The sequence below is a fragment of the Myxocyprinus asiaticus genome, chromosome 26 (assembly GCF_019703515.2).
Source record: "Myxocyprinus asiaticus isolate MX2 ecotype Aquarium Trade chromosome 26, UBuf_Myxa_2, whole genome shotgun sequence".
In the NCBI taxonomy this organism is placed as follows: domain Eukaryota; kingdom Metazoa; phylum Chordata; class Actinopteri; order Cypriniformes; family Catostomidae; genus Myxocyprinus; species Myxocyprinus asiaticus.
Genome location: NC_059369.1, coordinates 456,854 through 517,801, shown reverse-complemented (window position 1 = coordinate 517,801; position 60,948 = coordinate 456,854). Strand labels below are relative to the sequence as shown.

Sequence of the window (60,948 nt, the reverse complement as noted above, 5' to 3'; positions counted from 1 at the left end):
CTTTCTCTTGCACATTTGTACTAGTGCTGAATAAATATATAGTGAATTTCGAATGTACAACACACATTCTGTACCTAATTGTTTACATTACAAGTCTGGATTGCTTGAGTTAGCATGCCATCACGCTTTTTAATATTTTTATCAAAATTCTGGTAGTCTAACCTCATATGTATTACATTTGTAGACTACTGATGATTTGTCAGTCTTATTTATTATGTTTATTTTCAGCTAGACCATGTTACCTTCATGATAATACAAATCTGGGCTCCATCTATATACTTTAGAGAAGTGTTCTGTAATATATGCATTTGCATTGTACCCCTTACTAAAATTAGACAGCAGTATTCCGTTATAGTTTCTTTTGTCTTGCATGTAATGCACCCGTGAAAGATCAAAATAAAAAAGTGAACATTACACGAGTCATTTAACCTTAAATGTCAGTCTATTTGTTCCTCACATTTTAAGTATTAACAATCTAACACACAAAAAATAATAATATAGAGGCCTATAAAGTTTTTTTTTTTTTTTGTCATTTCCTGTAGCTATTATTAATCAGGTATTATTATATTAATTTCCTTTATAAGACACTCAATTTGTACATATACCAAAATAAATAAAAACAATAAAAAAAATAAATAATTAATAAATAATAATAATAATAATTCACGGTAATGTATGAGCATATTGACCTGTTTCACGTGACATCACTGTATGACCATGCTGGGGATCTGGGGATCATGTTATCTGGCCATGTACGCATGCACGTGAATACTTTTAAATTGCCTTTTCAGCGGATTCGTTCAATGTGAATTGAAAAAGGAACAAAGAAAAGACGTTTTGTACATTATTAAAAAGTAGGCTATATATATAGGCTATATACTGTATGTGTATATATATATATATATATATATATACATACCAAAAGTTTGGAATAATGTACAAATTTTGCTCTTATGGAAAGAAATTGTTACTTTTATTCACCAAAGTGGCATTCAACTGATCACAATGTATAGTCAGGACATTGATAACATGAAAAATTACAATTACAATTCGAAAAGAATGTTCAGAACTTCTTAAACTACTTCAAAGAGTTCTCATCAAAAACTCCTCCATGTGCAGCAATGACAGCTTTGCAGTGTAATGAGGCAGGTGAGGGTTAAGGATCTAAATGCAGCTTTAATGAAACAAAGATAAACCAAGAAACTCAGAATATAAAGAAACAAAACACAGCGAACCAAGCACAGAACATAACACATGCAAAGACTGACAAAGAAACCAGGGGAAACAAGGGCTTAAAGACACAAGGGAAAACAAGGAAACAAGGAACACCTGGGGAAACAATCAGGGTAAACCAATCATAAAATGAAACTACAAAGGACTACAAAACTAACACAGGAAACAAGAACGAGGAACTAAACAAGAATTTCAACATAAAAGTCTAATCACAAACAGGGAATACGTGACAGAGCCCCCCTTTAACAACCTGATTTTTATTTTTTAGGTGAATTCACACAAAATATTTTCAAATATTTAAAATTAACAGCAAAATTTTTCGCTAACATCAAATTACACTCAAGTCTTTTTACAAGACCACAAATTCAAGATGATATAAAAATGACGCCATAGAAGTGTCTCACTGGAACCCAGATTGGATCTTTTTTAATGAAAAGGAGGGACGAGTTGAAATTAATTTTTGTGGTAATCAATATTATGCCACAACCGCTGTCGATTGAGTTTAACTTGTATTGAACCCAGCATATTCCTTTAATCTAAAGTGTTTCTTTGATGCTTGCATTTATTTCTTCAAAGTGTTGTTTATTCCCAACTCTTCTTCATACATTAAAATCGTTCTCCAGCAGAAAAGTGCTTGACATGGGCTAGATCGTGGGAAGACACAGTTTGTGTTTGATTTTCTCTAAAAATGTAATGCTCTCTCATTTACCTGGCTAACTGGACCGTTTCTTCTTTCGATGTGATCTCTATAATTTAGGTTATGTTACGCATAATAAAACTTAATTCTATTACTGAAGAGAAGAAAGTAAACAGGACACAGAAAGCTATTCCAGTATCTCCTGTAGAGGCGCTGCATGGCTCAAACATTATTCATTCACATTTCAGAACCTTTTAAAGGCTCAGTGGAGACATTTGTCGCTTCAAATACATTGTCGTTTAAGTCTATAAATAGCAGCAGTTGGTCATACACATATGAATAAAAGTCCGCACAAGGAATGCACGTTAAAATGGCCGTCTATGGAGGAGATGCTTAAGTGTGCTGAATAAGCTGCTTTTGTGAGGAAACAGCTCATCACGTAATGAATTGACCGCCTGTCCACTAATCTTCAAAATGTTTTACACTAAAGAATTCCTTTAAAATGAACTATGTGTGGAGTTTACTACAATAAAATTTATGTTTTATAAGAGAAGACGCGGACAATTTTACAACAGGTAGGTGTCATTTTACGGCTCTCCCCGTTCATTTATGGTATCCGCAAACGATGACTTGCTGTCGTAACACGCTAGTTGACCGTCTCCTATGACAAAAATCTCAGTAAATAAAATAATGTCTAATATTTTACTCAGTAGTCTTTAAAGTCACGAAAGTATGCGGATATTGCATCCGGTTAAATATGATTTTTTCTATTTATATTTTTTTATAAGAAACAAGGGGGAAAATGCAACGTCTTTGCTCCGCCCACTTCGGAACATCCACTTCCGCCGAAGGTTAACGCGCTTCCTGTGGAAGTTTGTGAGTGTCCTCGAGATTATTATTGATCACTGATCAGCTGAGGATCGATCATGTCGAGTCGCGCTCTGCGGAGGCTGAAAGGTGAGCAACGCGCACAGGCCGCATTACACCATGATGACGAAGATCAATGGGAGGAAGAGGAGGATGATGAAGAGCAGAAGAAGAACATCTATGAGCTGGTAAAACACCTCACTCACTCGAACAGTGTCCCAAATCGTGATAACACATGTTCAAAAATAGTTCATGCAAACAAACATAGGATTACTGTGGAACCATGATGTCAAAAATTAATAATGTACACATGTGACTGTCAGTGATCACACACTAGTATTGATTCATGTATCGGGGTAATTCATTAATAACATGGACATGAATATGATTTATAGTTTAAATGTGATCCTCAGGTCCTGGAACTGCTCACCTTTTCTTTTTTTTTTTTTCTTTTTTTAGTTTTGCAGCATTTTCTATCATATTTTTGTTTTCACAAGCTCATTTTAAAAAGTCCTGTGGTGTGAAAAAAATAAATAAAAGCACAAATATTTCATATAGTCTCTCATATAATATGTGCTCATAAAACTGCTTGAAAACAGATCTTTAATCTAGTCGAAATTTTACTTGCCTACATTGGGCATTTTTGCACCCTTGAAGGGCACTTCGGGAAGGAAGTCGTTCCAAACAAAAGTAAGAAAGTAAAACTTTTTCACAAAGGGCCCTTTTACAAGACTTTTGTGAAGGGTACATTTAAACTGTAATGCCATGCTTTTTTTAGAGAGCCCACATCAAGAGCTTTGTGCTTTGTAGTGAGTAGGGCATAGGGATGATCACTTTCGATTGGATTTCGCCCATTATCTGTGGCCACACTGCACAAAAGTGATTTTAACTGTATTATTTTCATTTTAATTGTATATGTGTCAGAGAAAAGCATTAATGTGCTGTTTGTGTGCCAGATTGGTGGATTTGATGTCGCTGAAGGTCCGTCAGATGAGGAGACGACAGAGAGACCCGACGAAGGAGCACCACTGGAGAAACACAACGTGAAGGTGTGAAGAATCATCATCATCATCACACAATCACATGACACATGACACTTCTGTTCTCTTCTATTTTCAGAGCGAAAAGTCGAGCAAGAGAAAGAAGAAGAAGAAGAAGAAGAAAAAGGCGCCAGTGGAGAATGGAAAGGTGGGATGGATTGGTTATATCATCAGGGCTGTGGTGTAGTGCTTGAACTGTGCTGCTCTCATGGGCATGCAGGTTTGAATTATATTGCAAATGGTTCAACGGTTAGTGTTAGTCCTGGAAACTGATTGGACGAGTGCCATTCCCAGAGTGCTGATATTCAGTCCAATAGCACAGAGACGCTTTGATAATTCTGCTCTGCCTTCTTCTGTATTGTGTCTGAAATATGAATGACTAGATCTTAACTGTTATAGAAGTGTGAGTGCATACAGCCCAATCACAGCATGACTGCTCGTGTCATATTGATTATTCATTAGCCTGTTAATGGCTGTAATACCAGTGTGAAGAGCATGTATGTAAGCAGTTTTACACAAGCCTGCTGCCATACTTATATCCACAACAACAGAACGACTGTCAGTGTGAAACTGCTTTTGTGTGTTTTCCTAATGTTTGTGACACGACAGATTGATCGACAGTGTTGAAGTGTTTGATGTGTGTGTGTTTGTCAGGAGGCGGTGGCTGCAGCAGATGATATTGATGCTTTATTAGAGACGCTGGACAAAACAAAAGGCCTGTCGCATGCGAGTGCAGATGGCTGCGCAGCCGAACACAGACCTGTGCTGTATGTGGAACACAGGTGAGACAGGAAGTGTTTCTTTGAACTTCCAGTATTTCTCTCACATGATCTCAGTGTTGCACTTTCTCCTCTCACTCCTGAAGGAATCTGAATCCTGAGACAGAGCTCAAGAGGTATTTTGGAGCGCGAGCTGTGCTGGGAGATCAGAGGTTTGTGTTTACATCTCTACTTGCGAAGAAAACAGACAACTGCAATATAAGACTAAGTTAAAAGATAGATTTTTTTAGATTTTTGTAGTCCGAGCAGTGAAAACAATGCCTGAAATCTGCCTGAAAAACATCCAGGTTTCTGGAAATATGTTCCAGTCTGAAGCAATCAGGTCTTAGTCTTTGGCTGGCCATGTCTTTTATTAAGTTTTCTTCTCACACGTATTTGTGTTTGTGTCCACTCTCAGGCCGAAACAGAGACAGCGGCAGTTTCATCGCTGCACATGGATGACCGTTCCTAAAGACACATGGCCTCGATTCAGTCGACCAGGTCAGAGCTGTTTTCCCAGACTCTTCAGAACACTTTTAACGGCTGCTGTATGGGTTGGGTTTGGGGTGGATGTACAGCGATGCTCATTCATATGATCGGCTGTTGTAGCCACGAGCGTTAGGATCAGGGACTAAAAATGAAATGTTTTTCATTCCAGTTCAGAAGTTCCGCAGTCTCGTTTCCAAAAAGTTCACCGGTTAGAACAAAATAAAAGAACGGTTAATAACATTCTCTTAAAAATGACAGTACTCTGCGCTAAGGGGTGGGTGAAATACCAATTGCAGTGTTGCCAAATCTCCCAAGAGAAACAAGCAACATGATCTGGAAAAACAAGCCCAAAATAAACCACTTGCCTCACAAAAATAAGTGAAAATAACCTGGCAGCATCAAATTCTAACAATAATTCAGTGAAGACTTGGAAACAACTGAGAAAAGTACTTTTAACCTCTAATAATGTTTTCCTTGTATCTGGATTTGCCATGCATGAATACTGTATGTAGTTTTATGTAGTATTTATACATGGTTGTTAAAAAGGTCTTCATTCAGAGAATGCTTCATCCACACTGGGCAGTTAGGCAAAGAAATGTGTGATGCAGCAGTTTCCTTCAGGATCAAAACACACGGTTAATTTTTTTGGGCAACATGAAGTGGTGCATTTCCAAAAATGTACTGTGATAAACCCTTTGGCCTTTGGTTTCATGAAAATGACTTTGTTCCAGTTTTCAGTTATGTTCTGCTAAACATTTAGTTTGTTTTCGGTTTTTCGTTCCTTGAACCGTTTCTAGTCCCTGGTTAGGATTAATAGCACCTTGATATGATATGTTGTTTTTATTTTTATCTTTTTATTTGTATTTTTATCCCAATATGGAATGCCCAGTTCCCACTACTTAGTAAGTCCTCGTTGTGAAGCAGTTATTCACCTCAATCCGGGTGGCGGAGGACAAGTCTCAGTTGCCTCTGCTTCTGAGACTGTCAATCCGCGCATCTCATCACATGGCTCGTTGTGCATGACACCGTGGAGACTCCGCATGTGGAGGCTCATGCTACTCTCTGCAATCCACACACAACTTACCACGTGCCCCATTGAGAGCGAGAACCACTAATCGTGACCACAAGGAGGTTGCCCCATGTGACTCTAACCTCCCTAGCAACCGGGCCAATTTGGTTGCTCAGGAGACCTGGCTGGAGTCACTCAGCACACCCTGGATTCAAACTCGTGACTCCAGGGGTGGTAGCCAGCGTCAATACTCGCTGAGCTACCCAGGGCCCCCTTTGATATGAAGTGTTGTTAAAAGTCGTGATGTGGGCACTCATGTTAGTGAAAGTGTGGACTGAGGATGTGCTTTGAAAGACTCCATTGATGTGGTGTCGCCGCGAGCGTGTTTGGATATCCAGAGTCACGGCTGATACAAATAACAAACATGTCTGCGTTTGAGCCTTCGAGACCCATGAAACTAGTTTCCTCATGAATAGCCTCAGACGAGGCCTTTACTGTAAAGACAGGTACAAGAAATAAGATGTCAAAGCATTTGGATCATCTTAATATCAACACCTGGAAATATCTGGGAATCTCTGGGAATTTTCATATTATGTTTCCAGGCTTGGAGAAGTAATGGAAATGAATAAAATCCAGGATGTGCTCTGCTGTAAAATCTGCTCTTGCTCACAAGCCTTAGTGATGTTATGTGATTTGTGCAGAATTATCTGATATAGTCGATATGAGTCGATCTGAAAGATTCGTTAGGGAATCAGTCTGAACTGGAATGGTTTTTAATAATCCAGATTCAGTAATCTGGTCATGAAAAGCGCTGTGAGAATGTCTGTGTGTCTCTCAGGTGTCTCCATGAGCCTCGTGGAGTCTAATGACTGTCTTCAGCACTTCACCTTTGAACACAGTCGAGACTATCAGCAGGTCCAGTTCAAGTTCTTTGATGCAGTCGAGTCTATGGACCCCAATAACATTGTGGTAATTTAATTCTACCGTGTTATTGATCATATTTTGACTTGTTTCATTCACACATGAGTGACAGGTGTCTCTGCGTCCCTTCAGGTCCTCTTGCAGCTCAACCCGTATCACATTGATTCTCTGCTGCAGCTCTCAGATGTGTGTCGCATGCAGGAAGATCAAGAGACTGCTAGAGACCTCATCGGTGAGAGAACGCACTTTATAATAAGAGCTTTACACTCTGAGGGTTGTTAGTAGACCCTCAGACTGATCAAATCAAGACTCGTGTTGTCTCATCTATCTCTGACTGTGTCCACATTAGGGATGTGCACGGATAGTCAATATTCGGTTAACCGTTCGACGCAGCACTATTCGAATATCAAAATTACTATTCGGTTATTCTACATGTGCAATACAGGTCTGTAACCTGATGAGCTCGACAAGTTCCGACAAACCGTCAGGTTATCTGGCCAGGTTTTTCCAAGTATAGGGCAGGTTAGGGGCTGTTCAAACATGCTTTTGTGTGCATCTGCGCTGTTTTTCTGTTATAGATCAGTGATACCGACATGGGCTGGACGCACGTCTTTGACTTTTGCGCTGAATCTCACTGTTTTTTCTTTCAGCACCTCTCGCGGGATCGCAGAATTTTTAGACACTGAGTAAAGTTAAAAAGACTTCAATTTTTATAAATGCATCTCGAAACACTTGCGTTGTGGTTTATTCGTTGTGCTGCGTTCTGAAGAATAGTAGACTACTTTAAGTGACTGTAACACCATTAAACGTGATTCCAGTTTGTTTTTCATTGAGCAAAGTTTCAGCGCTTGGTAACCAGTAAGACCTTTTGCTCTGGTGTGCATATTTAGTACAATCATTTGACAAGTTTAATGAAATCAAAGCACCCCGAAGAGGCTATTTAACTGCAGCACTGTGACTCCACGCACATGATAATATTTGCGTTTGTTGCCTCACGGATGTGTGAACCTGCCCGGGCAGAGCGCTTATACAGATAGTGACAGTTTGATTTTTTTATTAGAAAATAATTTAATTAAATAATTTTTATTAATTTATTAGACAGATTATTTTTGTTTGACTTTTATGTGAGATTTTATAATTTAAAGATGTATGTATTGTGCTATTTAGACTCATAACTCAGTGTGCACTTTATTTGCTGTTTTGAGTTGTGTTTAAGGAAATTCCATAACATTTCCAAGTCCAGACAAAAAAACTGAGTAACTGTTTGTGAAACCTTGCGGTTAACCAAATGTTAAAAATGATAACCGTGCACATCCCTAGTCCACACAGTGTTACAGTATTTGGGAAATTCTTCATGTCCATTTGTGATCAGATTTTTAAATTCAATCTGCTGTGAGTTTATGTAGAGCAGCAGCTGTAGAAAACAAACTAGAATAAGAGAGTGTTCGCAGGACTCAACGCTAAGTATTTTTTCTACTGGCCAGTTATTCCGATTTTTATTTGCCTTGTCAAAATTTTCAATGTGTCCGAAGTGAAATAATTTGTAAATATATTAAGTCAGTTTTCCCCAAAATTGTATCACATTTACAATTTGCAAGATAGATGTAAATTACATCTTAACGCCACATGTAACCCCATAATATAAGCACTTTACAGATATGAATTCATGAATACATCACATTACACATGTATTTTTCAGTGAATAGTTCAGTTGAGCAGAGTCATGCTGTCAACTTCTGGCCATGTTTAGTGTTTTCACAAGCAGGATCAAAGATCATTGATTTAAAGATTTGATTATTGACTGAATGTAATAAATATAGCTGAACAGCTCTGATTTTAATAAAAGCCAAAGTGATCTTGCTTATTTTCGTATCAAACTGAATTAGCATGTTGAATTAATGTTTACATTTGAAACATTACCTAGTTAAATGTTGTTACATTTGAGATAATGAGCAGCTCATGATTTCCAGCCATGTGTATAACCAGGTTTAACAAAGTTTATTACATTTCATCAGTACTTTATCTCAAAAGGTGGGAAAAAAAAAAAATGAGAGAAAGGCGTTTTTTTATTTTTGTTTATTTTTTACTATGCATACAACTCTAGCACTCGGTCCCTTTATGAGAGCGCACATTAAACAGCGTCTACACTACATGGATAGAGATGATGAGAGAGAAGGATTTTCAGTCCTATAGAAGGAAACTGTTGATTTCTTGTGTTCCTACAGTATGTGTGCATTACTCATTTTCAACAATATGTTAAAACGAAAAAATGTACAGCATAGACACTTGGAACAGAGTGAGAACAATTCTAGGAGAGCGCGCTCAGTGTCTGTACGCTCTTGTGCATTCACCTGACTGTGCTTGTGTGTGTGCGCACGCGTGTGTGCACTTCTGCGTGTATGTGTGCATGTGAGTGTGTGTGTGTGTGTGTGTGCTTTAGGGCTGCAACTAATGATTATTTTGATAATCGATAATCTAACGATTATTAGAGCAATTATTTGACTATTTGGGCGATTATTGCACCGATTAATCACTAGCTCTTAACTAACTATTCAGCTTGTGCTTCAACTTAAAAGGTTGTATTAAACGTGCTTACTAACAATAAAGAGGACAAAACCATCTTTTAAAAATACCTCTAAATGACATTCACTGAATTAAAGGGAAAAAATACTTTTAAGTTTAATTCAGTAAAAAATCCTATTGTTATCAAGTGTTTTTGACTTGTTTTCCATTTAAAAGGATCTAAAACTGCTTAAAACAAGATACATTTACTTGAGAAGTAACATATAAGATATTTAAACTTGCTTTCAAAGAATATATCTTGAATATAGGTGTGTTTTGTATTTAAGTGTATTTTTTATTTCTTCATGTGCAGTAAAGACAAAATATACTTACATTCAAAATATATTCTCTTAAAGCAAGTCTAAATATATTATATGTTGCTTCTTAGGTAAATGTATCTTGTTTTAAGGATTTTTAGATTTACATTTTTTAATATTTAAATGTTAAATATTGTATTCAACATTCTCCAGTTACATTTGTTTCTTCTGCAGTATAGCTCCCAAAGTAAATGTACGTAAGTTTTAGATATTTATATTCAAAACAAACATTTCATTGCATTGTATAATAGGCTAAGAATACACCCTCTCACATTTTTGTTCCCTTGATTTCGATTTATCTTTAACTCACAAAAAGCAAACTTCCTCTTCTTAAATCACCGCTTGAATCGCCGATTTTATTCATGATAAGATACACACCGTGACACACACATTATGATTCACTATGTCACGAGCCATCATGTTATAATGTAGTTGCAGCAAGCGTGCGCGAGTGATTATCATTTCCGCACGAGAAGTTTAAAACTCTCTTGCGCTGTTTTTCATGCGACTCGTATATCTGACCGCACAGAGAAATGCCAGTTTTGGAGTTTGTGCTTATTTATACAACCCGCTTCCTTATTATTTAAACTTTAATAAAGGATGCATTAAGATATAACGCCAGGGTGTTTCCTTTTTAGACGCTCTGACAGGCAAGTTTTGCTCAAGCGTGTCACAAGATACAGCTCCACTTTATTTCATGACGACACTGCTTCTGTATTTACTTATTTTGTATTTTTGCAAATTATGTTTCAAATGATCTCATGTTTTGTTAAATGACATCAAACGACTATTCGACAACAGAAATTTTTGTAGACAATTTTTTGTTGTCGATAACATCGACTAATTGTTTCAGCCGTAGTGTGCTTGCGCATGTGTGCTTGTGCTTGTTTGAAATGTGGCTCAATCCAATCGGATTTTAGAGTCTGGACTTTCAGAGATACGAGAGGTCGTGCTGTATTGTGCATTCAGTCGTCATGGCTAATGAGTGTTGTTAGGTACGCCTTATTGCTTTTATGAAACTATTACAATGTAATAAAATATTAATAACATAGTGTTAATCTGAAATAACTGCCAAAAATGTTTGTTGACAGAGTTTTTTGATTTTGTCAGTGATGCAGATGAGACTAAAAAGACGCATCATGATGATTATTAAACCATGTTAGTTCAAACATACTGTTTACAAAAATATGACGAGAAAAAAAAGAATACTGCAAGATATGAACAATGCACTAACAGAGGAAGAAATCTAGAAAGAAAAATGAACCACTTTACAAGCAGTTTAATAGAGCGCAACAGTCTGGTTCCAGAAGTTAAAATCTCATTCATTTTCTCCACAGGTGAGTGGAGTTTTAACAACAACTTATCAACCTTTAGAAACAGATGTACTGTGAGTTCTGATATTATTAATCAATAGTATCTGCTTCTGTTGAAGCCATCAGTCCACATTATTTCAACTTCTTTGTTTCAAAATCATGTTTAATAGCAGAATTCTAAGTGAAAAACAACACTACACATGAAGAGAAATGCTCCACTAATCAGAGAATCACGGCAAACAAAGTTCGGCATAAGAGCTCTGCAACTCTGCCCACTCCCATGATGCACTGTGAATGATGCAATCGAGACAACACTCTCAAACTACTGATACCTTAGTAAATATTTGAATATTTTGTAATAAACGTACAATATATTGATTCTGTACTTTTAATCTACATCTTAAATCAATAGTTTTATAGTTTTTCATTGTTTTTTATTTGATTACATCTTTCACAATGCTTCATGGAATTGAAGTTCATTCCCTCATTAAAGACATTTAGTACACAATCTGGTATCTTTTGTCTTTATGTCTGATTTTCAAATACTTTTTTTACTTCAAATCAAAGTTTGTAATGTTATGATTTCTTCTCGGAGCTGATTGGTTTGGTGAATGGAGCATAAAACTTTGACCCACTGAACTTGAACTAAAGTTCGTGCTATTCAGATTGTGTGAATTGTATCGTGAATACATCATTTCCGTAAAACACGCAATGCAGTATTCTAAACTAGCTAAAAGACAGAAAATTAATGACAGTCTCTAAAGCAGGGGTGTCAAACTCAGTTCCTGGAGGGCCTCAGCCCTGCAGAGTTTAGTTCCAGCCCTGCTCCAAAATGCCTCCTTGTTATCTTCAAGGACTCCTGAAGACCATGATTAGCTGCTTCATGTGTGTTTAATTAGGGTTGGAGCTGAACTCTGCTGCACTGTGGCCCTCCAGGAACCGAGTTTGACACCCCTGCTCTAAAGCATGAAGAATTCAGAAATTAAAAAGTAGTTTATACTATAATATAATAAAAAAAATGTAGAAAATAGTACAGTCAGTATCATAAATGATATCAGATAAATCTGTAAGTCACAGAGGATGAATTGAGAGTGATGTCACCGTTCACATACAGTGAAAGAGAGATCTGATCTCAAAACAGCAATCAAAGCAGATCATTCCCATGTCAACATTGTAATGACTTCTCAAACTAACTGTAACTAGATCCAGCTCCTCTTCTCTCACGTCAGCTCTATATCTAATCTGTCACCACAGATGAACTTTAACCTGTGCACTGATATGTGAGTTTAATAGTCTTGATGAGAGTGTCTCTTACGAGTGTTTCTGTGTGTGTTTAGACAGCACATCTCTTCTGTTTAACATGTATGATGATGGTTTGTGTTGTTGTCTCTACAGAAAGAGCGTTATATTGTTTTGAGTGTGCGTTTCACCCTGTGTTCAGCCTGACGTCAGGAACCAGTCGACTGGACTACAGGAGACCAGAGAACAGGTGACACACGCTGCTCTTCATCAGATGAAGTCTGAACACAAACAGCTCTGTCACGTTATTACACTGAACACGAAATTAGACGCAGATGCTCGGATCCTCTCAGATGAAGGAATGCTTGTGTGCATACGCAAAACAAGTGAAAATTAAAATGAAATATGGATTAGAATGGTTAGTTAGGGCTGTCTTTTGTTTAAAGGGGTTATGACACGAGTCAAGTCATTTTTATTTGTATAGCGCTTTTCACAACACATCATTTCAAAGCAGCTTTACAGAAAATCATGCTTTAACAGAAAATGAAACTGTAATATCTATAGAGTCATCATTGTGTAGTTTGATTAAATATTATTGTAAATTCTGTATAAAAATGTAATAATTAAATAATAATTGTATTTAGAACCCCAGTGAGCAAGCTGAAGGTGACGGTGGCAAGGAACACACAACTCCATAAGATGTTGGTTAATGGAGAAAAATTACCTTGGAAGAAACCAGGCTCACTGTGGGGGCCAGTTCCCCTCTGACTAAACAACATGAATATAATGTCAATATTAGTTATTTATGTGCAGTGCAAGTCATGGTTTAATATGAGTAAACTAAGTAAGTTTTAAGGGCCAGTGTTTAAACAAAGATTTTGTATGAACTGTAAGATCAGTGATTTATGTCTTTGAAGTTCATCCTGGATTAACTGCAGAAGTTCACATAGATGCATTGTCCTTCGTTAGTTGGCTGATGAAGGCTTTTGTTGGCAATTAATTGATAGTCTGTGTATTCCATTTTAAGAGTTTAGTCCATCATTAGACCAAGGTGATGCAGGCAGAGATCAGTGAGGTGCATCACAGTTCAACCGGCAGGTCATTTCAGTGAGGTCTCCTAAATCCAAGGTTCAGGGAGTGGCATATGAAGTATCCCACGTCTGATGGTTGGAGTTGGCATCAGTTCATCCTCTGAAGTCCATCGTAATAGACTGAAGTCATGACTGGCTAGCACCGGCTGCATTTTGCCGTCATCACTCAGAGACACATAGCAGTGGAGTCCAACACCTAGCAAGAACGGAGCTGGATCTGGTTGGCTCTGGTAAACAAATAGAATAATATTAGCGTTGATGCCATTCAGTTTTTTGCAGAGTTATAGATCATGATGAATGTTTATGGTTTTGGCAGACCTAACTAAAGCAGCCTAATTGTGAGTTGATGGATAAATTAGGTGTATGCCTGGCTAAATACAGTTTAAATCAGAAGTTTACATACACTTAGGTTGAAATCATTAAAACTCCACAGATTTCTTATTAGCAAACTATAGTTTTGGCAAGCCGTTTAGGATATCTACTTTGTGCATGACACAAGTCATTTTTCCAACAATTGTTTACAGACAGATTGTTTCACTTTTAATTGACTATATCACAATTCCGGGGGGTCAGAAGTTTACATACACTAAGTTAACTGTGCCTTTAAGCAGCTTGGAAAATTCCAGAAAATGATGTCAAGCCTTTAGACAATTAGCTTCTGTTAGGCTAATTGGAGACAATTGGAGGTGTACCTGTGGATTTATTGTAAGGCCTAACTTCAAACGCAGTGCCTCTTTGCTTGACAACATGGGAAAATCAAAAGAAATCAGCCAAGACCTCAGAAAAACAATTGTGGACCTCCACAAGTCTGGTTCATCCTTGGGAAACACCTGAAGGTACCACGTTCATCTGTACAAACAATAGTACGCAAGTATAAACACCATGGGACAATGCAGCCATCATACCGCTCAGGTCTATATATCAGTATTATGGCGTGAAGCCTCCACACACGCTTTGTCTCTGCGGAAACGCGCTCAACAAGTCACGCAATAAGATGTGCTGATTGACGGTCTCGGACACGGAGGCAAATGAGATTCGTCCTCCGCCACCCTGATTGAGGCGAGTCACTACACCACTAAGAGGACTTAGAGCGCATTGGGAATTGGGCATTCCAAATTGGAAAAAAAAAAAAAATACATTATCTCTAGTGATCTCCGACTGGCGAAGCCGGACATTGTTAGTGTCACAGTAGCTACTGGCATCTCTTCTCACTGACCTCACCAGCGTTCGGATGCATGCCTCTAACTCATTAACCTTCTCCATCAGCCTGACTAATTCCTTACAGTTATCACATGTAAATCCCTCACTGCTGACAAAGAAGCTGTAGTAAACATATGGCATACAATCAGAATCCGTATGAGCTTTATTGCCAAGTATGCTTACACACACAAGGATTTTGTCATGGTGACAGAAGCTTTCAGTGCAAAGAGAATGCAACCATATATACATACAGACAAACATATACATTTAAACATATATACATATAGTGACAAAAATAAAAAAAAATAAGATATAACAGATAAATAAAAAGAGAAATATACAATACAGCAATAATGTTGTTTGAATATTTTATATACAAATATACAGTTATGTGCAGGTGATGGAATGTATTGAAGAAGAGGTAGGATATGCTCAGTGCTTTGTAGCGCCGGCCAGAGGACAACAGTTCAAAAAGGAAGTGTGCTGGGACAGTTGGGTCAAGAGTGATTTTACCAGCCCTTTTCATTACTCTAGATGTGTACAGTTCTGGCAGGGTTGGTAGAGGAGCGCCAATAATACTCTCAGCAGTCTGAATTATCCTTTGAAGTCTTTTGATGTCTGACTTGGTAGCGGAATCAAACCAGACAGATATAGAAGTGCAGAGGATAGATTCAATGACTGCTGAGTAGAACTGTATCAGCAGCACTTGTGGCAGGTTGAACTTCCACAGCTGGCGAAGCAAGTACAACCTCTGCAGGGCCTTTTTAAAAATTGAGTCTATGTGGGTCTCCCACTTCAGGTCCTGTGATATGGTAGTGCCCAGGAACATGAATGACTCTACTTCAGCCACAGTGCTGTTTAGAATGTTGAGCGGGGTTAATGCTGTGTTCCTCCTAAAGTCCACTATCATCTCCACTGTTTTGAGCGTGTTCAGCTCCAGGTTGTTTTAACTGCACCAGACGGCCAGCTATTCAACCACCCTTCTTTATGCAGACTCATCGTCATCTTGAATGAGGCCAATGACTGTAGTGTTGTCTGCGAACTTCAGGAGCTTAACAGAGGGGTCCTTGGCAGCACAGAATTTTAGACAAGTGGGCGAAACACCATCTGGTCCCTGTGATTTCCTTGTCTTCCGGAAGACCCGGCACACATCCTCTTCACAGATCCTAAGTGCAGGTTGAGTAGCAGGAGGGGGGAGGAGGGGGGTTGCAGAAGGTGTAAATGTTTGTGTAATGTGAAGGTCGGAGGGGGTGTGGGATGTGAGACTGGGCAGTTCAAATCTACAGTAAAACACATTCAGATCGTCAGCCAGTTGTTGATTCTTTACAGAGTTTGGGGGTGGTGTCTTGTAGTTGGTAATGTCCTTCAGGCCTCTCCACATTGATGCAGGTTGTTTTTCAGCTTTTCAGAATAACTTCTTTTACCCACTCTAATCTCCTTTGTCAGTCTATTTTTGGCCTGATTGTACAAGATTTTATCCCCACTTGTGTAAGCATCCTTTTTGGCCTGACGAAGCTGCCTGAGTCCTGCTGTAAACCAATCTTTGTTGTAGTGAGCTTCTCTCCCTCCAGGACATCTATACCAGGCGGTGTGTGAAAAAAAATCTCAGAGGATCATCAGAGACTCCAGCCACCCGAGCCATGGGCTGCTCTCACTGCTACCATCAGGCAGGCGGTATCGCAGCATCAGGACCCACACCAGCTGACTTCACGACAGCTTCTTCCCCCAAGCGATCAGACTTTTGAACTCTTGATCGATCACGATACATATATCAGCACCGCACTTTATTAGCCTCAGACTGGACTCACATTTTATACTTCTCTTAATAACACACTTGCAACAGACTATCAACTGACAGCTGAATGTCAACACAACACTTCATATTTATTTCCACTGATTACACTGGGTACAGTATATTTTTATTGTATACAGTCGTCTTATTTTGTGTATATGGAATATTATTAGATATATATTGTGTTGTGTAACAGATGTGTAAACTGTGTTATGTGTATATCAGATGTTTATTGTAATTGTCATACTGCTATGTTGCTTGGAACCGCACCCAAGACTTTCACCAACTGTTGCACTTGTGTAAATGGTTGAGTGACAAAACAAGGGATTTGATTTGATTTTGATTTGATTTTGTATGTTAAGTAAGTCCTTGTAGGAATGCACATATCCTCAGAAACGGATATATGATGTCACAGTATCTGTGAGCTCATCCAGGTCTGTGGCTGCAGCCACAAAAACACTTCAATCAGTGCAGTCAAAACAGGCTTGTAGTTCCAGCTCTGCTTCATTGGTCCATTTTTTTACAGTCTTTACTACAGGTTTAGCTGATTTTAGTTTCTGCCTGTAGATCAGAAGATGATGAACCAGACAGTGATAAGAGAGTCACAAAGCTGCTCTAGGGACAGAACGATATGCTTCTTTTATTGTTGTGTAGCAGTGATCCAGTGTATTGCTGTCTCTGGTGGGGCATGTAATGTGCTGTCTTTATTTGGGCAGTTCACGTGTGAGATTTGCTTTGTTAAAATCAGCAAGAATAATAAAAAGTGAGTCCGGGTGTTGTTGCTCCATGTCTGTGATCTGATCAGCCAGCTGTTGCAGTGCTGCTTCACACGCTTGTGAAGGAATATAAACACTCACAAGAATTCACATGGAAAACTCCAACGGCGAGTAGGTTTGCAGTTTATGAAAAGCCTCTAAATTAGGACAGCGCATCTTCTTTAGCGTTGTTTCTTCTGTACACCAACATTCGTTGATGTAAAAACACATTCCACCACCTCTATTTTTCCCCATTAACTCCGATGCGATCTGCTCTGAAAAGCTGTAATGCCCTGTCCAGAATGGCTTCACTCAGCCAGTCTTCCATGAAGCACAGTGCAGCAGAAATAGCAAAGTCCTTGTTTTTGTGGGTGAAAAGTAATTTGTCCGTTTTGTTAGGAAGAGAGCGGAGATTCGCTAGATGGATGCTTGGCAGCGCAGAACACAGGACAAACAAACAAAAGCAGCAAAAGAACTGGAAGCTCCATACCGAGGCAGCCATCCGTGGTGCCGCCATCTTATTTTTAATGCAGGAAGCAATAACATGAGCGGATGCCATAACTTACTGCAATTGTTTGTTGTTGTTGTTATGTTTGTTCTTGAGTGGTGAGGGTTTGAATCGATGTGAATCCCTCAAGTAATTGTTTGACATTGTTGTGGTGGTTTCTGATCAGCAGAGGATGAGATTGATGCAGTAATCTGTGTAAAACGAGGAATCAAATTTTCTTGATCTTTTGATATAGATGATGTCATTGTACTACAAAAAACTCAAAATTTCCTCCTCACTGCAAAAAAAGCATTTGTTGAAACAAGCTGCCAAAACTACTCGTTCTCTACTTCCTCCACATTGTTGTGAATTCACAATGTGGTAGACTTATCTGACCACCTCCAAAACAACACATCAATGCCTACTTTACCTTATCACTTCATAAGCCCTGCCCAGTAGCAGTGAGATGGCACGTCAGTCAAGAGCATAGAGCCAATCAGAACAGTCTGCGTTTATGCTCAAGTCTTAAAGGAGAAGCAGCACCAAAACTGAGTGTTTCTGACAGAGAGTCAGAATGAGAGAGGAAAATTATAATGTTTAACAAAAAAACTACTAATATTCTAAGAGAACCTGAAGGGACGTATTAAAATAATAAAGAAGATACGTCATGACCCCTTTAAAATAATTAATCACAACGAGTCTTTTTTGAAGTGAACACATCTACTCATTCAGTTCCTTTGAAATAGAACAAAACACAGTGTTGTGTTCGGTACACTGGTAGTAAATGTTTGTGCATTATTAATATCAAGATGGCAGAAAGAGCTGGATTAATGTAAGCATGCTGTTTACTTATCAAACCTGCAATAATTCAATAATACAACAACATCCCCAGCACGTGATCTTAACATGTAAGCATTATTTGTGTTGGTCGTGTGTCCCATCGGGCTCGGTTTGAGCAGCTGATCTTGCACCCTCAAACTATCATGAAGTAGAAGTGATCTGGAACCTGTGTGACCTTTTGTATGTCTTGTGTGTGTGATCATCAGGGCGTTTTATTTGGCTCTGTTCAAGCACGTGATGTTTCTGGAGAAGAGAGGATGTCCCCGCACGGCGCTGGAGTACTGCAAACTCATCCTGAGGTACCACATGCACACATCGCTTTCAGAATCGTAAATATGCAAAGAACATAATGGCAAAAGTCCTTCATGTACAAAAGAATTACAAGTGTGTCTGTTTTAGAACTGTACTATACCCTACAAAGCCAAAACACAGTAATTACAGCAAGTAACTACGTGTTTTGATGGATTTTGAAATAGTCTCACTGTGTTTTCTGTGAATTGAACAAGTACACGTGACAATGTCCCTGCATGCCTTTTAGTCAAAACAAAGTAGACCTGCGAGAGTTTTGCATTCATAATGCACATCTCTAATTGTGTTTGCAGTCTAGATCCAGATGATGATCCTCTGTGCATGCTGCTGTTTTTTGACTTCCTGTGTTTGCGCTGTCGCGAGTACAACACCCTCATCAGACTCTATGAGGAATGGGAGGTAAACACTCACCCTCACTATAGTAAAGTCACTCGTGTTTTTAATGGTATGTGCTCTATTGATTTGCTTGGAAAATTCACAGATCCCAGACTGATCTTGCTCCATTTTTATTGGGATAACTCTTCTCACTTTCTTTCTTCAGTGGAACACAACAGGAGTTGTAGGGCACAATGTTGACTGTTGACGGCGTCAGCATTCACTTTCATTATATGGAGATAAAAAAGCAATGGAAGTGAATGGTGTCTGAGGCTAACATTTTACATTATTCTCTTGTCATGTTCCATGAAAGACAGAAAGTGATTTGGGTTTGGATCAACATGAATGATGGGTAAATAATGAGAGAACTGTGCCTTTAAAGATGACAGGACTTACACTTACACTTAGATCTTCACAGAGCACCTGTGTTCCATAGTAGTAGCAGATGATTGTGAAAGTGTCTTCGTTTATATTTTAATGGCGTTCATTTGAAGAGGTCTTCTGTTTGAAGCTCTGGAGCCATGGGGATCTTTCACGCTAACATAATTTCATAATGATTGTATTCTGACTGCAGTCAACCTCTAAATGTCTCACTTATATTTGTCTCTGTATTTTAAACCGGGTTTGTAGAAAGAATTTAAACACTGCAAATACATTCAACTTTAAACTCAAGTCTGATTTTAATGAGTCATAGGATATTAATAAAACCTTTAAAAGGTCATGGAACTCTTTGCGTGAATCTTTCTGTAGATGTTTCTTCGATCACAAGATGACAGGTAGATTTGTAAGTAAATAATGTTCTGATTGCCTCCGGTCTCCTCTACATGTGCATCCTGATCTTCATGAAATATCCTCTGAGTTCAGATTCATAAATTGCCATTAAATATTTGAAAACAAACAGCTTGAGATATTGTGAGGAAATGTAGATTCATTGGGCTTTTAAAACCAAATACAGAGAAGTTGTGATTTTTAGATAACCTCATCAATAGCTACCTAACAAGAAACGGAATTACAGTGACTAATTGTACATTTGAGTCATCAGTAACAGGGAGTGTTGTGTTGATTCAGGTTCATCGTAATCTGTCCCAGCTGCCCAACTTTGCCTTCTCCGTTGCTCTGTCCTACTATCAGCTGAGCCAGCAGGAGGATGTCCCGCCTGAGGAGCAGCAGCAGCTCAAGCACAAATCTGATGTTCTCCTGCAGGACGCTCTCATCATGTTTCCTGGAGGTGAGATTCAGAGCTTTCAGATCCTCTGGCATGTTCACAGTAGGAGATGAATAATAGTAATGTAATCTATGAATGTGCTGTTTTTAGTTGTTTTGAATTTCATTTTCTTTTTTCAGTTGCAGATCTAATTAGTAATGTTTTACATTTTCTATTTAGTGCCATGTCTCATGTTTCACTTTTCAAGTTTTTTTAGTTCCTCTGCTGTGCAGGAATAATAGTATGGATCATACTTTCACAAGATAGGGTTTTATTCTTCCCAAGGGGAGGAATTTTTGAGTTCTTATAGTGTTTTTATAGTACAGTAAACAATTAAATCTCAAAAGATAAAGGATTTTCTCAAGGAAGATTAAAAACATGATTCCTCAAGATATATGTTTTAAATTATAAATATATAATAAATATTTGTGAGTTCCTTCGGATTAGTGCTTGAGTTCTGCTAGAGGTGGGCGATATGACCAAAATCTTATATCACGATATGAGTAATTTTATATCACGATAACTAATATATATATATATATTTAAGCAATATCACACGAGCAAGAGTGCGATATGGCCCTACATCAGCACTGCTGTGATTCGGCCACAGGCCGAGCTTATATACAACAGTTCAATGAACAAGAAAATTTTGAAGAATGAGGAAAAACTGAGTACGGTCATAAAAACACATTTGTGAATGGAACTACTTTCTTACGTGACCGATCAGAATCTGCCGTTGCTGGTTCAAACCAAATGATGCATCCAAGCCTTCGTTAGTAATTCAAAAATGTCACTTCAGAAATAGTATCACGGCTGTTTCTACCAATTATTGGATAAACAAGGATGGATGTGTGTGTGTGTGCGTGTGTGTGTGTGTGTGTGTGTGTGTGAGAGAGAGAGAGAGAGAGAGAGATGGAGCATGTGCGATCACCTGTTGCCACTGAAGATCAGCTTTCTCAGTGGAAAAATAGCTGTCCAAGCGTGGGTATTCCTCTCTATTTTGTGGTAGCCGGTGCACAAGAGTCATTCACTATAGAAACCGCAAACTTCTCTGCCATTTTGAACAGTACTTTTTCTCCAATGTGGAATCTCCAGTAAGAGGTAAGCGCCTTGAGTTGTGTAATTAATCTGCCTGTTGTGTCTCTCAGCTGTGATGAATGCATAAGTTGTTCGTTTAAAGCGGTTTAAAGCTATTTTCTAGCTTTAGTCGTGTAGTAGTAATACGAGCGACCATGGAGCGCTGTTCTATGAAAACACTGGCTAACGCAGATTCACTTCACATCACCAACTGGCTCATATTACACACAAAATGTATCTTTTGCCACCACCTGCTGGCTAACATATGTAATGTAAAAATTTTTTTTTAAAAAAACATGTAAGAGACACTTATACAGTAACTCTTAACTCATATGCACTACTCTTACACTTTAGTTTAGGACCGCACGAACACAAGCGGAGTGATACACACACAGTGAAGCGTCCGAGTGCTGATGGTGTCAGACCATCAGTGCTCATGGAACGTCTCTCATCCAATCAGATTCGAGGACCGGAACTAACTGTTGTGTGTGTGTGTATGTATGTGTGTATATATATATATATATATATATATATATATATATATATGCATGCGTGCAGAGCGAATCTTTTGGCTTTCATAATATACTTTTGCGTGCTTCATTTTGATATAAAAGATATATAGTCATATCGCCCAGCCCTTAAGTCCTGCTTTAGGCCACATATTTCAGTATGTTTGGCGTGTACAGTATGTGAGTTTTTGTGTGGATGTGTTTCGCAGCACTGATGCCGCTGTTGGACTTGTGTACAGTGCAGCCTGATGCAGCAGTGTCATCTCATGCCTTCTTTGGGCCCAAAAGCCAAATTGGGTAATTCTTTCTATCTCTTCCTTACACACACAGACACACACAGGTTTGTTTCACTATATTAGTGAGGACATTTTCAAATATTTGGCACTCACAAATATAGTGAAACCTGTACACACACACACACACACACACACTCGCACACCAGGGTTGGACAAAATTCAGAATATAAGGATTGACTTTATTCAGTTTCATGAGTTGTATATAGAGTTGAACTGTGCACTGCGCACAGGATGTTGAATTGCATTGACAGGAAGAGGTTTTTATTGAATTGCCATTCAAAAAATATTGAACAGAATTTCATTAGTTCATTAGTCAACACAACAACAAAATGTGCAAGAGCTGATCACTGCTTCGGCCCTTTTTACACCTTTATTAACTGAGCTTCAGATGTGTGTCACTGCATGATGATTTCGGACACACTGAAGAAGATCCCTGACATCTTGTGCATGTAAATATATGCGCTAATTTCCTTTTAAAGCCACATGTAACTGGCAAAGGTTAAAACCCTTGTTTTAAGGCAGCGTTTGATTGACGGGTGAGTGGGCAGCACTTCACTGCTGTCTGGGATGCTTCTGGACAGATCAGCATTTACACCTCAAGTGCGATATTGTCAAATGTGTTTTTGACCACCATCAATCCGAACTTGAAACCTTTTGGATAACATTTACACCTGTATTTACCACTAAACACCTGTGATCGGATCACCTGTAAACTGGAACTTCAGTTCAAGGATTCCATCTTGCGAGCTGTTTCATGCTGTTTGGCTCCATTTTAAAAACGAAGTTCGAGCTTGCTGGGAAATGATGTGCTTTACTGCCACGATCCATAAAATTATTGTTTAATTTTTCTTTATTCATTTTATATGTACTTAAATTCAAATTACAATATTGCATTCTGTTTGCTACTTCAAATTTAAATTCAGGAATTAAACTAGAATTAAAAAGGCATTTTCATTCCTGTTCTAAAAGGTGCACAACCCTGATACAAACACACTTCCTGTTTTTGTGTTTGATAGTTTTCAACCTCATGCAACCCTGTGTACACATGCGTGTACATTTTGTTTTGTCTTCACTATGTGCAACGCATTATTTAAATTCATTTAAACCTACTGACAAAACAACTTGCCCCCATCAAAGCAGAGTTTGTCTTTGGGAGAAATGCCAACAAAACTACATCTGGTAAGAAACATAATTAAGTTTTTACATTGAAATCTGAAAGAGTTAACAGCTCTAGTTTTGTCCAATATGCCATTTTTAAAATTTCAGTGATTTATCACAAAGCAGCATACTGTTAAACAAGATGACCTCCCGCAAGGACAATAAGCCTTAGTTACCGAAGAAATCCTCTCTTTTCTGTGCATTTTCACATTGTGAATCAATGGGTGTATTCAAAAGCTGGAAAATGTTGCTTTCAGAGGCTGTATACAGGGTTAGGATTAAAATAAGGTGCATTTCAAACTGTTCTGAGACCAGTGCAGTCAGACAGCGCACTGGAGGTTAAGTAATTCACTAAATTTGGAGCAAGGTTGCATCCTATGTAGCTAAGCGAATTCACTCCAAAGTTCTGGTCAAAAGTTCAGTTTCAGGCTGCAGATGATGTTTGGATCACTCAACATGTTTGGCAGACATGAGACAATGATAATGAGTACATAGATTCAGAATTTATAATGTATAATTTTATTTTAACATGGTTGGCAGTGATTGGATGATGCTGGCCATTACTTATATCTTAATTATTTATTAAGCTTTACAGAAAATCAGCTGGTTATCACTTGTTTGTTTGGCAGTGCAAAGAGAGAACATTGAGATTTTGTTGCGTAAAAAAACATTGTGACATCAGTCAAATCAAGTCAAATTTTTATTTGTATAGTTTTTTATTTGTGCACATTGTTTCAAAGCAGCTTTAAAGAAAATCAGCTGTAATATCTATAACATGAATAATAAACACTCCTGGAAACATAAACAAATTGATGAAAAAATATCTGACTTTCTATAACTTGGTCCCGCTGTCCACATACATATATGGACATACATTTTTAGGAAAACTATTTGCTCTAGAAATGTATTATTATTTTTTCATGTTTATTAGGTGCTACTAGTTACATATGAAAAATGCACTCGGCAGTCACGCTCGGGTCTCAGGAAGTTAAACCAGTGATTTGTGGCTGATGCGGAGGTGTATTTGTGTGTGCTCTCAGGCAGCCTCCTGCTCTGTCACAGTTGTTGTGTCTGTATGTGGGCCGCTGTCACACACTGTGGAAAGAGCCTGGACTCATGCTGTGGCTGGAGGAGAATGTCAGGACAGTGCTGACGAGAGTTGACACGCACGACCCCTATGTGGAGGATTGTCAAAACAAGTAAGAAACGCATGTTTAATGATGTGTATGTGTTTTGATTCAGCCATTCACTCTTCTACAATCGAGTCGCACCTTCTGTTAGGTCACTGTCATCATTTACACACCCTTTGGACTTTTATCCCATGATGAAACAAAAAATTGACTGGTAGAGTGTAATCATGACCTCATGGCTGCAGTTGTGTCACATCTCAGTGTGTCTCATGTCCTGTTTCTGCTGTCTGTGCACGTCTCTCTGTGTTTTGGGTTCATGTGTGGATCTCTTCCGGACAGGAGGAAGCAGAGATATCAGAGCGCTCCCAGAAACATTCACAGACATGTGCTGATGGCGGAGATTAAAGAGGCCACAGCGACACTTCCTCTGGTGAGACACACACCTCATTTCACACAACCACTGTTGAATATGGCCAACAGGAAATTATGTCACAACGCAAGGCTTCTGTTTTCAATACATAATAAATCAATAATAACAAATTCATTAAAAAAACATTCTGGAGGTTAAGGTCTACTCTGTACTCAGCAAACTGGATGGGTTTTCGCAGGTCAGAAGTCACACAAAAACTGGAAGATGAACTGATTTATTTCATTGTCTTTTGAAATCAGTCACTAGTGAAAATAAAAGCACCTTATTATTGGGTGTACACACTTCCTCATGCACTGACCGATGTCGGTGTAGTTCTCTTTCGTTCATGTTCAATGATTTAATGATCTCTAGAAACATCTGAGGCTGAATGAATTTGTTCATATCTTGTTTGTTAGTTGCTCACTGCGGTTCTTCTCTTACAGGAAGTGACCACACAACCAGGTATGGCTTTTGACCCCCTGCCTCCTCTGGATTCTATTGTGTCGTACAGCAGACCAGAAAGGTAGTGCTCCGTTACACAGTTAACCTCTCTACTTTCATCAGTTTAATGATTCATTAAAATCGGTTGAAATCTGTTGTTGTAGTGTAGTTGACTCTCGCCTGAATGAATGTAAGTTGGGTGAATTATTTGAAAAATATGATGAGGACAAGGGGATTGTAGTTTGAAGGATAAACTTTACAAAGTTGTTCTAAATTGAGGGTTTTGAACGAGGTGTTTCAAATCAACACAAAAACTCACGAGAAGTTTAGTTCTCAAAAATACATGTGCTCAGAGGCCTGGGTAGCTCAGCAAGTAAAGACGCTGACTACCACACCTGGAGTCGCAAGTTTGAATCACTCGTGCTGAGTGACTCCAGTCAGGTCTCCTAAGCAACCAATTGGCCCGGCTGCTAAGGTGGGTAGAGTCACGTTGGGTTAACCTCTTCATGGTCGCTATAATGTGGTTCTCGCTCTCGGTGGGGCGCGTGCTGAGTCGTGCATGGATGCTGCGGAGAATAGTGTGAAGCCTCCATATGCGCTATGTCTCCGCGGTAACATGCTGAACAAGCCACGTGATAAGATGCGCGGGTTGACGTTCTCGGACGCGGAGGCAACTGAGATTCGTCCTCTGCCACCCGGATTGAGGCAAGTCACTACACCACCACGAGGACTTAGAGCGCATTGGGCATTCCAAATTGGGGAGAAAAGGGTAGAAAATAAAAATAAATAAATAAATACACGTTCTCATGTCCTTGCTGAGGTGGACTGTGGAGGTTTCAGAGCCGAACGGTCACTGTGTTTAACCAACCCCAAAATGAAGCTAAAGCTCAGTCTTTTCTTAACATATAATATAAATCGAACAGCTTTTGCTCACCAGTAAATCAGTATGAATTAGGTTTCGACCAATATTTGTCATGGTTTTTGAGAGTCAAGAGTTGTGTTCATGTGTTTCAGGCAGAATGCCGGAGCGGAAAGTGAAAGCACACTGTCTTTGTTTTTTCGTTCACTGCTGCCAAACTTCAACCTGCAGGTGAGTAGATGTGTCTCTGTAGGCTAAGAAATTCCTTCAGATGGAAAAAAAAAAACCTCACAGAGAACCGCTTTCGGCTTTAGATGTTGTGCATTATCGTAATATTCAAATGTTCAGTATGTTAAAGTTGCTTTTTTTTATAAATTATCTTCTTTCTTCTCTGATGCAGTCTATTTAAAGTATTTTTGTCCATGGCTCCAGAAATAATTTCTAGTTATGTTAAAATAAAAATCTTTTATATAGAAATGATCAACCAAGTGAATGAATGTTTGTAGCATTGAGATTGAGAAATTGAACAAAACATATAAAGTAATCTAGCGCATATTAAAACTACTTAAATTATCGACATACTGTGTGATTATTAGCTGTGAGTATTAATAATACATTAATCCTGATTTGATGCCGGCAGAATTTGAGTTGTACATTGTTTTGCTTTTGTGGAACTTAGTTGATATTGGGTTTTGTTGGACTTACTAACTACAGAGCAGCGAGTTCTTGTCTGTTTTGTTTTTTTGTCAGTGTTGTATTTTAGGCTGTATTTCCACATCGCATAGGTCCAATATTTTGATGTATCACAGTTTTTGTCCCATCTGTTTACACAACATTAATGTTGGTGATTACATTATTAGGCATCAAGCAGACGGCATTTTGACCAAGAACTAGAACATAAGACGGTTCACACATGCAGCCGCATTCACATAGAGACATGCAGACAGACGCATGTGATCCGAGTGTAAGTCAGATAGCATGAGAAAGCAAATCGAGTGGGTTCTGCAGAAATATATGTATATTTACTATTGACGTGATACCAAAGAACCGGTACTTTGGACATGTAGAGCAGATTCTGTGGCTCCCAGTTCAGGAAGTTCACTGCACTACAGGAAGCTGTCCTGCTTCACCATGTCAGTGCTGATGTGTGGAGGAGTTGTGAAGTCTGCGTAGCATCAGAATGATCTTAAGAGGCCCAAATGTGTTTTGAACAGCCTCATCATGATTTTGATGTTTTGTTTCATTTAGAGGCCTGAAGATGGACAGGAAGTGGCCCGTGCTGGTCGAGAGTTGAACCAGGAAGTGAATCGACTGATGGTGGCCATGCGAGACATGCTGGCGAATATCCAGTTTCAAGAACCGCAGTGGGAGGACAATCCCGACAGAGATGAGGAAGAGTGGGACTGACAAACATGAGGATGAATGAATCATCTGTTAATGGTCTTCTTAAGATTAAAAGTGTCTTTAAATCCTCCATATTCAAAACACTCTTGAGCAGAAAGTCATTGTGTTCCGCATTTAAACAAGTATTCATCAAGCCAAAAGAGTTAATGTGGCTCCTAAAATTATTTGGACACTTGTGTCACACTTAGAAATATCTTAATGTCTTTGCATGATATATGAAAGCGAGTGTGATGCGTGTCTTAAATACTGAACTACACTGATCTTTTCTCAGAACTATCTTGACTTTCTATGTCATTTTTGCTCAGTGACTTTGAATGAACTGGTATGGTGATTTTTGGTGGATGTCTGAAATCAGTTCTTCTCAAGTTCACACAGGTGTTCTTACAGAGGAAAAACGAGTGGAGTTAAACACACTGACTAATGCAAAGCGGCTTCATTTTCTATTGTTTAAGCATTTCAAACTCTGCAAATGTCTTCTCTTTCCTTGAAAAGTGCAATATTTCTTGGAAATAAATATAATCTGATTTGGTATGTTCTTATATAATGCTGACAGATTCACACATGAAGTGTGGCTCAAGTGTCCTTACAGTCTTTGGGGTCGTTGTGTGCAGTTTGTTTCCGTGTCTCATGAAGATTTATTCATTAGATTCTTGTCTGTTTGTGTTTCAGGCTTGAAAGCGTTATTTCGGGAGTTTCGTCCATAAAGTTGAGATATATTGTTTAGTACACCACAACAGTCAGTGAACATGAGAACTGTGAACATAAGTAAAATGTTCCAGAATGAAAACTTAAGTAGAGTTACATTAATTAACATTAATTAGTTAACAAATATGATTATCATGGCAGTAACTTGGCACTGCTAGCTTTGGGTTGAGGGTTTTGAGTGTTAGTATATCCTGCCAGACTGGATGTGCTACACATGTTGTATGTTAAAGGTGCACTCAGCGATTCCTGAGAAACACTGTTGATATTCGAACTTAACTGCCAAAGCAAACACACCTTTCCCTTGTGTGCTCTTTTGGAAGCACAAAAAGTGTATTGGATTAGAATTACTTAGTGCATCTTTAAAGGTTGTTTCTGATAAGACTCCTGATGCACAACAACCAAAGATGATAACTGATCCTCAAAGAAAAATGTCCCATCATGTATATATCATTAAATGACTACACTTCTTTATTGGAGAGAGTAGAGTTGGTTTGATCTTGTGAGGGAATTGAGATAGATATATATATATGCATAGCACAATGCTTGATTCTGATTGGTTGACGGATGTTTTAAGGTAATTTCCAGTAAACACATGGAAGTAGTTCCAGGTCTTGACCGCATAACGGTTCCATCACTATGCAGCCCTCTACATAGCGAGTAAATCACTAGCATATGCGACCAAATTTTGCGCTATGCAACTGAAATATTAATTTTATTAGCCACTGGCTAGTGAAAATGCAAATTTTACTCGCCAGAGATTGAGTTGTGTAGTGGTGAAGAACTTGAGCACCACGATCCTTTTACTGAATAAGAAACTGACAATTATGAAGCTGTATTCAGTTTCGTCTTTAACAGTGTTGTGAGCGCACCCTTAAGGAAATTGAACTTATTTGGCTGCAGTGGGTCCGGATCTGTCGTGATCGCGCTGTCTCCATCAATTTAGTTCAGAAATTCTTTGTTATTTACAGTCAGTTGGTGATCAAAAAGATAAAAAGAAACATACTTTCTAATCATACATTGCACGGATGAAAAAACGTGCAATTACTCCGAGCTGCGCTCACTCCCCCGTAAACACTTTACTCTTAAAGAGACAGTACCTATTTAGTGTAGTATATGTAAATACATAAATATTAAAAAGGCACAATCATACATTGTGAAATATTTTAACTTAAGAAAACACTGTAAATTTAACAAATACAAATCTATTAAAGGTGCAATATGTAACAATTGTCATGTAATTTTCGCCTTTTTTGCCAGTGCCTGAACGGCCTGTAACGCAACTTAAGCCCTTGCCGGACTTCAATGAGCCCTTCCCGGACTTCCTGGGTTGCCTATTAAAGCCTGTAGATTGATTTTCATGCGAAGGGAGTGGGTCGCTTTTGCTGGGAAAATCCATTTATGCACACTCCTGAGAGCCTTGGCTCAGTGCTTTCGCTATTCAACAGCGACAACAAACTGCAACACTAGGTAACATTATCTTAGAGATGGAATCCAGCAAATGTCCAGCTCCCAGCACAACACCGACTCCTACACAAACTCAGAGTAAGACAAAACAAAAAAACATTTATCTACTGAATCCAGTCTAGCTAAGCGGGAACGTGATCGTGGTCGAGCGAAAACTAGAGTGAACATCAGCAGGGCATTTGATTCCTGGAGGGACCTTCGTTCGGTTTTGGGGATCAAAACCGACCCTGAATTGGCATTCTTATTGGACACAGGTAGGCTTACATAACTGGAAAGCATGTGAAATATAGTGCCATATGGATTGATCTGTGTAATTTTAGCTAACTTCATCTTGCCTGCTAACGCTGATGAATTGCAAGCTACCTTGCTTCATAACATTCAAATAATTTCAACGATCTTCTCTTTATATTAAAATTCATGTATACAGGATAAATGTAAGTAAATATGCTGGGTTCTTATTTGTAGTACAACATATGATATACAAAACATACAATAGTGCAACGTAACTGCAGTGCAACAGTAAACTGGTATAGTTCGGTAGTATGTAGCTGTATGTGTGTAACAGTACACTATGTTAGCTGATAAGTAGTTTTAGTTTAGTCTCAAATTTTATAGTAAAACAACCATAATTGTAATTTTAATTATGCTACCTCATCTGTCAGCATGATGCCGGTGAATCACGTTCAGTCACTTTGTACGTTACATCATTGTTTTGGCCGATGCTCAAGTCCCTGTGGTCTGTGTGCACGAGCACAAGCAACAGGTAGCTGGCTGCAGTTCACTTAACGGCCACAAGTGTCATTAATAACAAGGGTTTCTGTATCTTACATACTGCACCTTTAAGGGGTTTGGTTAAAAAAATAAAAATAATAATAATAATATTTATTTGCACAGCAGTTTAATTTTTATAATATAATTATTAATTCTGTTTTCATTAGGTTCCAACCTTGTTTCCAACCTTTCAATTTGTATGAAATTTCAAACAGTGACAACAGCTTGTATGATTATTAAAAATGCAAATTCATGACATCATATAAACTGATAGAATGTGATATTTGTACACAAGTGTGATTAAAAGGAGCAAAAGCGAAATATGATAAAATGTACAATCTTGCATACTATTTTGCATGAAATCATACATATGAAAATATATATATATATATATATATATATATATATATATATATATATATATATATATATACACACACATATATATATATACATATATACTGACCAGCCACAACACTAAAACCACCTGCCAAATATTGCGTAGGTCCCCCTCGTGATGCCAAAACAGTGCCAACCTGCATCTCAGAATAGCATTCAGAGATTATATTCTTCTCACCGCAATTGTACAGAGTGGTTATCTGAGTTACTGTAGACTTTGTCAGTTCAAACCAGTCTGGCCATTCTCTGTTGACCTCCATCCACAGAACTGCTGCTCACTGGATGTTTTTTGTTTTTGGCTCCATTCTGAGAACATTTTAGAGACTGTTGTGTGAGAAAATCCCAGGAGATCAGCAGTTACAGAAATACTCAAACTGTAACATTCAGGCAGGGCAGAGCAAACATGAGCAGGACGAGATGAACCCAAGTGCAGTTTATTATTCAGTGCCAACAAAAAATAAAATACAAAACAAGAGACTAGACTTGACTTGACTTGACTAGAATAACATTGCACCAAAACAATACTCGACAAAGGACTAGAGAACATGAGGGCTATAAATACACAGACTAGGTAAACAAGTAAACAAGACAATGAAACATGAACCAATAACGAGACTAAATTAATAAGATAACCAGGCAATAACCATATGAACCAATGACATACAACTGATAACAAGAACCATTCACAAACCAATGAGGAGACAGGACTAATAAACATAGTAGAACAAGAGGGTCATATGACAGTCACATGACAAGGAAATAATAAGAACTAAACACATGAAAACATGGCAGGAACAAGAAATCACCTGACAGGAACGAGGAACTTAGTTTTCAAAATAAAGCCGTGGAAGTCTCAGGGACTGGCCACAACAGGGGAACAGAATTGGTGGTTGTCAGCACAGGCAGTGGCATGGTCGTGAGCATGGGCAGTGACAGGGGAACGGCCTCCGCGGTCATGAGCACGGGCAAAGACAGGGGAACGACCTCTGTGCTTGTGAGCATAGGCAAAGACTGTGACACAAACCAGCCCATCTGGCACCAACAAACATGCCTTGTGGGGGTGGCTTCTTTCAACTTGGGCAGTTGATGGGATATTATGGTGATGAGTTTTGCCACGGCAAGCACCACTCACATTTTCTTCAGGAAATGTACCTATCTAGTTAATGGTGCTTGTGAAGCAAAGCATCACTATTATAATCTCACATACTTATTATTCTTCTTATTCGGCACCTAACTCGTCCCACACCGTTTGGCGTAGACCCACGAATGAGGTGTCAAATCGACCGGCCTATTGAGGACAACTGTGCCCTGACTTTTCTAAGGGGTTGGGGGTATGGTGCACCTCTGGAGGGTGCAAAACCGTCCCAAAAAGTCCCATTGACTTAACATTGGGAAAAAAATTGTCGGATCATATCTCCTGATCAGAATTATGTAGACACATGTGGGTGGTCTCATTTGATTCAGGCTTGTAAGCCATCTTCAAACATACCCTGTGTTTGGGGGTAAATTTACCCCAGGGGGTAAAAAGGGGGGCAAAAAAACGTCCCAAAAATTCCCATAGGGTACAATGATAAGGGAATTTTGTTCCTACTATGGCAGTCAATGCAAGAAAGTTGTCAAATCATATCTCCCAATCAGAATGACATAGAGACATGGAGCAGGCTCATTTCAATCGGGCTACCTATCATTCTTTAAGTATCACCTTGGAAATGGCATAGCCACACCCTAACAACATTTATGGGACCCTAGCAACCGCCCCCATTAACTTCCATTCAAAAAGTCTCAGAAGGATATCTTCAGAACAGAATGTCTAAGAGATTTGCGGCTTGGCGCCTTTGAGTCAGGTTAGTAAGCAGCCAATAAGAATCACTCTGTTTAATGGTAAGCCACACAATAACAACCATTTAGAGCACCCCAAGCAACCAGCCCCATTGACTTTCATTCAAAAAGGCTGAGAGGGATATCTTTGGATCAGAATGTCCTAGAGACATGAGACTTGGCTTGTTTAACTTGAGGTAGTCTTCAAGTATCATCATGGAAACTACTTAGCCACGCCCTAGCAACCATTTAGAGCACCCTAGCAACCAAACCCCATTGACTTCCATTCCAAATCGATTAGATGGGTATCTCTTGATCAGAATGTCAAAGATACTTCATTGTTTGCTTGTATGACCCAGGACAGAAAGCAGCCTTCTTAGTATCACCCTAGCAACTGCCTAGCAACCACATGGGCTTACCCTAGCAACCAAGTAACAAAACATATATCTCTGCACCAGAACATTGTAGAAATGTCCTGTTTGGCACGTTTGACTCAGTCTCATGCTAGCATCATGCTAACTCATGCTAGCAACACCTAGTGAAGTACTAAAACATGTTAGCAATGCCTAGCTATGCATTCTATCTATCAATAAACTTTCAGACTAGGCTTTTTCAAGCCAACCTAAAGTTTGTCCTGACAAACTTTACTTCTCTAGTTTGAGATTGAAAGTGTAGGACAAGAGTAAAATAATAAAATCTATAAATATAAGACATATGAAAAGTAGCAAAAATAAATAATGAAAACATGGAAAAGATTCAAAGACACTTCTAAAGTGATTGAATTAAAATACAAATAAAAAAGTTTGAACAGAAATCTGTTAGTTTCAATAAAAATCAACCCCTTGGACATAAATGTGTCTGAAGTTGTATAACTTGGATGCAGTTGTTTTGGATAAAAGTGTCTGCCAAACGCATAAATGTTATATCTCTCTCTCTAAAAAAAAAAAAAAAAAAAAAAATGCTTTACTGTAATAGCCTTTCTGTTACACAGCCCACTTGTCTCCTTGCTTAAAACAGCAGATAAAGATTACAGTCCACTTTATGAAGACGCTGAACTCAGGTCTGTTTATGAGAGACATTGTTTGGCATGACCCACAGCATTCACGCATGACTGACCCTGAATAAGTCCTCCCTTGCTTTCGGCTGACAGTGTTTACAAAAGCAGATTATTCAAACTTCACTTCATAAAATTACACAGAGAGCAGCTAATCTTATTATCAATTAAACCAACTGTACATGTCCAAGAGAAAAGTCACTGTAATGAATGAATAAAGTTTGAACAATAAAAAATAGACCTCATATGGTTTCATCTGTTCTACAAACACCACTGATTGTTGCCTCATTATGCTTGTGCTGTTGTTCTTAGCACATATAAAATAACTATATTTATTTAGCTTGCAATTACTTTGAATTACTCTGTAACACTAAGTACAATATTCAAAACTGCTGTTGTGGAATTAGTCTCTAATCTTGAAGTTTGTGTAACACTTTTCTCATATGCAATAGTGTGTGTAGCTCACATTTAGCAGACGGGTGACAGTGGGCATGGGGTGTTGCAATGCATTGTAAATGAGGCTGGGGCTGGTAAATACAGAACAGCAATTCATCAAGGGAGACAATCACACACAAATCAACTGGTGTGCTGCCTGGACTGATTTTGAGCCAAGTCCATAAAAGACTGACGGTGTGTTTCTTCTGTGTGGAGTCACACAAATCAAGGTATTTGTGTATTTGTGTTGAAGAATGTTTAAAACAAACATACATTTGTGTTATGAATACACTAATCAGTGTAATTTCCTTGTCTCAAGCAGCTCTTTAAAACATTTTTAAATGTTTGTATTCTTGTTAGACACTTGTCAGGATTAACAGCATTCCATTATATAGCCATTCTGGAAACTATGCTTGAAATAATCAGATGCTAATTGTGAAAAACGAAAATGTAAGTGTCATGCCCTTTTGTGGACAGAAGAACTATTTACATAAAATAAAGTTCCAAACCTAAATTCAGGAGAAGCTTGTTCAGTTCTTTCTGTCAGTCTCTGTCAATCATAGGATATTTAAGCAGCTGTTTCCCTCACTCCATTGACAATTTTTCAAGCATTTGGCCCTGCCTACTCACCTACTGCATGCTGCCATGGCTTTCTGCTTTATGTTCAAAGCAGTTCTTTTCATCTTCAAAATTCCTCAGCAGGGACATTCACAGGGGGGTGGCTTAGTGGCCCGAGCCCCTTTGCCCACAAGTGCTGATGTGCCCATCTGGGTAAAATAAATGATTCTACTTCATTTATCAAATGCTTTAAAAATGACCGAAGCCCCATTCACACCGGCAACTACTTTGTCGCATGGTGTTGCTAGTCTCTGTACTTAGAAGTCACTAGTGGGTGTTCCTACTACTGTCGCTCTAAAGTTATTGGTGGTTGGTTTTGAAATGTTGATTACAGATAATACTGCCGGTAAAACTAAGTTATCATTCTAATCTGACAAGGAATCAGTTCTTTTGCCTCTAAAAATTAACATTCTGCAGGGAATATATAACCTGCAGCAATGCTAAATGCATCATTTGATGAAAAAGATGTACGATCTAGCAATATATGAATTAGTGTTGTCCAAAATTTCAGTAGTCGGTACTAATACAAGTGAAAATTCATGGTTCTCGATACCAATTTCGGTACCACAGCATAAATATGCTAATATGACAATGTGCTATTGAACACACCCATTTACCCTGTTTAAAAAGTTAAATTTCAATGTACAGTGCATCCAGAAAGTATTCACAGCGCTTCACTTTTTCCACATTTTGTTATGTTACAGCCTTATTCCAAAATTGATTAAATTCATTATTTTCCTCAAAATTCTACAAACAATTCCCCATAATGACTACGTGAAAGAAGTTTGTTTGAAATCTTCAAATTTATTAAAAAGAAAAAAAGAAAAAAAAAAAAAAAAATCACATGTACATAAGTATTCACAGCCTTTGCCATGACACTCAAAATTGAGCTCAGGTGCATCCTGTTTCCACTGATCATCCTTGAGATGTTTCTACAACTTGATTGGACTCCACCTGTGGTAAATTCAGTTGATTGTACATGATTTGGAAAGGCACACACCTGTCTATATAAGGTCCCACAGTTAACAGTGCATGTCAGAGCACAAACCAAGCCATGAAGTCCAAGGAATTGTCTGTAGACCTCTGAGACAGGATTGTATCGAGGCACAGATCTGGGGAAGGGTACAGAAAAATTTCTGCAGCATTGAAGGTCCCAGTGAGCACAGTGGCCTCCATCATCCATAAATGGAAGAAGTTTGGAACCACCAGGACTCTTCCTAGAGCTGGCCACCCAGCCAAACTGAGTGATCGGGGGAGAAGGGCCTTAGTCAGGGAGGTGACCAAGAACCCGATGGTCACTCTGACAGAGCTCCAGAGATTCTCTGTGGAGAGAGGAGAACCTTCCAGAAGAACAACCATCTCTGCAGCACTCCACCAATCAGGCCTGTATGGTAGAGTGGCCAGACGGAAGCCACTCCTCAGTAAAAGGCACATAACTGCCCATCTGGTGTTTGCCAAAAGGCACCTGAAGGACTCTCAGACCACGAGAAACAAAATTCTCTGGTCTGATGAAACAAAGATTGAACACTTTGGCCTGAATGGCAAGCGTCATGTCTGGAGGAAACCAGGCAGCGCTCATCACCTGGCCAATACCATCCCTACAGTGAAGCATGGTGGTGGCAGCATCATGCTGTGGGGATGTTTTTCAGCGGCAGGCACTTGGAGACTAGTCAGGATCGAGGAAAAGATGAATGCAGCAATGTACAGAGACATCCTTGATGAAAACCTGTTCCAGAGCGCTCTGGACCTCAGACTGGGGCGAAGGTTCATCTTCCATTTTTTTGCCAAACTTTTATTCAACAGCTTGCTTGTGAAATACTGCTTCATTATTATTATTATTATCATTACAGTGAATATTACATTTTACTATACAGTTGTAATATATTTCTGTCACAATTTCTTCAATTTAATGGTGCAGAGTCAATTATTCCACTAATACCCTGGTTACCACACAAGGCATTTTTTCAGGGTTTTGTCTCAAGACATTTTCAGGTGTTCGGCCCTAAAAATGCTCTTGTGAGGAAAACTACTTTCTTACAGCAAGAATCCAGCATCTTGCTTGAATACAGCCCAAGCATTCATTACTAGTTTGTAAGCATCACTTCACTTTGGAACTAGTAACGGAGACCGTTAATCACTAACTGGAGTAAAGAGGTTGTGTGTGTGTGTGGACAGGTTTAAGTGGTTTACAAGGACTTTGTTTTTAGGTTACAAACTGGTAATTACAAGGGTATTATGCTATAAATGTGGTTTATGAGGACATTTCTAGTGTCTCCATAATTTAAATAACTTAAAAATCAAACTAAGCAATGTTTTATTGAAAATGTAAAAATGCAGAACGTTTTTTCTGAGGGTTAGGTTTAGGGGTAGGGGTAGGGTTAGGGGATAGAATCTATAGTTTGTACAGTATAAAAATCGTTATGTCTATGGAGAGTCCTCATTATGATAGCTGCCAACATGTGTGTGCGTGCGTGTGTGTGTGTGTGTGTGTGTGTGTGTGTGAGAGAGAGAGAGAGAGAGAGAGAGAGAGAGCAAGAAAGAGAAAGAGTGAGTGAGTGATTGGGCGTATGGCTCTCAGCAGTTTGTCAGTTTATCTGCACAGATCGTCCAAAAGTTAGTTAAACTACACTTCTTAGTAGCAGGGAGTTCGAATTTTTTATTATCCCCCCCCCCGATTTTAACATTTCCACAGGATAAAAAAACAACACCTTTAAGATTATGATGTTGACAAATGTGTGAAAAACATGGATGTGGAAAACATAAATAAAAATATAGCAGCAAGCAGCAATTATTGGGGTTCAAGCAGCTTAGGGCCTTTAAGTGCATATGAATAATCATGAAATGCAAAAATATGCAACTGGTTAACAATAGACAAGTACTGTTGTACAAAGTTCCCTGTATGTCATGATAACGGACTGGTATTGTCACAGAATGTGATGTTTTGAGATTAATGCAGGAATTGTATTTTTTTGGTTGCCATGATGTTACGATTATCAGAATAAAAGTCTGGTCATTATGTTGTGTTACATGAAACTTGGATGTGGGATATTTCTACTTGATATCTTTGATGTTTGATCAAAAAGGCATTTCATTGCATGATGGTAATAATATTATATAATATAGGTGCAAGCGGCAATCATCAGGGGCTAAGCACACAGGACCTTATTCACAGTAGCTTTTAGACCAGATGAAAATGAGAGTGTGAGGGACAAACTAACAGTTTCTTCAATGGGTTGTGCTGTTGATTAAAGTATTTTGGATCATTTCATGGACAAATCATTGAAAAAAAAAGATTCTTTAAAAATAAATAAATAAATAAATAAATCAGTAGACAACAAACTCCACAAAGGACATGTTTGAATATTAGATGTGATCTAATACCTTCATAGGCCCTAAGAGATCTAATAATTCACACTTATATGCACTTTTATGTTTATATTTTATATACAATGATACATAGTAGCCTAATAAAAGGCATTATTTACCTTTATATATTTTTATTAAAAATGTTTTGCCAATGAACAAGGTTCACAACTTTGGGACCCAGTATGGCAGTACTGTCATCATAAAAAGTGATAAACACTGACCTCTTTAAAACACAATAAAATAAATGACAGAAAATAAACATTAGTTTTCTATCAAAACACCACGGGTGGTAAAGTGGCACAAATAGCAGGATTATTATTTGAAAAAGATCTATCCATGGTTCCTGCGGATCCTTAAAAAGTCTTAAAATGTTTTAAATTCAGTTTTCCTGGGGAGACACGTGACAGCATGTGAGAATCGGACATGTGAAATGGCGAGCTCTGCGCACTTTGCTAGTTTTAACACTTTTAATGACACTAACGGTGAGATTCGATACACTCTGTTCTATAACTGTTCTAGGAGGACAAAATGTCAAAGAATTCAAAATCCTTGGGATCTGGAGACATTAAAAGACACTTACGTGCTCAAGCTGACGCCCCCGAGCAGGCCGCAAGCCTGGGAGTCGATTTAGTCAGGGAGGTGTGGGAAATGCGGCGAGAGATGTTGAACATGTTGCAATGTTGACGAAGGTCATTGCTGACTTAGAGGATCTTGCTGTGATATGTCGATAGATCACTGCCACGGAGGCGAAGTTCACTGATGAGGTTACAAGAGTGGGGGATGTCGAGAAACGGATCGATTACCTGGAGTCATCGGAGAGGGAATTATCTGCTAATCCGCTAGTGACCAAGGTGGATTTGGAGTGTGTCTGATTACACTCCACTCTAGTAATCTGGCTCATAGTCTTAATAATGATAGTATTTGACTAACTGTGGCCCAGGTCAGGAAGCAGACAAACTGGTTAATTCGAACATCTGCTAGCTGCCTTGAGATGTCACACAGGTCACATAGACTACAACACATAGAGGCTGTATCACCTAGATATCACATATAGACTGTGTCTGTTCCCCGAACTACCAAACACAAAACTCTCATTTAGATTTTAATTTTTTTTATTAAGGTCAAACTTGGAAAAAAAAAAAAAAAAAAATGAAGGTAGGGCTACTAAACATTAGATCTCTTTCTACCAAAGCACTAATTGTAAATGAAATTGTTACAGATCATAGTTTGGATGTGCTCTGTTTGACTGAAACCTGGCTTAAACCGGATGAATATATAAGTTTAAATGAATCTACTCCCCCAGGTTATTGTTATAAACATGAGCCTCGTCTGAAGGGTTGAGGAGGTGTTGCTACAATTTACAGTGAAGTTTTTGGTGTTACTCAGAGGACAGGATATAATTTAAGTCTTTTGAACTAATAATGCTTAATGTGACACCATCAGATATAAATAAAAAAACTCTGTTGTCTTTTACCCTGGCTAAAGTATATAGATCGCCCCGGCCTTATTCTGATTTCCTTGGTGAATTTGCAAATTTTTTTATCAGATCTTGTAGTTACTGTAGATAGAGCTTTAATTGTTGGTGACATCAACATTCACATAATGAAAATGACACATTGGGATTAGCATTTATTGATATTCTCAACTCTCTTGGAGTCAGACAATATGTAACAGGACCAACTCATTGCCATAATCATATGCTAGATTTAATTCTGTCATATGGAGTTGATGTTGATACTATAGAAATTTAAACGCAGAGCGATGACATCTCGGATCATTACCTCGTCTCTTGTATGCTGTGATCAGCTAATGTTACTCAATTTACACCATGCTATCATTCAGGTAGAACTATTCTTTTGACCACTAAAGATAGCTTCACTAATAATCTTCCAGATCTATCTTATACACTCAGTAAACCCCGAAGCCTTGAGGAACTTGATGAAATAACAGAAATTATAAATACAGTCATCTCTAGCACTCCTGATAGTGTCGCCCCACTTCGATTAAAGAAAATTAAAGAAAAATGCCCTGCACCATGGTACAACGATCACACTCATGCTCTCAAGAGAGCAGCTCAGAAAATGGAGCACAAGTGGAATAATACAAAATTTCGCGGTGCATGGAAGGACAGTATCTGTAGCTACAGACAGGCACTAAAAGCTGCCAGGTCAGCATATTTTAGCAAACTCATAGAAAATAACCACAACAATCCTAGGTGTTTATTCAGTACTGTGGCTAAATTGGTTAGGAATTAAGCCTCAACTGAACCAGATATTCTGTCGCAGCACAAGAGTAATGACTTCATGAATTTCTTTACTGATAAAATTGAAATAATCAGCAATAAAATTGGAATTATGCAATCATCTGTCACAGTACCTCAGAAAACACTGTCTCATAATTTTCCTCACATGCAACTTCAATCCTTCACTGTCACAGTTCATGAAGCGCTAACAAAACTTATCGAAACATCAAAAGCCACAACATGTATGTTAGATCCAATACCAACCAAGCTCTTAAAAGAGGTATTCCCTGTACTCTCAGAACCTCTTCTTAATATTATTAATTCCTCGCTATCCTTAGGACATGTCCCAAGAAACTTTAAAATGGCAGTTTTCAAACCGCTTATTAAAGAAGCCACAACTTGATCCTGGAGAACTGGCTAGTTATAGACCGATTTCAAATCTCCTGTTTATGTCGAAAATACTAGAAAAGGTAGTATCCTCCCAAATATGTTCATTTCTACAGAGATATAGTATATATGAACAATTTCAGTCAGGATTTAGGCCTCATCACAGTACAGAGACTGCACTTATCAGAGAATTACAAATGACTTGCTCTTATCATCTGATCGCAGCATTTCACTTCTAGTGCTTTTAGATCTTAGTGCTGCATTCGACACGATAGATCACGACATTCTCTTGAATAGGCTAGAGAATTATGTTGGCATTTGTGGAGTTGCATTATAATGGTTTAGGTCCTATTTAGCAGACTGCAACCACTTTGTTTATGTAAATGAGGAATTGTCAAACCAAACAAAAGTAATGTATGGAGTGCCACAGGGACCAGTTTTAGGGCCTCTGCTTTTCTCCTTGTATATGCTTCCCCTGGGAGATATTATCAGGAATCGTGGAATAAGCTTCCACTGTTATGCCAACGATACCCAACTTTATATTTCTTCAAAACCTGATGAGATTTCACAATTCTCCAAATTAGCAGAGTGTATCAATGAAATAAAAGATTGGATGGCCAGAAATTTCCTTCTGCTCAATTCTGACAAAACAGAGGTATTAATTATTGGACCAAAAACCTCTAAAAACAAGCCACTAAAATATAATTTGACTCTCGATGAATGTACTGTTACATTGTCTTCAACAGTGATGAACTTAGGTGTTATATTTGATACCAATCTGTCCTTTGAAAATCAAATTACCAATGTTTGTAGAACAGCATTCTTCCACCTAAGAAATACTGCTAAGTTATGACACATGTTCTCTGTCGCTGATGCCAAAAAACTAATTCATGTGTTCATGACCTCAAGACTAGATTATTGTAATGCATTACTGGGAGGATGTCCAGCAAGATCAATAAATAAACTTCAATTGGTTCAAAATGCAGCAGCCAGAGTGCTGACTAGAACCAAGAAATATGATCATATTAGCCCCATTTTATCGTCGTTACATTGGCTACCTTTTAAATTTCATATTCATTTAAAAATTCTGTTAACTACGTACAAAGCTTTGAATGGTCTAGCTCCGCAGTACTTAACCTTCTACTACATAATATTCCATCACGTTCATTACGATCTGTAGAGCCGAGGAGGGCGGGGCCGGGCTGGAATGAGACACACCCGGTCCCCAATCAGCCTGATGGGGCGCGTGAGGGATAAAGGCGGCCGGGGACGACAGTTCGAGAGAGAGAGAATGACAGACAGCTGTACTGTGTGTTTATAGTTGTGTGTTTTGTTTAAGTTATTTATTAAATTATTATTTAATTTGTCAAGCCGGTTCTCGCCTCCTCCTTTCCCCCTTACACTGGTGCCGAAACCCGGGAAGGAGGAGGGATTCCCGTCGCAGAGTCCTCGACACTGCCGTCCACCCAGGGGAGCGCCGCTGCCGTCCGACGGGGGACGGAGTAGCCCGACCACCCGGACGCGGGGAACGGCCGCCGTCCGCGAGGCGAGTGGGGACGGGACTCCCCGACCGCCTGGAGTGAGGGAGCCGCTGGCGGGGGCGGAGGAGTGCCCTGCCGTCCCCCAGGAACACGGAGGGGTCGAGAGAAGACCGCCGTCCGCGGGGGGAGGAGGGAAGCGACTCCCCGACCGCCTGGAGTGGTAGGGCCGCTGCCAGGGGCGGAGGAGTGTCCCCACGAGACGCCGGGAACGCGGAGGGGCGTTCTGTCCGCTGGGGGTCGGAGGACTGACTCCGGTCCGCCTGGGGAGGAGCGGCTGCAGTCCGCCTGAGAGGGTGGAGTAGTGATCGAGGACCACGCGACGGCGCATCAGAGAACCGGTGAGTTTCTTTTTCTCTCTCTCCTCTCTCTCTCTCTGTTGCTCCGTGTTGGCCTTTCCCTCACCATTTTGTTTTGTTGTTTTTCCCCTCCTGTCTCCTCCCAGGTCGAGGAAGGTGGGGATGACCTGCCGGCAGTCGGGGCATAAGGCACGCCCCCCCCGGAGAGGAAGGGTGGGGGATGTACGTCATGCTGGGGGCTCCCCGGCCTGAGGCAACGCCGGGAGGAGTGTAGAGCCGAGGAGGGCGGGGCCGGGCTGGAATGAGACACACCCGGTCCCCAATCAGCCTGATGGGGCGCGCGAGGGATAAAGGCGGCCGGGGACGACAGTTCGAGAGAGAATGACAGACAGTTGTACTGTGTGTTTTATAGTTGTGTGTTTTGTTTAAGTTATTTATTAAATTATTATTTAAGTTGTCAAGCCGGTTCTCGCCGCCTCCTTTCCACTGAACCCCCTTACACGATCGTAAAATTCTGGCCTGTTAATAGTTCCTAGAATATCAAAATCCACAAAATCAAATCAAATAACTTTTATTGTCACACAACCATATACACAAGTGCAATAGTGCGTGAAATTCTTGGGTACAGTTCTGAGCAACATAGTAGTCGTGACAGTGATGAGACAATTTACAATAAACATCAGATTTACAACACAGTTTAAAATCTAATATACACATAACTACACACAACACAATATACAAATAATAACACAATGTACAGTATAAAATACACACAATATAGAATACACATCATACAATAAAAAAGGTATATATAGAATATATAGAATGTACAGTAGGTTGTATTGTACTGTAATAACATTCAGGCTGTCGGTTGATAGTAAGTTGTTAAGAGAGAATATAATATAATAATAATATAATTTATGACAGTCAGATATAAGAGTAATAAAGTCCAGTGCTGATATATTTGATCGTGGGAGATCAAGAGTTCAAAAGTCTGATTGCCTGGGGGAAGAAGCTGTCATGAAGTCGGCTGGTGCGGGTCCTGATGCTGCGATACCGCCTGCCTGATGGTAGCAGTGAGAAAAGCCCATGGCTCGGGTGGCTGGTGTCTCTGATGATCCTCCGAGCTTTTTTCACACACCGCCTGGTATATATGTCCTGGAGGGAGGGAAGCTCACCTCCGATGATGTGTCTGGCAGTTCGCACCACCTTTTGCAGTGCTTTGCGGTTGTGGGCAGTGCTATTGCCGTACCAGGCGGAGATGCAGCCAGTCAGGATGCTCTCTACAGTGCAGGTGTAGAACCGTGTGAGGATGTGGCGGTTCATTCCAAACTTCCTCAGCCGTCTCAGGAAGAAGAGTCGCTGATGAGCCTTCTTCACAACGGCTTCAGTGTGGATGGACCATGTTAATTCCTCAGTGATGTGGACACCCAGGAACTTGAAGCTGCTGACTCTCTCCACTGGTGCTTCATTGATGGTGATGGGACTGTGTTCTCTATCTCTTCTGAAGTCCACCACAAGCTCCTTTGTCTTACTGACATTAAGGGAGAGGTTGTGCTCCTGACACCAGTGTGTCTGAGTGTGCACCTCCTCTCTGTAGGCTGTTTAATCATTGTCAGTGATCAGACCTACCACCGTCGTATCATCAGCAAACTTGATGGCATTGGAGCTGTGTGTTGCCACACAGTCATGTGTGTACAGGGAATACAGGAGTGGGCTGAGAACACAGCCTTGCGGGGCTCCAGTGTTGAGGGTCAGTGATGAGGAGATGTTGCTGCCTATTCTAACCACCTGGCGTCTGCTTGACAGGAAGTCCAGGATCCAGCTGAACAGCGAGCTGTTTAAGCCCAGAGCCCGGAGTTTCTCATCAAGCTTGGAGCGCACTATGGTGTTGAATGCTGAGCTGTAGTCTACAAACAGCATTCTCACATAAGTGTTCTTTTTTCTAGGTGGGAGAGAGCAGTGTGTATTGTAGATGCAATGGCATCATCAGTGGAGTGGTTGTTGCGGTAAGCAAACTGCAATGGGTCAAATGAGGGAGGCAGCACAGAGTAGATGTAATCTCTGATTAGTCTCTCAAAGCATTTGTTGATGATGGGGGTCAGAGCAACAGGACGGCAGTCATTTAAGCAAGTTATTTTGGATTGCTTTGGAACAGGCACAATGGTGGACGTTTTAAAGCATGTGGGAACTACAGACAAAGAGAGGGAAAGGTTGAAAATGTCTGTAAAAACACCAGCCAGTTGGTTTGCGCACGCTCTGATGACGCGGCCCGGAATGCCGTCTGGACCCGCGGCTTTGCGGATATTCACCCGTTGGAAGGATCGGGTTACATCCGCTACAGAGATGGAGAGTGAACTAACCTCTGTAGCTTCGGCTGCGAGAGCTTTCTCCGCGAGGGCGGTGTTATTTCCCTCAAAACGAGCATAAAAAGTATTTAGCTCATCCGGGAGAGAGGCAGCGGTGTTCGCGGCGGAGTTTTTATTCCCTTTAAAGTTTGTGATGATGTTAATTCCCTGCCACATGCTTCTAGAGTTGGTGGTATTAAACTGTCCTTCAATCTTGTTCCTGTACTAACGTTTTGCTGATCTTTCGGAGGGCATAACTGGCTTGTTTATGCTCCTCCGCGTTCCCGGAATTAAAAGTGGTGGTTCGCGCATCAAGTGCCGCGCGAACATCGCTATTAATCCAAGGTTTCCGGTTCAGATAGATCCGTACTGTTCTGGTTGGAACGACATCCTCTACGCACTTTCTGATGAAACACGTTACGCTATCAGCGTAAAGCTTGATGTCATCATCAGAGGTGGACCGGAACATCTCCCAGTCCACGTGATCAAAACAGTCTTGTAGCATAGAGTCTGACTGGTCTGACCAACACTGGATCGTTCTGAGGGTGGGTGCTTCCTGTTTCAGTTTCTGCCTGTAAGCGGGCAGAAGCAGAATGGAAGAGTGGTCCGATTTGCCAAATGGTGGGCAGGGGAGGGATTTGTAGCCTTCCCGGAAGGGAGAGTAGCAATGGTCCAAAACCCGGTCCCCTCGTGTGTTAAAACTAATATGTTGGTGGTATTTGGTGCGACTGATTTTAAACTGGCTTTATTAAAGTCCTCGGTCACAACGAATGTGGCCGCAGGGTGCGCGGTTTCCTGCTTGCTTATACTCCCATACAGATCCTTGAGTGCCCGGTCTGTGTCGGCTTGTGGTGGGATGTACACAGCAGTGATAATGACCGCTGTGAATTCCCTCGGTTGCCAGAATGGTCGACACAGAAGCATGAGAAATTCCGGATCAGGAGAGCAGAAAGACTTGATAGAATATATGTTCCTCTTATCACACCAGGATTTGTTGATCATAAAACATACACCACCACCTCTGCTTTTACCTGAGAGGTCTTTCTCTCGGTCTGCTCGGTGCACGGAGAACCCCGTGGGTTCAATGGCTGAATCTGGAATCTCAGCAGACATCCAAGTTTCTGTAAGGCAGATAATGCAGCAGTCCCTGGTCTCTCGTTGGAAAGAGATCCGAGCTTTCAGCTCGCAGAGCTTGTTATCCAGAGACTGAACATTTGCCAGTAGAATACTGGGTAGTGGGGGTCGATTTGCATGAAGTCTTACTCTGATGAGAACGCCGGCTCTATTTCCCCTTTTCCTCCTGCGTTTCCGCGGCCGGGCAGCCCAGACAAAGGGCTCCGCTGGCGTGTTTGTAAACAGCGGGTCGGCATTGAGGAATCTAAAGTCCGGTTTGCGGTGTGTAATTGCTGAACCAATGTCCAAAAGTGTTTGTCTGTCATAGACAATAAGGCACACAACATCCAGTACAAAAAACATAAGAATTGTAAACAAAACAAACAAAACACTACAGTGTTGTGTCGGAGATCGCAATGCAGCAGCCATACTCGGCGCCATCTTGAGTCAATCTCAGTGGTAGAAAAGGAGGTAGATCCTTTTCATATTTGGCTCCTAAACTAGGGAATAGTCTCCCTAACACTGTTCGAGATGCAGACACACTCACTCAGTTTAAGTCTAGACTAGACTCATCTATTTAGCCAGGCATACACCTAATTTATCCTTCAACTCATAATTAGGCTGCTTTAGTTAGGTCTGCCGGAACCAGAAACACTGATCGTGATCTATAACTCTGCAATAAATTGAATGGCATCTATGCTAATATTATTCTATTTGTTTCCCTGTCTCAACCTAAGGACTCCTATACTGAGGTCACCAGAACCGGCTGGATCGAGCTCTATTCCTGTTTCGTGTTGGACTCCACTGCTCACTCACTGAGTGATGATGACTAATAGCAGCCGATGCCAGCCAAACATTACTTCAGTCTATTATGATGGTTTCATTTTCTGTTAATGCATGATCTTCTGTAAAGCTGCTTTGAAACGACATGTGTTGTGAAAGGCGCTATACAAATAAAAATGACTTGACATTCGCTTGACTGTTTGGGAAACTGCACGCTTAGCAACTGGAGTTTATTTTGAAGAGTAACACACCTTCAGGATAGTTTTATGGATGAATCTACACGCTCTTTGTGCTTTGTCCACCTATCGGCTGGAGTTTATTTTGTAGAGTGTCACATCTTCAGGACAGTTTTATGGATGAAGCTACATGCTCTTTGTGTTTATTGCGCCTACTGGCTGGAGTTTGTTTTATAGATTATCTTTTGCTGTGTAATTCTGTCTCACAAAATTTGTATAGAAATACAGGACTACAGCAATCCAACGGCAAGGCTGTCGCGGGGATTTGGACTGTTTGAGTTTGGAGGGATGGACGCCAGTTGTCGCTGTCGTGCGTGGGATTAATGCACACGTTTTCCTTTTTTCTGTTTGTTCTGTTCTGGGGAATGTTTGGGTTTTGATGGGTGCACTAATGTTGGAATGTGGTCTTTATAATCTTGTTTATGACACACGATCTATTTTTTCTTATATCAAAATGTCAAATGTTAATATAAGTGGATTGTCTCTCTCCACGTGGAATGTGAATGGATTGGGGCACCCCATAAAAAGAAGGAAGGTTATTTCTCTTCTTAAGGGTAAGATATATGATATAGTGGTTCTTCAAGAAACGCACCTTTCTCCGCAGGAAGCTGAAAAATTTGGGAAGATATGGGGTGGGCTTTTTCTTTTTATATAGTGCTGGCTCGAGTAAGAGCAGGTAAGTCTTTATGCTGATAAGTAAACATCTACAATTCAAATGTCTCAAACAGAGTAAAGATAAATAAGGAAGAGTCATTATTGTTTTAGCTGAAATTCAGGGACAAAGTCTTATATTGGCTAATATTTATGCACCTAACGTTGATGATCAGGGCTTTTTACAGATCTTGAAAGGATGTTGCAAGCCGCTGGCACCCCTCATGATATAATATTGGGAGGAGACTTTAATCTTTTGATGGACTCAGTCCTTGATCATAGTGAAGCAAAAGTGTGCAAGACCCCTAGAGCAACATTGACGCTTCACAGGATGTGTAAAAATCTTGGTCTTACAAATATTTGGAGACTTTTGAACCCATCTGGTAAGGACAATAAATGTTTTTCATTTTTTCAACGTTTAGGAGCAAGTTTGGTTATTAGCAATAATTAATAATTATCAAAGATAATTATTAATTATTAAAATCAATAGAACATTGATGAGAATCAATGTTAGCTTTTTTTTAATCCTTTAAATCAACAATTATCAAAGATAATCGTTAATTGTTAACATCGATGAAACATTAATTAAAATTAGCACTAGCTTATTGATCATTCAAATTCAACAATCATCAAATTATCAATTATCAAAAATCAACAGAATATTAATAAGGATTAACATTGACGGGGCACCACCCTGGAATCAGGGACTAATAACCAGATAGTAAAACAGTCTCAATATTAGATTGTTTTCTTAGGAAAATCGACATCTGAAGAATATCGATTTTCGGGAAAAAAACAATGAATGAAGGCTTGAATCCGAGCACTGACATCCCGTCAGCATGACACAGGCGTATGCAAACAAACCAAAACACTTCTCTTTGTAATATAAACAAAGTTTATTTATGCAGTAATATCAATTAGTAATTAATACAATGCAGTCAATAAACGTCCGACTTACAACTACAAACTAAACAGTGACATAGATATGGAAACTAAAATAATCCTATAAACACATAAGGTGTGTTTGTGTGTGTGTGTGTGGTTAGTACGAGAGAGAGAGAGAGAATTAAGTGACGGCCCTAAAGCCGATTTCGTGATCGTGGGAGAGAAAGCAGCTGTTAGTTATCAGAGACGCGGTGGACGGCTCGTAAAAGTCCTGTGTTCTTTGACTCTTTAATGGATAACTCAGTTTGCCGGTTTCACCCGTGATGGCAAAAATGCACAACAGTCCAATTTGGTTGGACCACAATACAGCAAAACAAATTTGTGATAATTAATACCCTGAGTATTAATAATGAGTGGACATGGCGGTCCGTAAACTGTACAAGCAAAAAAAAAAAACGTGAAACACAAGAATAACACACTATAATATTCTATCTCTGCCCAGACGTAAACCTCTTACTTGAATCACATGAGGACAGAATGTGTGTTCATCCGGGTGATGACGGGAGGCCGTTTCCTCGCTCTGTTGGCGGGCACGGCTGTTGATTCTTGGCAGGCTGGCGGAGAACTCAGAAATGTCGACTTGATTGAAGATGGAAGAGAAATCTTTAATCACTTCACTTCTGCAGGCAAACGGGTGAAGATGCGGATTGCTTGCCGGTCTCCTTCGGATCCGTTAGAGTGTTCGGTTGAACACAGAGTAATCTCAACTCGTCCAGCGAGATGGAGATTGTATGGCCACAGTTTCACAGTGCCACGAGGTTACACCTGAGAGCAGCGATGAGCTGCGTCTACACAAACTGCGTCTACACAAACGAAGTTGCTGGAAGCAAATCCCGGAAGCATTTCAGAGGTATTTCAACTCCTGATGATGTCATGGTTTGAGGTGCGTTCTGTTGTGTGCCTCATCCAATAGGAGTTGAGAGTTCGATCCTTTAGTGAGCAAGGCTTCATGGGATTTGTAGTCTGTTTTGGACTCCCTTTGTTTGATTTTGGCATGATTTTTATCAGTATAATTTACGACTTGGAATGTGGGGGCTTGACTTAGTTTTTTATGACTGTGTTAGGCCTGCCTTTGTCTTCTATCTGAATACATGAGGCCCAACATGTTAAAGGCTGAAATCAATGTCTACATGGAGACCAACTGGTCCTCAGTATCCTCTGTGGGCATGGCTTGGGAGGCACTTAAAACAGTTCTTAGGGGCTGGATCATACAGTATGTCTCATTCACCAAAAAATCCAAAGCACAAGAACTCATGGAATTAGAAGGGAATATTAAAAGTGCCGAGGCAGAGCTGAAGTGCCGTATGTCATCTGATGGCCTCAGGGAATTCACCCAATTGAAATACAGATATAATACTATTTTGACACAGAAGGTGGAGTTTTGGCTATTCAGGGCAAGACAGTCATACTTTGAGTTGGGGACAAGGCAGGGAAGCTTCTGGCTAGATATATAAAACAGAGAGAGTCTTTTTCTACCATTCCCTCAGTGAAATCTGCTGGTGGTGAAATATTTACCTCAGCCATTGATATTAATAATTCTTTTAAAGAATTCTATCTTGATCTCTATAGTTCCACATCTTTGTCTACTGATGAAGAAATTAGAAACATTGGGGAACCATTAGAACTTCCTAAACTAACGACTGAGCAAAAAAATTATCTTCATTCTGAGATAACCTTGGGAGCTTGGCGAGGCAATTAAGGCCTGATCTACAGGCAAAGCTCTGGGGCCAGACGGTTTTGCCGCTGAATTTTTTAGATCTTATGCTACAGAACTGGCTCCACTTTTGCTAGAAGTTTATACGGAATCATTAAAGATTGGAAAGCTTCCGCCTACCATGACACAAGCCCGGATCAGTCTGATTCTTAAAAAGGACAAAGATCCAAGCAAGTGTAAGAGTTACTATCCAATTTCCCTGATCCAGCTAGACATTAAAATAGTGTCAAAAATTCTGGCTAACCGATTAAGTAAAGTTATGGCATCTCTTATACATATAGATCAGGTGGGGTTTATTCGGGGCCATAGCTCTTCTAGGCCTACCCAAGATTTTGTTTTATTATTATGCATTCGGTCTCAGACATTTGGCTCATTGGTCGCTTCCACCTGAGAGAACCCCTCCCTGGTTTTGTATTGAACAGGAAGTTCTTGCCCCTATTTCAGCATTGCAAAGCCTTTCTGTCAAACTAACCAGAGAAGTTACACCGTTATCTCACATTTGCACGTGGTATAGACAAAAGTGGCCAGAGTGTTTAATTTGGACATTTATTTAAACGTTGCTTCGAGCATATGGCTGAACCCAAAGTTATGTATTAATAAGTTCCCTTTCTCTTGGACAGAGTGGATTGTGAGGGAGGTTACTATGCTCGGTGACCTATATGAGAGCAGAGTGTTGAGATCCTTTGAAAATGTGGTTCAACATTTTTGGATTCCCAGGTCTCAATTCTTTAGGTATTTACAGCTGCGCCACATGCTTTGTAGTATTTCTGGGAGTAGCATACACCCCACCAAAGTGGCAGATACTCTGGGAGTGGTGATTGCTGCTTCTGGAAAAGGTCATAAGGCATCAGTTTATTACTCCCTGCTAATTCAGAGTCTTGGGGAAGGAGCTTCAACTTCTCTCAAGAGATTATGGGAGAAAGATTTAAACTTGTATTGGAGGAGGGAGTGTGGGCTAGGATTCTAAACAACATCAAGTCTACATCTAGAGATGCAAGGGTGCGCCTTATGCAACTTGTTATTTTACATAGATGCTATTGGACCCCTTCTAGATTGTACAGGCTTGGTCTTAAAAGACACACCCACCTGCTGGTGATGCCAATCAGAAGATGGGGACAAAACCCATGTTTTTTGTGGTGTATTAAGATCCAAGAATTTTGGTTGAGGGTTCAGAGTTTTACAGTTGTGCCAAAGTTTGAATACCTTTGGGGAACTGGTAATATATGTACCATTTTTAAAGAAAACATGAGTGAGCAGGCAAAACACATTTCTTTTATTTCTTATGGGATTCATATTCAACTGTAGATTATAACAGAATGGCACAACCATAAAACAAAACATGGCAACAAAGAAAAAAATGAAATGACCCGTTCAAAAGTCTGCATACCCTTAGTTCTTAATACTGTGTATTGCCCCCTTTAGCATCAATGACAGCATGCAGTATTTTGTAATAATTGTGTATGAGGTCCCAAATTCTTGCAGGTGGTATAGCTGCCCATTCGTCTTGGCAAAATGCCTCCAGGTCATGCAAAGTCTTTGGTCGTCTTGCATGAACCGCACGTTTGAGATCTCCCCAGAGTGGCTCGATTATATTAAGGTCAGGAGACTGTGATGGCCACTCCAGAACCTTCACCTTTTTCTGCTGTAACCACTGGAGGGTCAACTTGGCCTTGTGCTTAGGGTCATTGTCGTGCTGGAAAGTCCAAGAGCATCCCATGTGCAGCTTTCGTGCAGAATGCAAATTGTCTGCCAGTATTTTCTGATAACATGCTGCATTCATTTTGCTATCAATTTTCACAAGATTCCCCGTGCCTTTAGAGCTCACACACCCCCAAAACATCAGTGAGCCACCACCATGCTTCACAGTGGGGATGGTATTCTTTTCACTATAGGCCTTGTTGACCCCTCTCCAAACATAGCGCTTATGGTTGTGACCATAAAGCTCTATTTTGGACTCGTCACTCCAAATTAAAGTGTGCCAGAAGCTGTGAGACATGTCAAGGTGTTGTCGGGCATATTGTAAATGGGCTTTTTTGTGGCATTGGCACAGTAAAGGCTTCTTTCTGGCAACTCGACCATGCAGCTCATTTTTGTTCAAATATCGTCGTATTGTGCTCCTTGAAACAACCACACCATCTTTTTCCAGACCAGCCTGTATTTCTCCTGAGGTTACCTGTGGGTTTTTCTTTGTATACCGAACAATTCTTCTGGCAGTTGTGGCTGAAATCTTTCATGGTCTACCTGATCTTAGCTTGGTATCAATAGATCCCCGAATTTTCCACTTCTTAATAAGTGATTGAACAGTACTGACTGGCATTTTCAAGGCTTTGGATATCTTTTTATATCCTTTTCCATCTTTATAAAGTTCCATTACCTTGTTACGCAGGTCTTTTGACAGTTATTTTCTGCTCCCCATGGCTCAGTATCTAGCTTGCTCAGTGCATCCACGTGAGAGCTAACAAACTCACTGACTATTTATACACAGACACTAATTACAATTTAAAAAGCCACAGGTGTGGGAAATTAAACTTGAATTGCCATTTAAACCTGTGTGTGTCACCTTGTGTGTCTGTAACAAGGCCAAACATTCAAGAGTATGTACACGTTTGATCAGGGCCATTTGGGTGATTTCTGTTATCATTATGATTTAAAAAGGAGCCAAACAACTGTGATAATAAATGGCTTCATATGATCACTATCCTTAAATAAAAGACAGTTTTTTTGCATGATCAGTCATATTTTCAAAATCAATGGCAAAATTTCACAATTTCTGCCAGGGTATGCAAACTTTTGAGCACAACTGTATGTGTGACATATTGGGCACTCAAATGTCATTTTGCCCCAGACTCTGTATTTTAGGCGATGGGGCGGTCATTCATATATGGGATAAGTACATACAAAATTGGGTCCTAGCCAGTGCTATGATTGGCAGACAGGTCATCCTTAGGGGATGGAAGTCAGCCGGAGCGTGCTCATTTCAGGAGTGGTTACAGAGATGGGCAGGGTAGCAGCATTTGAGGAGATGTCATGTAGAAGACTAGGCAACCTGAATTTGAGCATCAGCTATTTAGCCTTTTTGAAAGGCTCTCAGGGAGGGGCAGCAGAGAGAGACTAGTGGTTTTGGATGTGTGTGTTGCAAAATTTTTGCTTTTTAAGTATGCTTTTTATGTTCTTTTTTTATGTTACTAAATATTTTCTGCTGTTTTATTGTCTGTTTGTGTGTCTCTGTCAGTTGGCTTTTGACCACTGGGGTGTTTGTTTGTGTCGGTGGGGGGGGGGGGGGGTGGATAATGTTTGGGGGAAAGTTGTGATTTCATGTGGTTTGATTCTGCATTTTCTGTTGTGTCTATTTGATTTGCTGCATGGAATCAATAGAAATTGTTAACAAAAAAAAAAACATTTAAAAATTTTTTTTTTAAATTCAGTTTTCCCAAATTTGAGTTCAGAAAAACTCTTAAATAATACAACAAAAGTCTTAATTATCATTTAAAGAGGCCTTAAATTTGTAGAAATTTAGAATTTGTAATATGACCTAATGTATCAAACTTCAAAAGAATACGATTTATTATATACACTGGCGGCCATAAGTTTGGAATAATGTACAGATTTTGCTGTTTCGGAAGGAAATTGGTATTTTAATTCACCAAAGTGGCATTCAACTGATCACAAAGTATAGTCAGGACATTACTGATATAAAAAAAACAGCACCATCACTATTTTAAAAAAGTCATTTTTGATCAAATCTAGACAGGCCCCATTTCCAGCAACCATCACTCCAACACCTTATCCTTGAGTAATCATGCTAAATTGCTAATTTGGTACTAGAAAATCACTTGCCATTATATCAAACACAGTGGAAAGCTTTTTGGTTTGTTAAATGAAGCTTAACATTGTCTTTGTTTTTGAGTTGCCACAGTATGCAATAGACTGGCATGTCTTAAGGTCAATATTAGGTCAAAAATGGCAAAAAAGAAACTGCTTTCTCTAGAAACTTATCAGTCAATCATTGTTTTCAGGAATGAAGGCTATACAATGTTTGAAATTGCCAAAAAACTGAAGATTTCATACAACGGTGTACACTACAGTCTTCAAAGACAAAGGACAACTGGCTCTAACAAGGACAGAGATGTGGAAGGCCAGTACAACTAAACAAGAGGATAAGTACATCAGAGTCTCTAGTTTGAGAAATAGACGCCTCACATGTCCTCAGCTGACAGCTTCATTGAATTCTACCCGCTTAACACCAGTTTCATGTACAACAGTAAAGAGAAGACTCAGGGGTGCAGGCCTTATGGGAAGAATTGCAAAGAAAAAGCCACTTTTGAAACAGAAAAACAAAAAGGTTGCAGTGGGCAAAGAAACAGATATTGGACAACAGATAATTGGAAAAGAGTGTAATGGATCTTAAACCCATTGAGCTTTTGTGGGATCAGGAGACTGTAAGAAGTGCCCGACAAGATAGCCACATCTATGGTAAGTGCTACAGGAAGCGTGGGGTGAAATGTCACTGGAGTATCTTGACAAACTGACAGCTAGAATGCCAAGGATCTGCAAAGCTGTCATTGCTGCTCGTGGAGGATTTTTTGATGAGAACTCTTTGAAGTAGTTTAAGAAGTTCTGAACTCTTTTTTCAGTTGTAATAGTAATTTTTCACGTTATTAATGTCTTGACTATACATTGTGATCAGTTGAATTCCACTTTGGTGAAGTACCAACTTCTTTCCATAAGAGCAAAATCTGTACATTATTCCAAACGTTTGATGTATGTATATAAAACACTTAATTTCACCAGGTAAAACATCAAATAATATGTTGTTGAAGTGCATTCAGTATAGCACAGGGTGAATCAAATTGACAAATTTTCTTTTTTTAATTAGCATTTTCCAAACTGTCCCAACTTTTTTGGAATTGGGGTTGTATTTATACTATACCAATAAAAATATTTAGTAAAATTCAGTTACTAATTTTATTACTCAATAAAGAAAATGTGGAGCTCATCACATGTGGAGACAGATGGCAAGAGGCCAACAATACATACACAATTACATTTTTAGCAATTAAACATTCAATTTATAATATTACAGTAACATTACAAAATAGCTTAATGCAATATTTATAGAAATAACATTATTTGAATAAGTGTCATTTTATTTGGTTTTATGTGCTATCACTTACATGCAACACTGAAGCAGAAGGTGGCATCACTGCACTTGCACTGGCACAATTCGCACAGCCTCGTGTCAATGAAAAATGATACACATGAGAGGCAGCAAGATCACAAGCAATGTTTGCCACCCCCCACGTACCGTGGAAAACTCTCTTAAGAGTGATTTAAAAATGGGAAATTGGAATATGCTGTACTACTGAAAAGACTTCTGAAGAATGCGCTTATAATTTCTCATTTTTTTGCACATTCTTACAAACTTTTTATAATTTATCCTAAACACTTTCTTCATTGTTTTCATGAATCCAAAAAGACAGATGCATTTACTAAGGTATACTTAGTATAATACTGTACATAGTCATGTCATGCGACATAGCAAGAATATCATCCTAAATTGTAGTTTAAGGCTTTTTATTATGTAAACACTTGCACATTCATGTCTCTTCCACAATAAAAAAAAACAAAAAAAACACACAAAACAGAGATATGAGACAGTGGGTTATAATTACTGCAATAACGACAGAGCAGAAAAGTCCACCGTATTCTCAAAAAGTCTCTAAAACTGTAGTTGTGTCGCTGCAATGAGTGGTTTTGAGGCAAAGAAACGTAAAAAGAATGAGCTAAAGTGAAAGATGAAAGAACAAAAAGTATTGAAATGAAGAGTTCCTGTAACGCCACAGATCTTTGGCTGAGAGTGTTTTGAGCAGGACTATTGGTGGTTTAGTCATGATTGTGGTCAGAAGTTTATCAGATTACCAGATAACCTGCCAGCGAGTACAGAAAGCCTGTGTGACTGTTGACGCCCGCATATCAGTCATCATCGTCTTCATCGGAGTCCATCACCCGCCGCCGGTTAAACTGGCAACAAAAAACTCATTCACTGCACGCTTACTTGCATAAAACTGAGTATAAAGATTAGTAAAACTTTCATTTCGTTTTTCTTGATGTGCTTACCTTTACAGTGGTCTTCTTGTCTGTTTGTTGACTGACTTTTTCAAGGATTTCTATCAAACCAACCTCTGTAATCTGAACATACAACACTACATAAACCACATTCAGAAACATGTTACAGACGATGCAGCTTCAGTATGTTCTTACCTTTCCTCCAAGCTGTCCAAAGCGAGCCATCTGTATCAGGTAATTTTCCACAGCTTTTGATTTATCTGGCTTTACAAGAGCCAAATTACTCACTAAAGTAAAGAAGACTCATCATTACTGCAGTGTTTAGCAAAGTATCTCCAGATTAAAAAGTCAATGCTGACAAGAAAGAAAATACGTTGTAAAGAAACACTGATACTCCATAATTATACATGTATGGTTTATTGATAATAGTGATTTCTTGTCAACGGTGTGTTCATAAACTTACACCTGGCACGGGCAGACTGATCCAACACTTGCGCCAATATTGAATTCCTCATTTCTGTCTCTCTGTGAACAATCACAATGACAATAAAACTTCAACAAGCACGGCAGCAAAAATAAATCAAACTACAGTCGGAAATACAATGCATTGTTTATCACAACATATATCAATGTGTTAACTGATTTGAATTGATGCTGATTATCATAATATAATAAATTACAGATCTGGCTATTATAAAAGTCGTTTTAAATTAAATCAAGAGACCATGGGTAACAAAATAAAAATAAAAAAAGAATAAAAAAGCCGCTGGCTACCACCCCTGGAGTCACGAGTTCGAATCCAGGGCGTGCTGAGTGACTCCAGCCAGGTCTCCTAAGCAACCAAATTGGCCCGGTTGCTAGGGAGGGTAGAGTCACATGGGGTAACCTCCTTGTGGCCTCTATAATGTGGTTCTCGCTCTCAGTGGGGTGCGTGGTGAGTTGTGCGTGGATGCCGCAGAGAATAGCGTGAAGCCTCCATACACGCTATGTCTCCGTGGTAATACGCTCAACAAGCCACATGATAAGATGCGCGGATTGAGATCTCAGACGCGGAGGCAACTGAGATTCGTCCTCCGTCACCTGGATTGAGGCGAGTCACTACGCCACCACGAGGACTTAGAGCGCATTGGGAATTGGGCATTCCAAATTGGAAACTTTAATGTATCAAGACCATTAACATAAAATTGACCATCTTCAACAGAAAATAAACTTATTTTAGTATGTGATTTCTGTGGCCGTCTTTACCTCTGTTTGGCCTCCTGCTGTCCCTGCTGCTCACTGGAAGGGTCCTAGAAGAGGGGACAAAATATAACTTTACATCCATTTTAAATCAATTTTATATATCCTTTCTATCCTGTTCAAATAAGAGGTTTTAATTCAAATTGACAATCCAAATGATGGTACAATTAATACCATACTGTTGTTTCATGTGTGAGTGCAGTTCCGTTGTACAGTGGACAAAGTGACAGCAAATATTCAGCAGAATAAATTATTTTATTTAAATTTGTTGTACTTCAACAACTGCAAGTGTAACATGAAACTTAAGATCTATTCTAAATGTTATTGAGGTACTTGATAATGTTCGTTAAATACTAGATAATTAGTTTTTCTTTCGATGTCCACAAAGTCAAGATGAACAAATCAAGTAAATCAGTTAAGTGGCTCAGACTAATCTGAGGACACATCACTCCAAAATAACTGTACAAATGATCTTCGGTATCAGGTTTACTGTATGAACATTACAATGCTTCAGTTCCAAAGCATTTATTGAACGTCTGACTATTAAATGTAATTTCTTGAGAACAGAAAATGTTGTACCTCACTGTTCACATTATATGTACATTTGACTTATGTTGAATTGCTCCTGAGTATGATTTATTTAAGGATAATCCTTAAAACGTTATTTAAACTGAGGAAACAGTAGTTTTGTTGATGGTTAGGGTGAATATTTCAGGGGGTGGGGCTGACACTAAAAATAACTGCTAGATAACTTCAGTTAAGTCCACAAATATAACACTTAAATCACGAAACAAGTGTCTAGAAGAGAAGATGTGTGTGTTATGAAGCTCTGGGGCCCATCAATGTGTATTAATCAAGAATATTTTATCATTACAACATTTAACAATCAATAGGCTGTATGGCTAAAATATGTTTGCTAACTAGTTCAACAGATCTGCATGTTTAGATGGATTTGACAGCAGTTCCAAACAACATAAGTGCCAGTAATGCGGTTATATTTGACTAATATCACAGGGCCTGACATGTGCTGCAGGAAATATAAAGAGAGCGATTATTCTGCTTGTTTCTGTCTCTTACCGCATTTTTCGCCTGCAGTTCGGCCATTCGTTGCTGTCTGATGACTTCTAATTCTTCATCAGCCATTGTTATAAAACACCCAGCGAGATTTCACACAAAAGAAACGACACGCTTGTGTGGGTGCGTGGGGAGTAGGGGCTCTCTCTCTCTCTCTCTGTGTGTGTGTGTGTGTGTGTGTGTGTGTGAAGTTGTTGCTGCTGGATCGGGGATTGTTAATCAACAGCAGAGCGATCGAACATCCGGCCTGGTTGACTGATAGGGGTTATAAATAATAGCAATAATATATTTATATATATGTTAAGGAAGTGTGTGTGTGTGTGTGTGTGTGTGTGTCTGTCTGTCTGTGTCTGTGTGTGTGGTGGGCAGGTTTAAGTTGTTTACCATAGGGTGACCCTATTCTGGTTTTCCAAAAAGAGGACACCTCTTGGGGTGGGGTGAGGTGGAATAATAGGGTTCAAAACAGTGTTACTATGAATGCAAACTTTAATACAGTAAAAAAGACACTCTATTAGCATAATATATATATATATATATATATATATATATATATATATATATATATATATAAATAAAAAACAATAATAAAAAATTCCAACATTCTTTTGAATGTCCATGTACTAAAATAAAATATTTGATGCCATGAGTGTACCTTCATTTACTATTACTATTATTTTTGAATGGCCATGGAAAATGAAGCAATGTGATAACAATTTTACCTGGTCGCAAAAGCAGTCCTTTAAATTACCTGATGAACTTTCACCTTTTGCTGACCCTTTATGCTTGGCAGAGCTAATGTGTGCTTCTAAATCACTTGCACCTTTATTAGCAACTGACACATAAGTGCCAGCTTTGTCATACATTCTGCTTCCCTCGGATCTTGACCTCGACGAATTTTTTTGTGCAAATCTTCTGTAAATTTGTACTTTCGTTTGGGCATTGTTTCCACTCAGCTGTCATTTGCTGCTACTGTCAAGCAACTGTTTGATGCCGAACACAACAGCGCTTCGCGCGTTCGCAGAGAGATTGACAGGCAGGAATTTGGCAAATAGTTGATGCAAGCCCTTATAATCGACCATGCGCGCACACACACACACACACACACACAATGAAGTATTAGACCAGATGCACATCATAATGCAACTGAAGCCGAATCCCGGACATTTTCGCAAATTTAGAAATCCCGGCCAGACGCTTTTTTAAGGTCTGAAAAAGAGGACATTTCCGGGAAAAAGAGGACGTATGGTCACCCTAGTTTACGAGGACTTTTTTTAAGGTTACAAACTGGTAATTACAAGGGTATTATGATATAAATGTGGTTTATGAGGAAATTTCTAGTGTCCCCATAATTCAAATCGCTTAAAAAAACATACTAAACGATGTTTTATTGAAAATGTAAAAATGCAGAAAGTTTTTTGTGAGGGTTAGGTTTAGGGATATGGTTAGGGTTAGGGTATATAATCTATAGTTTGTACAGTATAAAAATCATTATGTCTATGGAGAGTCCTCATAATGATAGCTGCACCAACATGTGAGTGTGTGTGTGTGTCTGTGTGTGTAAGTGTGTGTGGTATGTGTAAGTGTGTGTGTGTGTGTGTGTGTATGTGTGTGTGTGTGTTTTCAAATGAATAATTATTTTCATAAGATGAAACAGACCTATTTATTTCTGAAAGACTTGCAAACTTACTACAGGATAGCAGAATTGTGTAAAAATAGGACAACAGAAAGAAATTTTTTTGATTTGTGTAATTTGCCATCTGTATGATTATTATTATTATTTTTTTTATTTTTTAGTACCCCTGAATTTGGTTTTTATTAAATTAAATTTGTATTGAATGTAAAAAAAATAAAATAAAATAAAATAAAAATCCTTGGGGATGCTGTAACTACACATGTTGTAGCATGTTTTGTAGCAAAACAATCAGACTCATTCAAAAAAAATCATAGTTGGATAACAATTTG

At 39.3% G+C, this 60,948-nt stretch overlaps 2 protein-coding genes across 4 annotated transcripts; one reads left to right on the top strand and one right to left on the bottom strand.

The window, feature by feature from the left end:
* Positions 1-2,300: 2,300 nt before the first annotated feature.
* tcf25 (transcription factor 25 (basic helix-loop-helix)) lies at positions 2,301-28,897 on the top strand. 3 transcript variants are annotated; one of them, XM_051657333.1, is made up of 19 exons: positions 2,301-2,445; positions 2,659-2,925; positions 3,694-3,786; positions 3,857-3,925; positions 4,432-4,559; positions 4,643-4,708; positions 4,954-5,036; positions 6,872-7,002; positions 7,087-7,186; positions 12,542-12,635; positions 18,757-18,849; positions 19,153-19,258; positions 20,303-20,462; positions 22,234-22,321; positions 24,519-24,677; positions 24,948-25,038; positions 25,461-25,540; positions 26,477-26,548; positions 27,566-28,897. In XM_051657333.1, exons 2-19 carry the CDS (start codon positions 2,797-2,799, stop codon positions 27,609-27,611), a joined length of 1,788 nt encoding a protein of 595 aa, XP_051513293.1. In that variant the 5' UTR covers positions 2,301-2,445; positions 2,659-2,796; the 3' UTR covers positions 27,612-28,897. The 3 variants fall into 3 exon arrangements, with proteins under 3 accessions (XP_051513293.1, XP_051513292.1, XP_051513294.1); XM_051657332.1 differs by lacking the exon at positions 2,301-2,445 and having other exon boundaries at positions 2,675-2,925; positions 26,473-26,548; XM_051657334.1 differs by lacking the exons at positions 2,301-2,445; positions 6,872-7,002; positions 7,087-7,186 and having other exon boundaries at positions 2,675-2,925; positions 26,473-26,548.
* A 26,661-nt stretch (positions 28,898-55,558) lies between these two features.
* On the bottom strand, positions 55,559-59,253 carry LOC127417364 (programmed cell death protein 5-like). The gene is made up of 6 exons (XM_051657351.1): positions 58,990-59,253; positions 57,919-57,962; positions 57,137-57,198; positions 56,869-56,960; positions 56,725-56,796; positions 55,559-56,628 (listed from the first exon to the last, which is right to left on the bottom strand). The coding sequence occupies exons 1-6, from the start codon at positions 59,053-59,055 to the stop codon at positions 56,581-56,583; spliced, it is 384 nt and encodes a 127-aa protein (XP_051513311.1). The 5' UTR covers positions 59,056-59,253; the 3' UTR covers positions 55,559-56,580.
* Positions 59,254-60,948: the final 1,695 nt, after the last annotated feature.

Bases quoted from the DNA above. Each gene is read 5' to 3' on its own strand.
- tcf25 (XM_051657332.1), top strand. From the start codon at position 2,797: ATGTCGAGTCGCGCTCTGCGGAGGCTGAAAGGTGAGCAACGCGCACAG. The intron at 3,926-4,431 runs GTGGGATGGATT...TGTGTTTGTCAG, and splicing joins CGCCAGTGGAGAATGGAAAG to GAGGCGGTGGCTGCAGCAGA. The intron at 25,541-26,472 runs GTAGTGCTCCGT...CATGTGTTTCAG, and splicing joins TCGTACAGCAGACCAGAAAG to GCAGAATGCCGGAGCGGAAA.
- LOC127417364 (XM_051657351.1), bottom strand. From the start codon at position 59,055: ATGGCTGATGAAGAATTAGAAGTCATCAGACAGCAACGAATGGCCGAA. The intron at 57,963-58,989 runs GTAAGAGACAGA...CCCCTCTTCTAG, and splicing joins AACTGCAGGCGAAAAATGCG to GACCCTTCCAGTGAGCAGCA. The intron at 57,199-57,918 runs GTAAAGACGGCC...GATTGTTCACAG, and splicing joins CAGCAGGAGGCCAAACAGAG to AGAGACAGAAATGAGGAATT.